A 71,272-nucleotide genomic window follows, 5' to 3' on the forward strand; every position below is an offset into this window, starting at 1 on the left:
TAAACAGATAACATTTCAAGACAAAACCCTTCATCAGGACATTTATTTATAACCTGACATCCCTGTAAACTTTGCTGCCATGACCAAACAAGAATCAATCAACCTGTGCTTTAAATATACTCAATGACTTGGCTTCCATAGCTGTCTGTGGCAATGAATTCCATAGATTTAGCCACTTTCTGGCTAAAGACATTCCTCAGCATCACAGTTCTAAATGGAAGTCCCTCTATTTTTAAGACTGTGCCTTCTGGTTCAAGATTTCTCCCCTCCATGTCCACTCAATATCTCAATATTCGATAGATTTCTCTGAGACCCCCCCCCCCCATTCTGCTAAACTCCAGTGAGTACAGGCCCAGAGCCATCAAATGCTCCCCATACATTAACCCTTTCGTTCCTGGGATCTTTCACATTACCTTTCTCTGGGCCCTCTCTAATGTCAGCACATCCTTTCTTAGATACAGGGCCCAAAACTGCCCACAATACCCCAAGCATGGTTTACCCAGTGCCTTATGAAGCCTCCATATTGTGTTATCTTGAGTATTGAGCCTCCCTATGATTTCCTCCAGAAACTTTAAAACTATGCCCATTCATGCTAGCCATTGCCACCCTGCAAAAAAACTACTTGGCTATTTATTTATTGTATCATGACTGATTGTGCATGTAACCGCGTAACATGAATGTTTAGTCTCCATTCGGGGTTCAGCATGTGTATACGTTTTAGATGAGATGTATTCACTTACATTGTCGCTGTGATGTATAAGATACGGGGTTGGGGGGATTCTAATGTTGTTTGTATTGTGTTTCTTCAGAATTGCCGCTACTGTATTAGTTTTGTGTGATTTTCTTTGTATTTTTATACTGTATACGCAATTGGTCGAGACACAAGTGTGTGGACTGAAGGTTAAACGGAGATTGTAACAGCAGGTCCTGATTGTAAAGTCTTTCGTTTTGTCTTAAGACCCTCTCCTGGCACTTAAACATCTAAAACAGATAAAGGAAATAAAACTCAAAAAAGGTAGTTGTTGTCCTGAGTGTGTACTTTTCCCCGGGCTACAACATATATCTCTTTTTGTACACCTCTATCAAATCACTTCTCATCCTCCTTCTCTCCAAAGAGAAGAAACATAGAACATAGAAAATACGTGCAAGACTAGGCCGTTCAGCCCTTTGAGCCTGCACCACCATTCAGTATGTTCATGGCTGATCATCCAACTCAGAACCCTGTACCTGCTTTCTCTCCATACCCCCGATCCCTTTAGCCACAAAGGCCATATCTAACTTCCTCTTAAATATAGCCAATGAACCGTCCTCAACTGTTACCTGTGGCAGAGAATTCCACAGATTCATCGCTCTCTGTGTGAAGAAGTTTTTCCTCATCTCGGTCCTTAAACTGTGACCCCTCGTTCTGGACTTCTCCAACATTGGAAACAATCTTCCTGCATCCAGCCTGTCCAATCCCTTTAGAATTTTATACATTTCAAAAAGATCCCCCTCAATCTTCTAAATTCCAGTGAGTATAAGCCTAGTCGATCCAATCTTTCTTGATATGAAAGTCCTGCCATCCCAGGAATCAATCTGGTGAACCTTCTTTGTACTCCTTCTATGGCAAGAGCCCTAGCTTGTTCAACCTAACCTTAGAAGACATGTTCTCCAGTCCAGGCAGCATCCTGTTTTTATCCTTCGCTGCGTCTTGTTGTGTATCAGGTGACAACTTTGCTGCTTCTTCAGCATTTGTCTTGTTTTTTTACGAGACTGAGTTGCCAGCTTGATGCTCAACCCAGCACAGATGGAAAGCTTGCAAGGAGGAGGTTGGATTCAAACTCGGGACCACTCGCCTCGAAGTCTGGGTGAAATGCCACTACACCAGCAGCCGGGACACATCCTGGTAAATCATACATAGTATTTATTTGTGAATGCCCACAAAAAAATGGATCTCAGGGTTGTATATGGTGACATATTTGCACTTTGAGAATAAATCTTTGTACTGTCTCTAAAGCTTCCTATAAAGCTGAGTTCATACAGCTTTTTCTGACTTGGGATTTGCTTCATATTGGGTTGGAATTTTCCATTGCAATGCATTTTAAAGTTGTGACTTAATTCTTCACAACTGCAGCTTATACTTCAGTGTTGACTTCAGAACTGGCAGAACTAACTCTGATTTGTGTTTATAATGACCTGTTTGAAATTTGTACTGCTACACTGTAGGTTTCCCATTTTAGTAGTTTTTTCTCTGTAAAAGCATTCTCACCGTTGAGTCATGTGGCTGTTAGCAGGGTTAGATAATGAGCAGAATTTGTGTACAATCCCCGATGAAAGGGTTACACTTTTGTAATATGTGTGCAAAGATGAAGGGGACAGGTGGTGTAGACATGGTAAGAAAGACAAATCCAACAGTATCCTTTTCAAATAGCCTCAGAATAGAAGGAAGTCCACTGATTTGAAAAGCAAGCTCTGTTGCAGGAGTCAAACTGGACAAATTAGAGGCTGTGGTAAAACAAAGGACCTGACGGAAAATCCTGGCAATTCTGGACAATGTTTCTCACCCTCTGCATGCCACCTTGGCTGAACAGAGGAGCACTCTTACTACTGCTCCAAAGAGCGCTCTATGAGGTAATTCTTACCCTAGGCCATTAGGCTCTATAATATGTCAACCTATAACAGGGGAAGTGATGACCCCTTTCTGTTAGACTGTTTGAGGTAACTTATTTTTTATTCTTTCTACTTCTCTTCTAATAGTTATATCTGTGCACTTGTAATGACACTGTGAGACTGTAATTTCCTTTGGGATCAATAGAGTATTTATCTATTTAGAACAGAAATAAGGAGGAATTTCTTTAGCCAGAGGGTGGTGAAACTTGCGGAATTCGTTGATGTCTGTGAAGGCCAAGTCACTGGGTATATTTACAGCAGAAGATGGGAGGTTCTCGATTAGTAAGAGCATCAAATATTACGAGGGGAAGGCAGGAGAATTGGGTTGACAGGAGTAATAAGTCAGCCAAGATGGAATGGTGGAGCAACCTCGTCGGGCCAAATGGCCTATTTCATCTCATGGACAATAAGACACATTCTGTTGCCAGTTCCTCCCCAGCCTCAATGTTCGGGATTGACCTTGCTGTTTAAGAACTTATCTCCCTCTGCCTGTGAGTATTTGTTTCGTCTGTCCTGCCTTTCCATCTGATAAATCGCTCGCCTGTTTTTTTTAAATGAAAGAAACTCCCAAGTGAATTACAAGAGGTCATAAAGGAGTTAAACACCAGCTTTGCTGAGAATAATAATAATATTCTCCAAATCCCATGAATTATATCTCCATTCTCATTATTTATATTTATTTAAATCAGGAATGGCGTCCACGAGGATTTATCGTCCACTGGCTCATGTAACCAATCAACAATACCCCTGTGTTTACTTTATTCAGTCACTGATCCTGTTTTGAGATTTTTAAATTAGTTTTCTATTTTGAATAGTGACGAGAACATACAAGGGATTATAAAAGATTGACTATCTGATATGATAAATATTTTCACAAAGGCATTGCCTAGATAACAGCTGTACAAAGGCAGTGATAAGTTACGGTTAGACAGTGAGCAAAGATTGTACTCCAGCCTTTCTGTATCTACCTAACCTATCTGGCATGTTTGAATAATAAATATTTTAAAATATGAATTTATTTTACGTATATTATAAATGGACAACCTTTGACCCGAGAATGTGCTTTAACCCAGCCATCACGCTCACTTTGCTAGTGTGGGCCCCTGTCTAGATCTGTCTTCTTCAAACAAGTAGTGCAAAACAGAGAGGAAAAAAAATAGTGTTCATGGGTTGGTTCATTGTCCATTCAGAAATCTGATGTGCCTTCAGACTCTTATACTGCCTCCCTGAGAAGAGGGCATGTCCTGGGTGATGGGTGTCCTTAATGGTGGATGCCCCATTTTGAGGCATCACCTTTTGAAGATGTCATCGATGGTGGGGAGGGTAGTGCACATAAGTTTGCAACTGTCTGCTTCCTTTTTGGATCCTCTCCTGCGGTCCCTCTTAACCAGATGGTGATGCAACCAATTGGAAATTTGCTGGAGTCTTTGGTGACATACAAAATCTTCCCAAACTCCTAATGAAATATGATATAGCTGCTGCCATGTCTTCTTTGTAACTGCATTAACACACCAAGAATATGCTGAGGCCATGCTATGTTTCCAGCACAAACATAGCATGTCCAAAATACTCTACAGAACAACCTGAACACAACAACAGTAAAATGAGTCCCATTCCTCCCTCCTACCTACCAGTGCCCATACTCGGTCTTCCAACTCAAGGACAAGCCTCCAGCCCCCAGCAGACTTGGATTCACAGACTCAAGGCATTGGGCATCGGGCCTCAACTTCTAGACTTCCAATTGATCTGCAGGCTTCCATCTTCTGTATCGATCCCAGGACATGCTGATCACCAAACATTAGGCCTCAAAATCCAGACTTGCCAATGGCAGACCCTGCACAGTAGGCCTCAAACTCCAATCCCACCGATTTGTGTACCTATGGGGTCACTGGCCCTCATTTCTTCCGCTTGCACGGAACTCCAATTCTGGAACCTGCTGAAAACTTGCTGGCTCTAGGGGTGTGGGGATTCACCTGCTCCCATGGCTTCTTGTGACCCTGGTCAGGAGAGTGGGCTCTAAGCAGGTGCTATACCTTGTCCAAGCGTGATCTGCAGGCTAGTGGATGGAAGGAGTGCTTTACACCTCTGGTAGAGATGTACCTCCAGCTCACCACCTAGACAATAATGACCAATTCCAATTAAAGCACCTTTGGAACTGGAATATCTTCTGTACCTAATAAAGTGCCCACTGATTGTATCTTCATCATCATCTGCTGCTCTAATCTATCCACTTCAAGGTTTGATGTGTTGTACATTCAGAGATGCCATTCTACACACCATTGTTGTATGCATCTTTATTTAGGTTAATTTCATCATCCTGTCAGCTTGATCCAGTCTGACCATTCTGCTTTAACCTCTCTCATTAACAAATCGTTCCTGCCCACAAAACTGCTGCTTGTTGAATGTCTTATTTATTAGTTTTCACACCATTCTCTCTAAACTTTAGAGACTGGTGTATGTGAAAACCCCAGGAGATCAGCAGTTTCTGAGATACTCAAACCACCTTGTCTGGCACAGTCAAAGTCACTTAGATCACACTTCTTCCCCATTCTGATATTTGGTCTGCAAAACAGCTGAACATCTTGATCATGTCTGCATGAGCAACCTATTGAGTTGCTGCCACATGATTGGCTGATTAGATATTTGTATTTATGAACAAGTGTACAGGTGTACTTGAAAAGGTGGACACTGAGTGTATTCATTACAGAACAGCACACAAGGCGAACTCAGGTTTGATCTTGACCTCGGTTGCTGTGTGTGGAGCTTACATTGGCTTCAGTTAGAGGGGGGGAGGTGATGCACATGCTCCAGTCTACATAAATGATGCCAATGGTGAGAGGTTTGAGAGCTCCAAGTCCCTAAATGTGAACATCGCCAATAGTCAAGTCTGAACCCACCCACATCAATTCCATGGCCAAAAGAGCTACCAGTCCCTCTACTACCTCAGGAGGATAAAGGTATATAGAGTAACCTTTCCTGGTCATCAGCTTTTCACAAGAAGGATCTAAAATTTTAACCGTATTTCTCTCTTAGTGGATTAAATGTTCCCGGTTGTCAACATTTTTGAAGATCTATCCTAGGTTAACATATTCATACAATCACAAGGCAGCTATATTTCATTAGGAGTTTCAGGAAACTTTCAATGCCACCAAAAACTTTCAAAAATGTCTGCAACCATTTTGCGGACAGCATTCTACTGCTTGCATCATCATCTGGTATGGACTGGCCATTACACAGGATCGGAAAAAAGCTGCAAAAATTTGTATGCTTAGCCATTCCATCATAGGTACTGGCCTCCCTAGCATCAAAGAAGGCGACCTCCATCAGCCAGGACATGCCCTCTTCTCATTACTACCATCACGGAGGAGGTACAGAAACCTGTAGATACCCACTCAACATTTCAGGAACAGCATCTACCCCTCCACTACCAGATTTTTGAATGGACAATGAACCCATGAACACTATCTCACTACTTCTTTATTTTCTCTTTTTGCACTACTTAATTTCAATTTTATATATATTTCTTATTGTAATTTATAGTTTTTTATTATTATGTCTTGCAGTGTACTGCTATGAAACAGCAACATCCACAGCATTTGCCAGTGGTATTAAACCTGATTCTGATTGGACGGTGAATTTGATGAAGTATCTGAAGAGAAACAGTGCAAGTAATTAACAGCCATCAAGGCCATTAACCAGAGGCCACAGATGGTAACAAGATCAAAGATGAAAAGTAATGGTTTATTTTTGCATCGCATCTTGTTATGATTTGAAACGCATTGCCAGAAGGAATAATGAGGCAGATTTGAATGTTACTTTCAAAAGGCTGTTTGACTTATGTTGATTAAAGTGTGGAACAGACCAAAGAAACAGGATAAATTGGATATCTCTTTCAAAGACCTGGCATCACCACAGAGACCGAAATGTCCTCCTGGAATATATAATTTTAAGAGTTCATTATCAAAGATCGAAACGTGAAGGTCAATCGGAAGTGCAGTAGAAGAAGCCCAGTGGCAAATTCTTGTATCTACAAGTCTGAATTGCACTGGGGAAGTTGAAGGACCATTGTCTGCTGGTCTGTATGCCTACTGGGGGCTGGAGGCCCGTAGAACTGTCCTGGGGTTGGAGGACTGTCTGTGTGTGTGAGTGTATGTGTGGGAGGGAGGAATGGGACTTGTTTTGGTGTTGCTTTTTTGCTTGTTCTGTTCTGTTTTCTTCTGTTGAGCATTGTGGGCATGCTGTGTTGATTCTGGAATGTGTGGCGACACCTTCTTAACACATCGCTAGGTTAACACTAATGACACATCTCACTAACATACGAGATTCTGTTGATGCTGGAAATCCAGATCAACACACACAAAATGCTGGAACAACGCCTGCAGGTCAGACAGCTTACATGGAAATACTTTCTACACTGATAAGAGCCCTCAGTCCAAAACTTTGATCGTTTATTCCTCTCCTTAGATGGTGCCTGACCCGATGAGTTCCTCCAGCATTTTGTATGTGTGTTACTCTGACATATTCATTGTATGTTTCAATATACTTTATATATGATGAATAATTCAATCTGAATCAGAATCGGAATATTTTTTCTCTTCTCTCACTGAAGGCAATATGTCCAGAGATCCAGGTTACTGATATGAAAAACTGAGTTCAAGATCACCCAAGCAAGCTTAGGGAGATAAATTCAGGTAATTACATTTATTGGAACCAAAAAAACTAGTCTCAGTGACTGTCATCATGAAACCATTGGTTTTTCTTTACAAAAATCTAGCTTCCTATTGAAACACACAAGATGCTGGAGGAACACAGCAGGTCAGGCAGCTTCTGTGGAGGGAAAAGAACAGTCAACATTTCAGATATAAGTAGGTTCTGCAGGTGCTGGAAATCTAGAGCAACACACATAGTGTACCAGAGGAGCTCAGCAGATCAGGCAGTATCTATGGATGGGAATAAACAGTCGACTTTTCAGGCCAAGACTCCATCTGAACTGAAAAGGAAGGGGAAAGAATTTAGAATAAAAGGTGGGAGTTAGGGAGGCGGAAGTAAAGGTGGCTGGTGATAGGTGGGACTGGGAGTGGGGGAGGAGTCAAGTAAAGAGCTGGGAACTTGATTGGTGGAAGAGATAAGGGGGAATCTGACAGGAGAGTTTAGAAGACCATGGAAGAAAGAGAAGAGGGAAGAGCACCAGAGGGAGGTGATGGGGAAGTAAGGAGAGAAGACGTGAGAGAGAAATCTGGAGGTGAAAGATCTCAGCCTGAAATATCAACTGATCACTTCTCTCTATAGATACTGTCTGATCTGTTAACTTCCTCTGGCATCTTGTCTGTTGCTCCAGATTCTAGCATCGACAGTATGTTGTGTCTCTATCTAGCTTTATATTGTTCATCGGGGATTCAAATCTGCTGTCCTCACATTGTCATTTTCCCTATGTACTTAACAAAGAGAGAGGTGAAGAACAGAGTCGCTACTGCAGACACCAACATCAATCAATAGAAAGATCAATAGATTTGTAGATGTAGAACATAGAAAACCTACAGCACAATACAGGCCCTTCGGCCCATGATGCTGTGCTGAATATGTACTTACTTTAGAAATTACCCAGGGTTACCCATAGCCCTCTATTTTTCTAAGCTCCATGTACCTATCCAGAAGTCTCTTAAAACACCTTATCATATCCACCTCCACCACCGCCACCGGCAGCCCATTCCACGTACTCACCAATCCCTGTGTAAAAAACTTACCCCTGACATCTCCTCTGTACCTGCTTCCAAGCTCCTTAAAACTTTGTCCTCTTGTGTTAGCCATTTCAACTTTGGGAAAAAGCCTCTGACTATCCACATGATGAATGCCCCTCATCATCTCATACACCTCTATCAGGTCATCTCTCATCCTCCATTGCTCCAAGGAGAAAAGGCCAAGTTCACTCGATCTATTCTCATAGGGCGTGTTCTCGAATCCAGGAAACATTTTGTAAATGTACAAACAAGCTGGATGAACTCAGCAGGTCAGGCAGCATCCATTGAAATGAGCAGTCAATGTTTTGAAGGGTCTCGGCCCGAAACGTCAACTACTTATACCAACGGACACTGCCCAACCTGCTGAGTTCATCCAGCTTGTTTGTACTGTTACGTACTCGTGACACATGACAGTGGAGCCCTTGTCACATGACTGGGTTTGAAGCTGTACTGGTCTTGAGGTGATGGTCTTGTGATGGTGGAATGACGTCATTTTCCCACCAGTAGAGATCATGTGACGGGTTTTTTTTACAGGTTATAAAAGGTAGACCCCACCCTGTGAGGAGGGGCAGTTCGTGGCTGGATTTGCCAGGTTGACTTCATGCCACTGCGTGTTTGAAGTGATGACGCAGTTTAGCTGAAGGATGAAGTTTTTATTTAATGCCTAAAGTTTAAGAGGTCATTGCCAGCAGGTTCTTTATGATACTGCTAGTTCGGAATTTGTGGAGAGTGAAGATCGAGGAGAATCGCTTTCTACGGTGAAACGGGGGCGACCTTTGTTTGATCCTTATTTGGAAGGATTTCGTTGACTATCTTCGTGTTAATCCCTAGGTTTAACTAGAAAGGATTGAAGGTAGTGGAGAAGGAAAGGTCAGTGCCTTTAAGCCGTTCTGTTTCGTGAATTCTTCGTGGGAAGTTCGACGTCGGGGATCGAAGCAAGCGACGTGAAAGAGAACCTAAATCGTCTTATAAAGTCTCTCCTTTTAAATGGACTGTGAGCATATCGAACATTTGGCAATACCACTTTAAAGAACTGTTTTTGGAATATCACTTTACGAACTGTTTGGGCTGCCGCTCAGCAGCTGTTTCCAGTTACAGTAGTGTTTGTTTACTTTTGGGGGGTTTGTTTTCTGTGTTTAATAAACGTGTTGTTTGTTATAAGAAACCCTTGCCGAACTCATATATTTATTGTTGCCTGAATACGTAACAGTACGTCTTAATTTGACCACAGCATCTACAGTATACTTCGTGTTAACATCCTTGTAAATCTCCTCTGCACCCTTTCTATAGGATATGAAGACAGTGAAAGGTAAAATTGGGTGATTAGGTGGAGATACATCACTACCAAAGAAGTCTAAGGTGCTAGCCTACAGGTGTAGATGTAGCACCTGCTTAGACACCTTCTCCCCCCCCCCCCACTTAGCTAGGGTTAGAAAGAAGTGATGTAGCTCATTTTGCCGGAAGGGCCTTTTCTGTGCTGTTATCTCAAAATAAATACAGTACAGTAAATACAAAAGTCTTAGGCACATATATATAGCTAGGATGCCTAAGACTTTTGCACAGTACTGTATTTGTCAGTGTGGTTTGCAAATCTGGTGGGAGCAAAGGATGCTGGGTACAGTAAGGGTGAAGCACTGCAGGAGGGGTATGGGACAGGTGGCAGAGAAGGAGAGCCAGGTGTGGGTGGAGACATACCCAGACCTGAGACACCAGGGGAGGTCATTTGATTCCAAACAATTGGTTTATTGATTATTCCAAAATGTCTCTCTGGTGCTTCCTGCTCTCTCCCGTCTCCCTTCTTTTCCCATCCATAGATCTCATCTCCCTGCCCCCTTCCCACTCTAAATCCACAAAAGAGATCCAATTCAGAATCAGGTTTATCATCACCTACATCTGTCGTTAACCTTACTTTTTGTTTTGCAGTAGTACAGTACAATACATAAAATTACTACAGTACTGTGTGAAAGACAAAGTCTTGGTGTGTGTGTGTGTGTGTGTGTGTGTGTGTGTGTGTGTGTGTGTGTGTGTGTGTGTGTGTGTGTGTGTGTGTATGTGTGTGTGTGCGTGCGTGTGTGTGTGTGTGTGTGTGTGCGCACGCGCACCTGACACTTGTGCACAATACTGTAAATAAATAAAATTCTTATAAATTGTTTTTAAAATATTGGAAAAAGAAGTGATGGCGCAATAGTACTCATGGGTTCATTGACTGTTCAGAAATCTGATGGAGGAGGAGAGTGAGCTATTTCTGAATGATTGCATGTGTGTTTCTCAAGCTACTGTACCTTCTTTATGGTAGGAATGAAATGTGAGAGCCGGATGTTAAAGGTCTTTAATGATGAATAACACCTTCTTGAAGCATCACCTCTTGAAGATATCTTGGATGGTTGCTGGTGAGTGTACAACGTTCTGCAGCATCTTTTGATCCTGTACATTGGAACCTCTGTACAAGGATGTAGCCAGTCAGAATGTTCACTGCTGTACATTGGAAGAAATTGTAAGAATCAAATAGCCAATTTCTGCCTCTATTTCTTGTGATTTTTTTTTCCTATGTACGGCTTTTATGAGCTCCAAAACCCATCAATTTTGATAACTTAGTCTCCCTCTTTTTCACATTTCAGAGGCATTTGGGATCGATCTAGCTGTCATGTCTTGCAATATCAATTCATGAAGCAAGGTCAAGGCCACCATTCCTTCCAAACCTGAGATGTGAAGTCCAACAAACTGAAGCTTTGCTCTACTTGTCATACATGCATCAAAGCATCAAAATATACGGTACAGCAAAATCAAAACAGCAAAGATGTGCTGGGAACAGCCCACAGGTTCCCCCTTGCTTCTGGCACCGTCGAAGGATGCACACAACTCACTGACCCTAAGCTGTACATCTCTGGAATGTGGGAGGAAACTGGAGCACCCAGAGGAAACCTGTGCTGTCTTTATGACAGTTATTTAGTTTATAATATTTTCGCTTAGTAATTCATTCAATAGTATTTTCTAGTTAGAATTAGAAGTGTTTAAAGTGTATTCATTGCATGTAAAATATATCGGCATGCGATGACGTCACATCCGGTTTCGCCGCATCTTGTGGGAAAACACCGGTTTGAAATTAGCGCGAGGGTGGGGGCTTTCCACGAGGCTCACCTGAGCACAAGCAGTTTTGCAGGCATGAGAAATCACAGTGAGAGCAACGCTGTAAGTTAATAGATAATCGATATATTGAACTAAGATGTTAATGCTGATCCTGTTAGAAGTAACGACGGTAGATAATGTTTATGCTTTCGTTAGTTAAAGAGTCGCGGATAGTTTGCATGGAAGTGTATTTAAAGTAGTCAATGGAGCAGGTAAACTCTCCCTGTATACTGCACCTTAGTGTAATGTAGTTATAGTCACCTTTGCAAGTATTTACACTTGAAATGTGATATTAAGGAAGGAACAAATACTGTATCAATCTTGTATTGTTTTATCAACAGTTTTCACCATATGTTAATGTGAAGAGTGAACAGTAAATGGTTAATCTTACTGCGATCTGGTTTGCATTGGCTGTGGTTTATCCGGACGTTAAATTCGGCGTTTCGTTACACCCGAAGGAGAACGTTACAGTGAAAAAGCGGCATTATCAGGTGTTTCAAGTGCTGCAATGTCAGCTCAATCCAGCATCAAGTCGACGCCGCCCAGCGACAAGGGCAGTAAACCGACATCAAGTAAGCCCACCCAGGCGTTATCAGGTGTTCCAAGTGCTGCAATGTCAGCTCGATCCGGGATCAAGTCGATGGCGCCCAGCGACAAGGGCAGTAGAACGACATCAAGTAAGTCCACACAGGCAAGAGCCAAGGCAGAAGCCGCCAAGGTGCGACTGCATTACGCCAAACAAGAGGCAGTTTTGAAAATGAAACTGGCCACCAAAGAAGCCGAAAGGGCCGCCAGACAAAGAGAAGAGGCTGCCAGAGAAGCCGAAATCCAGAAAGAAAGGGCCGCCAGAGAAGCCGAAGAGGCCGAAACCCAGTTGGAAATGACAAAAATATCGACAGAGTTGCATGTGCTGCAGCTAGAAGGAGAAGGAGAAGCTGCCAGGGTGAAAGCAGAGTACATAGAAGAAGCTGAAGGGTCGCGTGATCTGACCGAAACAAGTTCTGCTTTGGAAAGGACCAGACTGGAACGCACGAGCGACTATGTACAATATCAAGCAGACAGGCAGGCTCGTCTCCCCTCTCCATACCTATTCGATAACTTCCCCAGCTACGAGGAAGAGAATTTACCCTCGCGGCCCCGCGATGAAGTCAAGAATGAAAGAGCTGACAACCGATATACTTTGACACCAAAGTTACAAAGTTCGATGCGAAGAGACGCGGAGGTTGAATCCAGGATGGCAAATTCCATGAGAAACGTGCGTTCTCAGTCATATGAGCGCCAACGTACTTCTCCAGCCCGCATGCCGCTTGCAGCCGATCCCACGCTGCAGTATTTAGCACGACGGGATCTCGTCACTTCGGGACTGTACCAGTTTGACGATAAACCCGAAAATTACCGTGCTTGGCTCTCCACATTCACCAACGTGATTGACGGGGTCCAGCTCAGTGCAACCCAAAGGTTGGACCTTATGGCGAAATGGCTGGGGAAAGAATCACGCGACCAGGTGAGACGCATGCGTTCAGTGTACATCAACAAACCTGAGCTAGCCTTAAGCGAAGCGTGGGAGAGACTTTGGGAGAGATATGGGGCCCCCGACATTATTGAAGCGGCGCTATATCGACGTCTGGGAAACTTTCCTAAGGTGTCAGCCAAAGATCACTTTAAGTTAAGAGAATTCGGAGATTTACTCATGGAGATCCAAGGCGCCAAAGAAGATGGCTATTCAGCTGGTTTAGTATTCCTAGATACTCCATCCGGGATTAGACCAATTGTGGACAAACTTCCATTTGGGCTGCAGGACAAGTGGCTGACTGTTGCCTCAGAGTACAAGGAAGACCACGATGGTCGATTTCCTCCCTTTGAGCTCCTCACTAGGTTTGTGTGCAAGGAGGCGAAGAGGCGAAACGACCCTAGCCTTGTAGGTCCAGGAAGCAGTTCGATTTACACCAAGCCAGGCAGATCCGTTTCGAATGTTTTCAACATTGATAAACCCGTGTCAGTGCTCAAGACCGAAGCCCTTACAACTAACAACGACCCTGGCAAGTATTGTCCATTGCATAACAAACCTCACCCCCTGAAAGCATGCAGAATGTTTAGGGAAAAACCCCTTGAAGAGAGGACGGCTCTTCTCAAGGAGAAAAGAATATGTTTTAGATGCTGTTCCTCAACCTCTCACCTCGCCAGAGAGTGTACGATCGCCGTGAAGTGTCCGGAATGTGGCAGCCCAGATCACGTCGAGGCCATGCATCCCGACCTGTCACCACAAACCGAGAGCGCTCCTTCACCCCCACAACAGGACGGCGGGGAGGGAGAGGCTCACTCTAGGTCAATAGCTGTCAGCACGAACTGTACAGAAGTTTGCGGTCAAGCTCAGTCAAGTCGTTCTTGTTCCAAGATCTGCCTCACTAAGGTGTACCCTAAAGGAGCCAAAGACAAGGCCATCAAAGCCTATGTGATTCTGGACGATCAGAGTAATCGTTCACTAGTCAGTCCAGAGTTCTTTAAATTGTTCAACATTGAGAGTGAGCGGTTCCCATACTACCTCAAAACTTGCTCAGGCAACATGAAAACCCAAGGAAGGAAGGCAGAAGGCATCCAGATCGAGTCCCTGGATGGTAAAGTCGTCATCTGTCTCCCTCCGCTCTTAGAGTGCAACGAAATCATGAATAACCGCGCTGGGATCCCGACACCAAGTGCGGTGCTACACCAGCCGCATCTCCACCACATCGCCAAACACATCCCAGAACTGGATCCGAAAGCGGAAATACTCCTGCTATTAGGAAGAGATGTTATCCAGGTACACAAGGTTAGGCAGCAGATCAATGGACCACTCAACGCCCCCTTCGCGCAACGTCTGGATCTGGGCTGGGTGGTGATAGGAGAGGTGTGTCTCGGTGACGTACACAAACCGATGGTTAACACACTCAAGACCAATGTGCTAGAGAGTGGCCGCCATTCAATCTTTCAACCCTGCCCGAGTGTCCCGTGCATCAAGGAAGCACAACAAGGCGTTAACAAGCGCGAGGCAAGCGACGAGTCGCTGGGCCAGTCAGTCTTCGCTCTAACGAAGTATGACGACAAACTTGCACAATCAGCTCAAGATACCATTTCTTTAAAAACCGAAGACACCAAGGTCTTCAGAGATGAAGCAAATAATGGGGTTGCCCCATTGCCTATCAGAGAACCATGCCAGCGCTCACCAGATAACAAAGAGCAGGCAGTCAAACGGTTCACGTCCTTACTGAAAACCTGGAAAAGGAAACCTGAGATACAGCAACGCACCCGATTGGCCCACGAGGTACTGTGCACCCTAATGGCAGAGGTCACAGCCATTATAAACGCACAATCATTCCTACCTGTGTCTTCTGACCCAGAAAACCCCTTTATACTTTCGCCATCAACGCTCCTTACGCAGAAGGCAGGAGCACCTCCGCCACCAGGAGACTTTTCAGACAAAAAGCAATGGAGACAAGTCCAGGCTCTGGCAAATCAGTTCTGGCCTCGCTGGAGACAAAAATATCTACCTTTGTTGCAACAGAGACAAAAGTGGACAGAACCCCGCAGGAATCTTCAAGTTGAAGACTTAGTCCTGCTCAGGGACAAGCAAGCCGCTCGCAACAGCTGGCCAACGGCCAGAATCACTGCTACATTCCCTAGCGAGGATGGACATGTCAGGAAGATCGAATTGAAGACTACCAACCAAGGCGATGTGAAAATTTACCAAGGGCCAGTTACAGAAGTTATTCTACTTCTACCCAATGACTGATTAAGAGACTAAGTTTTGTACTCTGCTCATTGTGACCTTACGAAGGTCAAGCGGGGAGTGTGCTGTCTTTACGACAGTTATTTAGTTTATAATATTTTCGCTTAGTAATTCATTCAATAGTATTTTCTAGTTAGAATTAGAAGTGTTTAAAGTGTATTCATTGCATGTAAAATATATCGGCATGCGATGACGTCACATCCGGTTTCGCCGCGTCTTGTGGGAAAACACCGGTTTGAAATTAGCGCGAGGGTGGGGGCTTTCCACGAGGCTCACCTGAGCACAAGCAGTTTTGCAGGCATGAGAAATCACAGTGAGAGCAACGCTGTAAGTTAATAGATAATCGATATATTGAACTAAGATGTTAATGCTGATCCTGTTAGAGGTAACGACGGTAGATAATGTTTATGCTTTCGTTAGTTAAAGAGTCGCGGATAGTTTGCATGGAAGTGTATTTAAAGTAGTCAATGGAGCAGGTAAACTCTCCCTGTATACTGCACCTTAGTGTAATGTAGTTATAGTCACCTTTGCAAGTATTTACACTTGAAATGTGATATTAAGTAAGGAACAAATACTGTATCAATCTTGTATTGTTTTATCAACAGTTTTCACCATATGTTAATGTGAAGAGTGAACAGTAAATGGTTAATCTTACTGCGATCTGGTTTGCATTGGCTGTGGTTTATCCGGACGTTAAATTCGGCGTTTCGTTACACCCGAAGGAGAACGTTATATGTGCTGTCTTTACGACAGTTATTTAGTTTATAATATTTTCGCTTAGTAATTCATTCAATAGTATTTTCTAGTTAGAATTAGAAGTGTTTAAAGTGTATTCATTGCATGTAAAATATATCGGCATGCGATGACGTCACATCCGGTTTCGCCGCGTCTTGTGGGAAAACACCGGTTTGAAATTAGCGCGAGGGTGGGGGCTTTCCACGAGGCTCACCTGAGCACAAGCAGTTTTGCAGGCATGAGAAATCACAGTGAGAGCAACGCTGTAAGTTAATAGATAATCGATATATTGAACTAAGATGTTAATGCTGATCCTGTTAGAGGTAACGACGGTAGATAATGTTTATGCTTTCGTTAGTTAAAGAGTCGCGGATAGTTTGCATGGAAGTGTATTTAAAGTAGTCAATGGAGCAGGTAAACTCTCCCTGTATACTGCACCTTAGTGTAATGTAGTTATAGTCACCTTTGCAAGTATTTACACTTGAAATGTGATATTAAGTAAGGAACAAATACTGTATCAATCTTGTATTGTTTTATCAACAGTTTTCACCATATGTTAATGTGAAGAGTGAACAGTAAATGGTTAATCTTACTGCGATCTGGTTTGCATTGGCTGTGGTTTATCCGGACGTTAAATTCGGCGTTTCGTTACACCCGAAGGAGAACGTTACAGTGAAAAAGCGGCATTATCAGGTGTTTCAAGTGCTGCAATGTCAGCTCAATCCAGCATCAAGTCGACGCCGCCCAGCGACAAGGGCAGTAAACCGACATCAAGTAAGCCCACCCAGGCGTTATCAGGTGTTCCAAGTGCTGCAATGTCAGCTCGATCCGGGATCAAGTCGATGGCGCCCAGCGACAAGGGCAGTAGAACGACATCAAGTAAGTCCACACAGGCAAGAGCCAAGGCAGAAGCCGCCAAGGTGCGACTGCATTACGCCAAACAAGAGGCAGTTTTGAAAATGAAACTGGCCACCAAAGAAGCCGAAAGGGCCGCCAGACAAAGAGAAGAGGCTGCCAGAGAAGCCGAAATCCAGAAAGAAAGGGCCGCCAGAGAAGCCGAAGAGGCCGAAACCCAGTTGGAAATGACAAAAATATCGACAGAGTTGCATGTGCTGCAGCTAGAAGGAGAAGGAGAAGCTGCCAGGGTGAAAGCAGAGTACATAGAAGAAGCTGAAGTGTCGCGTGATCTGACCGAAACAAGTTCTGCTTTGGAAAGGACCAGACTGGAACGCACGAGCGACTATGTACAATATCAAGCAGACAGGCAGGCTCGTCTCCCCTCTCCATACCTATTCGATAACTTCCCCAGCTACGAGGAAGAGAATTTACCCTCGCGGCCCCGCGATGAAGTCAAGAATGAAAGAGCTGACAACCGATATACTTTGACACCAAAGTTACAAAGTTCGATGCGAAGAGACGCGGAGGTTGAATCCAGGATGGCAAATTCCATGAGAAACGTGCGTTCTCAGTCATATGAGCGCCAACGTACTTCTCCAGCCCGCATGCCGCTTGCAGCCGATCCCACGCTGCAGTATTTAGCACGACGGGATCTCGTCACTTCGGGACTGTACCAGTTTGACGATAAACCCGAAAATTACCGTGCTTGGCTCTCCACATTCACCAACGTGATTGACGGGGTCCAGCTCAGTGCAACCCAAAGGTTGGACCTTATGGCGAAATGGCTGGGGAAAGAATCACGCGACCAGGTGAGACGCATGCGTTCAGTGTACATCAACAAACCTGAGCTAGCCTTAAGCGAAGCGTGGGAGAGACTTTGGGAGAGATATGGGGCCCCCGACATTATTGAAGCGGCGCTATATCGACGTCTGGGAAACTTTCCTAAGGTGTCAGCCAAAGATCACTTTAAGTTAAGAGAATTCGGAGATTTACTCATGGAGATCCAAGGCGCCAAAGAAGATGGCTATTCAGCTGGTTTAGTATTCCTAGATACTCCATCCGGGATTAGACCAATTGTGGACAAACTTCCATTTGGGCTGCAGGACAAGTGGCTGACTGTTGCCTCAGAGTAAAAGGAAGACCACGATGGTCGATTTCCTCCCTTTGAGCTCCTCACTAGGTTTGTGTGCAAGGAGGCGAAGAGGCGAAACGACCCTAGCCTTGTAGGTCCAGGAAGCAGTTCGATTTACACCAAGCCAGGCAGATCCGTTTCGAATGTTTTCAACATTGATAAACCCGTGTCAGTGCTCAAGACCGAAGCCCTTACAACTAACAACGACCCTGGCAAGTATTGTCCATTGCATAACAAACCTCACCCCCTGAAAGCATGCAGAATGTTTAGGGAAAAACCCCTTGAAGAGAGGACGGCTCTTCTCAAGGAGAAAAGAATATGTTTTAGATGCTGTTCCTCAACCTCTCACCTCGCCAGAGAGTGTACGATCGCCGTGAAGTGTCCGGAATGTGGCAGCCCAGATCACGTCGAGGCCATGCATCCCGACCTGTCACCACAAACCGAGAGCGCTCCTTCACCCCCACAACAGGACGGCGGGGAGGGAGAGGCTCACTCTAGGTCAATAGCTGTCAGCACGAACTGTACAGAAGTTTGCGGTCAAGCTCAGTCAAGTCGTTCTTGTTCCAAGATCTGCCTCACTAAGGTGTACCCTAAAGGAGCCAAAGACAAGGCCATCAAAGCCTATGTGATTCTGGACGATCAGAGTAATCGTTCACTAGTCAGTCCAGAGTTCTTTAAATTGTTCAACATTGAGAGTGAGCGGTTCCCATACTACCTCAAAACTTGCTCAGGCAACATGAAAACCCAAGGAAGGAAGGCAGAAGGCATCCAGATCGAGTCCCTGGATGGTAAAGTCGTCATCTGTCTCCCTCCGCTCTTAGAGTGCAACGAAATCATGAATAACCGCGCTGGGATCCCGACACCAAGTGCGGTGCTACACCAGCCGCATCTCCACCACATCGCCAAACACATCCCAGAACTGGATCCGAAAGCGGAAATACTCCTGCTATTAGGAAGAGATGTTATCCAGGTACACAAGGTTAGGCAGCAGATCAATGGACCACTCAACGCCCCCTTCGCGCAACGTCTGGATCTGGGCTGGGTGGTGATAGGAGAGGTGTGTCTCGGTGACGTACACAAACCGATGGTTAACACACTCAAGACCAATGTGCTAGAGAGTGGCCGCCATTCAATCTTTCAACCCTGCCCGAGTGTCCCGTGCATCAAGGAAGCACAACAAGGCGTTAACAAGCGCGAGGCAAGCGACGAGTCGCTGGGCCAGTCAGTCTTCGCTCTAACGAAGTATGACGACAAACTTGCACAATCAGCTCAAGATACCATTTCTTTAAAAACCGAAGACACCAAGGTCTTCAGAGATGAAGCAAATAATGGGGTTGCCCCATTGCCTATCAGAGAACCATGCCAGCGCTCACCAGATAACAAAGAGCAGGCAGTCAAACGGTTCACGTCCTTACTGAAAACCTGGAAAAGGAAACCTGAGATACAGCAACGCACCCGATTGGCCCACGAGGTACTGTGCACCCTAATGGCAGAGGTCACAGCCATTATAAACGCACAATCATTCCTACCTGTGTCTTCTGACCCAGAAAACCCCTTTATACTTTCGCCATCAACGCTCCTTACGCAGAAGGCAGGAGCACCTCCGCCACCAGGAGACTTTTCAGACAAAAAGCAATGGAGACAAGTCCAGGCTCTGGCAAATCAGTTCTGGCCTCGCTGGAGACAAAAATATCTACCTTTGTTGCAACAGAGACAAAAGTGGACAGAACCCCGCAGGAATCTTCAAGTTGAAGACTTAGTCCTGCTCAGGGACAAGCAAGCCGCTCGCAACAGCTGGCCAACGGCCAGAATCACTGCTACATTCCCTAGCGAGGATGGACATGTCAGGAAGATCGAATTGAAGACTACCGACCAAGGCGATGTGAAAATTTACCAAGGGCCAGTTACAGAAGTTATTCTACTTCTACCCAATGACTGATTAAGAGACTAAGTTTTGTACTCTGCTCATTGTGACCTTACGAAGGTCAAGCGGGGAGTGTGCTGTCTTTACGACAGTTATTTAGTTTATAATATTTTCGCTTAGTAATTCATTCAATAGTATTTTCTAGTTAGAATTAGAAGTGTTTAAAGTGTATTCATTGCATGTAAAATATATCGGCATGCGATGACGTCACATCCGGTTTCGCCGCGTCTTGTGGGAAAACACCGGTTTGAAATTAGCGCGAGGGTGGGGGCTTTCCACGAGGCTCACCTGAGCACAAGCAGTTTTGCAGGCATGAGAAATCACAGTGAGAGCAACGCTGTAAGTTAATAGATAATCGATATATTGAACTAAGATGTTAATGCTGATCCTGTTAGAGGTAACGACGGTAGATAATGTTTATGCTTTCGTTAGTTAAAGAGTCGCGGATAGTTTGCATGGAAGTGTATTTAAAGTAGTCAATGGAGCAGGTAAACTCTCCCTGTATACTGCACCTTAGTGTAATGTAGTTATAGTCACCTTTGCAAGTATTTACACTTGAAATGTGATATTAAGTAAGGAACAAATACTGTATCAATCTTGTATTGTTTTATCAACAGTTTTCACCATATGTTAATGTGAAGAGTGAACAGTAAATGGTTAATCTTACTGCGATCTGGTTTGCATTGGCTGTGGTTTATCCGGACGTTAAATTCGGCGTTTCGTTACACCCGAAGGAGAACGTTATATGTGCTGTCTTTACGACAGTTATTTAGTTTATAATATTTTCGCTTAGTAATTCATTCAATAGTATTTTCTAGTTAGAATTAGAAGTGTTTAAAGTATATTCATTGCATGTAAAATATATCGGCATGCGATGACGTCACATCCGGTTTCGCCGCGTCTTGTGGGAAAACACCGGTTTGAAATTAGCGCGAGGGTGGGGGCTTTCCACGAGGCTCACCTGAGCACAAGCAGTTTTGCAGGCATGAGAAATCACAGTGAGAGCAACGCTGTAAGTTAATAGATAATCGATATATTGAACTAAGATGTTAATGCTGATCCTGTTAGAGGTAACGACGGTAGATAATGTTTATGCTTTCGTTAGTTAAAGAGTCGCGGATAGTTTGCATGGAAGTGTATTTAAAGTAGTCAATGGAGCAGGTAAACTCTCCCTGTATACTGCACCTTAGTGTAATGTAGTTATAGTCACCTTTGCAAGTATTTACACTTGAAATGTGATATTAAGTAAGGAACAAATACTGTATCAATCTTGTATTGTTTTATCAACAGTTTTCACCATATGTTAATGTGAAGAGTGAACAGTAAATGGTTAATCTTACTGCGATCTGGTTTGCATTGGCTGTGGTTTATCCGGACGTTAAATTCGGCGTTTCGTTACACCCGAAGGAGAACGTTATAGTGAAAAAGCGGCATTATCAGGTGTTTCAAGTGCTGCAATGTCAGCTCAATCCAGCATCAAGTCGACGCCGCCCAGCGACAAGGGCAGTAAACCGACATCAAGTAAGCCCACCCAGGCGTTATCAGGTGTTCCAAGTGCTGCAATGTCAGCTCGATCCGGGATCAAGTCGATGGCGCCCAGCGACAAGGGCAGTAGAACGACATCAAGTAAGTCCACACAGGCAAGAGCCAAGGCAGAAGCCGCCAAGGTGCGACTGCATTACGCCAAACAAGAGGCAGTTTTGAAAATGAAACTGGCCACCAAAGAAGCCGAAAAGGCTGCCAGACAAAGAGAAGAGGCTGCCAGACAAAGAGAAGAGGCCGCCAGAGAAGCCGAAACCCAGTTGGAAATGACAAAAATATCGACAGAGTTGCATGTGCTGCAGCTAGAAGGAGAAGGAGAAGCTGCCAGGGTGGAAGCAGAGTACATAGAAGAAGCTGAAGGGTCGCGTGATCTGACCGAAACAAGTTCTGCTTTGGAAAGGACCAGACTGGAACGCACGAGCGACTATGTACAATATCAAGCAGACAGGCAGGCTCGTCTCCCCTCTCCATACCTATTCGATAACTTCCCCAGCTACGAGGAAGAGAATTTACCCTCGCGGCCCCGCGATGAAGTCAAGAATGAAAGAGCTGACAACCGATATACTTTGACACCAAAGTTACAAAGTTCGATGCGAAGAGACGCGGAGGTTGAATCCAGGATGGCAAATTCCATGAGAAACGTGCGTTCTCAGTCATATGGGCGCCAACGTACTTCTCCAGCCCGCATGCCGCTTGCAGCCGATCCCACGCTGCAGTATTTAGCACGACGGGATCTCGTCACTTCGGGACTGTACCAGTTTGACGATAAACCCGAAAATTACCGTGCTTGGCTCTCCACATTCACCAACGTGATTGACGGGGTCCAGCTCAGTGCAACCCAAAGGTTGGACCTTATGGCGAAATGGCTGGGGAAAGAATCACGCGACCAGGTGAGACGCATGCGTTCAGTGTACATCAACAAACCTGAGCTAGCCTTAAGCGAAGCGTGGGAGAGACTTTGGGAGAGATATGGGGCCCCCGACATTATTGAAGCGGCGCTATATCGACGTCTGGGAAACTTTCCTAAGGTGTCAGCCAAAGATCACTTTAAGTTAAGAGAATTCGGAGATTTACTCATGGAGATCCAAGGCGCCAAAGAAGATGGCTATTCAGCTGGTTTAGTATTCCTAGATACTCCATCCGGGATTAGACCAATTGTGGACAAACTTCCATTTGGGCTGCAGGACAAGTGGCTGACTGTTGCCTCAGAGTACAAGGAAGACCACGATGGTCGATTTCCTCCCTTTGAGCTCCTCACTAGGTTTGTGTGCAAGGAGGCGAAGAGGCGAAACGACCCTAGCCTTGTAGGTCCAGGAAGCAGTTCGATTTACACCAAGCCAGGCAGATCCGTTTCGAATGTTTTCAACATTGATAAACCCGTGTCAGTGCTCAAGACCGAAGCCCTTACAACTAACAACGACCCTGGCAAGTATTGTCCATTGCATAACAAACCTCACCCCCTGAAAGCATGCAGAATGTTTAGGGAAAAACCCCTTGAAGAGAGGACGGCTCTTCTCAAGGAGAAAAGAATATGTTTTAGATGCTGTTCCTCAACCTCTCACCTCGCCAGAGAGTGTACGATCGCCGTGAAGTGTCCGGAATGTGGCAGCCCAGATCACGTCGAGGCCATGCATCCCGACCTGTCACCACAAACCGAGAGCGCTCCTTCACCCCCACAACAGGACGGCGGGGAGGGAGAGGCTCACTCTAGGTCAATAGCTGTCAGCACGAACTGTACAGAAGTTTGCGGTCAAGCTCAGTCAAGTCGTTCTTGTTCCAAGATCTGCCTCACTAAGGTGTACCCTAAAGGAGCCAAAGACAAGGCCATCAAAGCCTATGTGATTCTGGACGATCAGAGTAATCGTTCACTAGTCAGTCCAGAGTTCTTTAAATTGTTCAACATTGAGAGTGAGCGGTTCCCATACTACCTCAAAACTTGCTCAGGCAACATGAAAACCCAAGGAAGGAAGGCAGAAGGCATCCAGATCGAGTCCCTGGATGGTAAAGTCGTCATCTGTCTCCCTCCGCTCTTAGAGTGCAACGAAATCATGAATAACCGCGCTGGGATCCCGACACCAAGTGCGGTGCTACACCAGCCGCATCTCCACCACATCGCCAAACACATCCCAGAACTGGATCCGAAAGCGGAAATACTCCTGCTATTAGGAAGAGATGTTATCCAGGTACACAAGGTTAGGCAGCAGATCAATGGACCACTCAACGCCCCCTTCGCGCAACGTCTGGATCTGGGCTGGGTGGTGATAGGAGAGGTGTGTCTCGGTGACGTACACAAACCGATGGTTAACACACTCAAGACCAATGTGCTAGAGAGTGGCCGCCATTCAATCTTTCAACCCTGCCCGAGTGTCCCGTGCATCAAGGAAGCACAACAAGGCGTTAACAAGCGCGAGGCAAGCGACGAGTCGCTGGGCCAGTCAGTCTTCGCTCTAACGAAGTATGACGACAAACTTGCACAATCAGCTCAAGATACCATTTCTTTAAAAACCGAAGACACCAAGGTCTTCAGAGATGAAGCAAATAATGGGGTTGCCCCATTGCCTATCAGAGAACCATGCCAGCGCTCACCAGATAACAAAGAGCAGGCAGTCAAACGGTTCACGTCCTTACTGAAAACCTGGAAAAGGAAACCTGAGATACAGCAACGCACCCGATTGGCCCACGAGGTACTGTGCACCCTAATGGCAGAGGTCACAGCCATTATAAACGCACAATCATTCCTACCTGTGTCTTCTGACCCAGAAAACCCCTTTATACTTTCGCCATCAACGCTCCTTACGCAGAAGGCAGGAGCACCTCCGCCACCAGGAGACTTTTCAGACAAAAAGCAATGGAGACAAGTCCAGGCTCTGGCAAATCAGTTCTGGCCTCGCTGGAGACAAAAATATCTACCTTTGTTGCAACAGAGACAAAAGTGGACAGAACCCCGCAGGAATCTTCAAGTTGAAGACTTAGTCCTGCTCAGGGACAAGCAAGCCGCTCGCAACAGCTGGCCAACGGCCAGAATCACTGCTACATTCCCTAGCGAGGATGGACATGTCAGGAAGATCGAATTGAAGACTACCGACCAAGGCGATGTGAAAATTTACCAAGGGCCAGTTACAGAAGTTATTCTACTTCTACCCAATGACTGATTAAGAGACTAAGTTTTGTACTCTGCTCATTGTGACCTTACGAAGGTCAAGCGGGGAGTGTGCTGTCTTTACGACAGTTATTTAGTTTATAATATTTTCGCTTAGTAATTCATTCAATAGTATTTTCTAGTTAGAATTAGAAGTGTTTAAAGTGTATTCATTGCATGTAAAATATATCGGCATGCGATGACGTCACATCCGGTTTCGCCGCGTCTTGTGGGAAAACACCGGTTTGAAATTAGCGCGAGGGTGGGGGCTTTCCACGAGGCTCACCTGAGCACAAGCAGTTTTGCAGGCATGAGAAATCACAGTGAGAGCAACGCTGTAAGTTAATAGATAATCGATATATTGAACTAAGATGTTAATGCTGATCCTGTTAGAGGTAACGACGGTAGATAATGTTTATGCTTTCGTTAGTTAAAGAGTCGCGGATAGTTTGCATGGAAGTGTATTTAAAGTAGTCAATGGAGCAGGTAAACTCTCCCTGTATACTGCACCTTAGTGTAATGTAGTTATAGTCACCTTTGCAAGTATTTACACTTGAAATGTGATATTAAGTAAGGAACAAATACTGTATCAATCTTGTATTGTTTTATCAACAGTTTTCACCATATGTTAATGTGAAGAGTGAACAGTAAATGGTTAATCTTACTGCGATCTGGTTTGCATTGGCTGTGGTTTATCCGGACGTTAAATTCGGCGTTTCGTTACACCCGAAGGAGAACGTTATATGTGCTGTCTTTACGACAGTTATTTAGTTTATAATATTTTCGCTTAGTAATTCATTCAATAGTATTTTCTAGTTAGAATTAGAAGTGTTTAAAGTGTATTCATTGCATGTAAAATATATCGGCATGCGATGACGTCACATCCGGTTTCGCCGCGTCTTGTGGGAAAACACCGGTTTGAAATTAGCGCGAGGGTGGGGGCTTTCCACGAGGCTCACCTGAGCACAAGCAGTTTTGCAGGCATGAGAAATCACAGTGAGAGCAACGCTGTAAGTTAATAGATAATCGATATATTGAACTAAGATGTTAATGCTGATCCTGTTAGAGGTAACGACGGTAGATAATGTTTATGCTTTCGTTAGTTAAAGAGTCGCGGATAGTTTGCATGGAAGTGTATTTAAAGTAGTCAATGGAGCAGGTAAACTCTCCCTGTATACTGCACCTTAGTGTAATGTAGTTATAGTCACCTTTGCAAGTATTTACACTTGAAATGTGATATTAAGTAAGGAACAAATACTGTATCAATCTTGTATTGTTTTATCAACAGTTTTCACCATATGTTAATGTGAAGAGTGAACAGTAAATGGTTAATCTTACTGCGATCTGGTTTGCATTGGCTGTGGTTTATCCGGACGTTAAATTCGGCGTTTCGTTACACCCGAAGGAGAACGTTACAGTGAAAAAGCGGCATTATCAGGTGTTTCAAGTGCTGCAATGTCAGCTCAATCCAGCATCAAGTCGACGCCGCCCAGCGACAAGGGCAGTAAACCGACATCAAGTAAGCCCACCCAGGCGTTATCAGGTGTTCCAAGTGCTGCAATGTCAGCTCGATCCGGGATCAAGTCGATGGCGCCCAGCGACAAGGGCAGTAGAACGACATCAAGTAAGTCCACACAGGCAAGAGCCAAGGCAGAAGCCGCCAAGGTGCGACTGCATTACGCCAAACAAAGAGGCAGTTTTGAAAATGAAACTGGCCACCAAAGAAGCCGAAAAGGCTGCCAGACAAAGAGAAGAGGCTGCCAGACAAAGAGAAGAGGCCGCCAGAGAAGCCGAAACCCAGTTGGAAATGACAAAAATATCGACAGAGTTGCATGTGCTGCAGCTAGAAGGAGAAGGAGAAGCTGCCAGGGTGGAAGCAGAGTACATAGAAGAAGCTGAAGGGTCGCGTGATCTGACCGAAACAAGTTCTGCTTTGGAAAGGACCAGACTGGAACGCACGAGCGACTATGTACAATATCAAGCAGACAGGCAGGCTCGTCTCCCCTCTCCATACCTATTCGATAACTTCCCCAGCTACGAGGAAGAGAATTTACCCTCGCGGCCCCGCGATGAAGTCAAGAATGAAAGAGCTGACAACCGATATACTTTGACACCAAAGTTACAAAGTTCGATGCGAAGAGACGCGGAGGTTGAATCCAGGATGGCAAATTCCATGAGAAACGTGCGTTCTCAGTCATATGGGCGCCAACGTACTTCTCCAGCCCGCATGCCGCTTGCAGCCGATCCCACGCTGCAGTATTTAGCACGACGGGATCTCGTCACTTCGGGACTGTACCAGTTTGACGATAAACCCGAAAATTACCGTGCTTGGCTCTCCACATTCACCAACGTGATTGACGGGGTCCAGCTCAGTGCAACCCAAAGGTTGGACCTTATGGCGAAATGGCTGGGGAAAGAATCACGCGACCAGGTGAGACGCATGCGTTCAGTGTACATCAACAAACCTGAGCTAGCCTTAAGCGAAGCGTGGGAGAGACTTTGGGAGAGATATGGGGCCCCCGACATTATTGAAGCGGCGCTATATCGACGTCTGGGAAACTTTCCTAAGGTGTCAGCCAAAGATCACTTTAAGTTAAGAGAATTCGGAGATTTACTCATGGAGATCCAAGGCGCCAAAGAAGATGGCTATTCAGCTGGTTTAGTATTCCTAGATACTCCATCCGGGATTAGACCAATTGTGGACAAACTTCCATTTGGGCTGCAGGACAAGTGGCTGACTGTTGCCTCAGAGTACAAGGAAGACCACGATGGTCGATTTCCTCCCTTTGAGCTCCTCACTAGGTTTGTGTGCAAGGAGGCGAAGAGGCGAAACGACCCTAGCCTTGTAGGTCCAGGAAGCAGTTCGATTTACACCAAGCCAGGCAGATCCGTTTCGAATGTTTTCAACATTGATAAACCCGTGTCAGTGCTCAAGACCGAAGCCCTTACAACTAACAACGACCCTGGCAAGTATTGTCCATTGCATAACAAACCTCACCCCCTGAAAGCATGCAGAATGTTTAGGGAAAAACCCCTTGAAGAGAGGACGGCTCTTCTCAAGGAGAAAAGAATATGTTTTAGATGCTGTTCCTCAACCTCTCACCTCGCCAGAGAGTGTACGATCGCCGTGAAGTGTCCGGAATGTGGCAGCCCAGATCACGTCGAGGCCATGCATCCCGACCTGTCACCACAAACCGAGAGCGCTCCTTCACCCCCACAACAGGACGGCGGGGAGGGAGAGGCTCACTCTAGGTCAATAGCTGTCAGCACGAACTGTACAGAAGTTTGCGGTCAAGCTCAGTCAAGTCGTTCTTGTTCCAAGATCTGCCTCACTAAGGTGTACCCTAAAGGAGCCAAAGACAAGGCCATCAAAGCCTATGTGATTCTGGACGATCAGAGTAATCGTTCACTAGTCAGTCCAGAGTTCTTTAAATTGTTCAACATTGAGAGTGAGCGGTTCCCATACTACCTCAAAACTTGCTCAGGCAACATGAAAACCCAAGGAAGGAAGGCAGAAGGCATCCAGATCGAGTCCCTGGATGGTAAAGTCGTCATCTGTCTCCCTCCGCTCTTAGAGTGCAACGAAATCATGAATAACCGCGCTGGGATCCCGACACCAAGTGCGGTGCTACACCAGCCGCATCTCCACCACATCGCCAAACACATCCCAGAACTGGATCCGAAAGCGGAAATACTCCTGCTATTAGGAAGAGATGTTATCCAGGTACACAAGGTTAGGCAGCAGATCAATGGACCACTCAACGCCCCCTTCGCGCAACGTCTGGATCTGGGCTGGGTGGTGATAGGAGAGGTGTGTCTCGGTGACGTACACAAACCGATGGTTAACACACTCAAGACCAATGTGCTAGAGAGTGGCCGCCATTCAATCTTTCAACCCTGCCCGAGTGTCCCGTGCATCAAGGAAGCACAACAAGGCGTTAACAAGCGCGAGGCAAGCGACGAGTCGCTGGGCCAGTCAGTCTTCGCTCTAACGAAGTATGACGACAAACTTGCACAATCAGCTCAAGATACCATTTCTTTAAAAACCGAAGACACCAAGGTCTTCAGAGATGAAGCAAATAATGGGGTTGCCCCATTGCCTATCAGAGAACCATGCCAGCGCTCACCAGATAACAAAGAGCAGGCAGTCAAACGGTTCACGTCCTTACTGAAAACCTGGAAAAGGAAACCTGAGATACAGCAACGCACCCGATTGGCCCACGAGGTACTGTGCACCCTAATGGCAGAGGTCACAGCCATTATAAACGCACAATCATTCCTACCTGTGTCTTCTGACCCAGAAAACCCCTTTATACTTTCGCCATCAACGCTCCTTACGCAGAAGGCAGGAGCACCTCCGCCACCAGGAGACTTTTCAGACAAAAAGCAATGGAGACAAGTCCAGGCTCTGGCAAATCAGTTCTGGCCTCGCTGGAGACAAAAATATCTACCTTTGTTGCAACAGAGACAAAAGTGGACAGAACCCCGCAGGAATCTTCAAGTTGAAGACTTAGTCCTGCTCAGGGACAAGCAAGCCGCTCGCAACAGCTGGCCAACGGCCAGAATCACTGCTACATTCCCTAGCGAGGATGGACATGTCAGGAAGATCGAATTGAAGACTACCGACCAAGGCGATGTGAAAATTTACCAAGGGCCAGTTACAGAAGTTATTCTACTTCTACCCAATGACTGATTAAGAGACTAAGTTTTGTACTCTGCTCATTGTGACCTTACGAAGGTCAAGCGGGGAGTGTGCTGTCTTTACGACAGTTATTTAGTTTATAATATTTTCGCTTAGTAATTCATTCAATAGTATTTTCTAGTTAGAATTAGAAGTGTTTAAAGTGTATTCATTGCATGTAAAATATATCGGCATGCGATGACGTCACATCCGGTTTCGCCGCGTCTTGTGGGAAAACACCGGTTTGAAATTAGCGCGAGGGTGGGGGCTTTCCACGAGGCTCACCTGAGCACAAGCAGTTTTGCAGGCATGAGAAATCACAGTGAGAGCAACGCTGTAAGTTAATAGATAATCGATATATTGAACTAAGATGTTAATGCTGATCCTGTTAGAGGTAACGACGGTAGATAATGTTTATGCTTTCGTTAGTTAAAGAGTCGCGGATAGTTTGCATGGAAGTGTATTTAAAGTAGTCAATGGAGCAGGTAAACTCTCCCTGTATACTGCACCTTAGTGTAATGTAGTTATAGTCACCTTTGCAAGTATTTACACTTGAAATGTGATATTAAGTAAGGAACAAATACTGTATCAATCTTGTATTGTTTTATCAACAGTTTTCACCATATGTTAATGTGAAGAGTGAACAGTAAATGGTTAATCTTACTGCGATCTGGTTTGCATTGGCTGTGGTTTATCCGGACGTTAAATTCGGCGTTTCGTTACACCCGAAGGAGAACGTTATATGTGCTGTCTTTACGACAGTTATTTAGTTTATAATATTTTCGCTTAGTAATTCATTCAATAGTATTTTCTAGTTAGAATTAGAAGTGTTTAAAGTGTATTCATTGCATGTAAAATATATCGGCATGCGATGACGTCACATCCGGTTTCGCCGCGTCTTGTGGGAAAACACCGGTTTGAAATTAGCGCGAGGGTGGGGGCTTTCCACGAGGCTCACCTGAGCACAAGCAGTTTTGCAGGCATGAGAAATCACAGTGAGAGCAACGCTGTAAGTTAATAGATAATCGATATATTGAACTAAGATGTTAATGCTGATCCTGTTAGAGGTAACGACGGTAGATAATGTTTATGCTTTCGTTAGTTAAAGAGTCGCGGATAGTTTGCATGGAAGTGTATTTAAAGTAGTCAATGGAGCAGGTAAACTCTCCCTGTATACTGCACCTTAGTGTAATGTAGTTATAGTCACCTTTGCAAGTATTTACACTTGAAATGTGATATTAAGTAAGGAACAAATACTGTATCAATCTTGTATTGTTTTATCAACAGTTTTCACCATATGTTAATGTGAAGAGTGAACAGTAAATGGTTAATCTTACTGCGATCTGGTTTGCATTGGCTGTGGTTTATCCGGACGTTAAATTCGGCGTTTCGTTACACCCGAAGGAGAACGTTATAGTGAAAAAGCGGCATTATCAGGTGTTTCAAGTGCTGCAATGTCAGCTCAATCCAGCATCAAGTCGACGCCGCCCAGCGACAAGGGCAGTAAACCGACATCAAGTAAGCCCACCCAGGCGTTATCAGGTGTTCCAAGTGCTGCAATGTCAGCTCGATCCGGGATCAAGTCGATGGCGCCCAGCGACAAGGGCAGTAGAACGACATCAAGTAAGTCCACACAGGCAAGAGCCAAGGCAGAAGCCGCCAAGGTGCGACTGCATTACGCCAAACAAGAGGCAGTTTTGAAAATGAAACTGGCCACCAAAGAAGCCGAAAAGGCTGCCAGACAAAGAGAAGAGGCTGCCAGACAAAGAGAAGAGGCCGCCAGAGAAGCCGAAACCCAGTTGGAAATGACAAAAATATCGACAGAGTTGCATGTGCTGCAGCTAGAAGGAGAAGGAGAAGCTGCCAGGGTGGAAGCAGAGTACATAGAAGAAGCTGAAGGGTCGCGTGATCTGACCGAAACAAGTTCTGCTTTGGAAAGGACCAGACTGGAACGCACGAGCGACTATGTACAATATCAAGCAGACAGGCAGGCTCGTCTCCCCTCTCCATACCTATTCGATAACTTCCCCAGCTACGAGGAAGAGAATTTACCCTCGCGGCCCCGCGATGAAGTCAAGAATGAAAGAGCTGACAACCGATATACTTTGACACCAAAGTTACAAAGTTCGATGCGAAGAGACGCGGAGGTTGAATCCAGGATGGCAAATTCCATGAGAAACGTGCGTTCTCAGTCATATGGGCGCCAACGTACTTCTCCAGCCCGCATGCCGCTTGCAGCCGATCCCACGCTGCAGTATTTAGCACGACGGGATCTCGTCACTTCGGGACTGTACCAGTTTGACGATAAACCCGAAAATTACCGTGCTTGGCTCTCCACATTCACCAACGTGATTGACGGGGTCCAGCTCAGTGCAACCCAAAGGTTGGACCTTATGGCGAAATGGCTGGGGAAAGAATCACGCGACCAGGTGAGACGCATGCGTTCAGTGTACATCAACAAACCTGAGCTAGCCTTAAGCGAAGCGTGGGAGAGACTTTGGGAGAGATATGGGGCCCCCGACATTATTGAAGCGGCGCTATATCGACGTCTGGGAAACTTTCCTAAGGTGTCAGCCAAAGATCACTTTAAGTTAAGAGAATTCGGAGATTTACTCATGGAGATCCAAGGCGCCAAAGAAGATGGCTATTCAGCTGGTTTAGTATTCCTAGATACTCCATCCGGGATTAGACCAATTGTGGACAAACTTCCATTTGGGCTGCAGGACAAGTGGCTGACTGTTGCCTCAGAGTACAAGGAAGACCACGATGGTCGATTTCCTCCCTTTGAGCTCCTCACTAGGTTTGTGTGCAAGGAGGCGAAGAGGCGAAACGACCCTAGCCTTGTAGGTCCAGGAAGCAGTTCGATTTACACCAAGCCAGGCAGATCCGTTTCGAATGTTTTCAACATTGATAAACCCGTGTCAGTGCTCAAGACCGAAGCCCTTACAACTAACAACGACCCTGGCAAGTATTGTCCATTGCATAACAAACCTCACCCCCTGAAAGCATGCAGAATGTTTAGGGAAAAACCCCTTGAAGAGAGGACGGCTCTTCTCAAGGAGAAAAGAATATGTTTTAGATGCTGTTCCTCAACCTCTCACCTCGCCAGAGAGTGTACGATCGCCGTGAAGTGTCCGGAATGTGGCAGCCCAGATCACGTCGAGGCCATGCATCCCGACCTGTCACCACAAACCGAGAGCGCTCCTTCACCCCCACAACAGGACGGCGGGGAGGGAGAGGCTCACTCTAGGTCAATAGCTGTCAGCACGAACTGTACAGAAGTTTGCGGTCAAGCTCAGTCAAGTCGTTCTTGTTCCAAGATCTGCCTCACTAAGGTGTACCCTAAAGGAGCCAAAGACAAGGCCATCAAAGCCTATGTGATTCTGGACGATCAGAGTAATCGTTCACTAGTCAGTCCAGAGTTCTTTAAATTGTTCAACATTGAGAGTGAGCGGTTCCCATACTACCTCAAAACTTGCTCAGGCAACATGAAAACCCAAGGAAGGAAGGCAGAAGGCATCCAGATCGAGTCCCTGGATGGTAAAGTCGTCATCTGTCTCCCTCCGCTCTTAGAGTGCAACGAAATCATGAATAACCGCGCTGGGATCCCGACACCAAGTGCGGTGCTACACCAGCCGCATCTCCACCACATCGCCAAACACATCCCAGAACTGGATCCGAAAGCGGAAATACTCCTGCTATTAGGAAGAGATGTTATCCAGGTACACAAGGTTAGGCAGCAGATCAATGGACCACTCAACGCCCCCTTCGCGCAACGTCTGGATCTGGGCTGGGTGGTGATAGGAGAGGTGTGTCTCGGTGACGTACACAAACCGATGGTTAACACACTCAAGACCAATGTGCTAGAGAGTGGCCGCCATTCAATCTTTCAACCCTGCCCGAGTGTCCCGTGCATCAAGGAAGCACAACAAGGCGTTAACAAGCGCGAGGCAAGCGACGAGTCGCTGGGCCAGTCAGTCTTCGCTCTAACGAAGTATGACGACAAACTTGCACAATCAGCTCAAGATACCATTTCTTTAAAAACCGAAGACACCAAGGTCTTCAGAGATGAAGCAAATAATGGGGTTGCCCCATTGCCTATCAGAGAACCATGCCAGCGCTCACCAGATAACAAAGAGCAGGCAGTCAAACGGTTCACGTCCTTACTGAAAACCTGGAAAAGGAAACCTGAGATACAGCAACGCACCCGATTGGCCCACGAGGTACTGTGCACCCTAATGGCAGAGGTCACAGCCATTATAAACGCACAATCATTCCTACCTGTGTCTTCTGACCCAGAAAACCCCTTTATACTTTCGCCATCAACGCTCCTTACGCAGAAGGCAGGAGCACCTCCGCCACCAGGAGACTTTTCAGACAAAAAGCAATGGAGACAAGTCCAGGCTCTGGCAAATCAGTTCTGGCCTCGCTGGAGACAAAAATATCTACCTTTGTTGCAACAGAGACAAAAGTGGACAGAACCCCGCAGGAATCTTCAAGTTGAAGACTTAGTCCTGCTCAGGGACAAGCAAGCCGCTCGCAACAGCTGGCCAACGGCCAGAATCACTGCTACATTCCCTAGCGAGGATGGACATGTCAGGAAGATCGAATTGAAGACTACCGACCAAGGCGATGTGAAAATTTACCAAGGGCCAGTTACAGAAGTTATTCTACTTCTACCCAATGACTGATTAAGAGACTAAGTTTTGTACTCTGCTCATTGTGACCTTACGAAGGTCAAGCGGGGAGTGTGCTGTCTTTACGACAGTTATTTAGTTTATAATATTTTCGCTTAGTAATTCATTCAATAGTATTTTCTAGTTAGAATTAGAAGTGTTTAAAGTGTATTCATTGCATGTAAAATATATCGGCATGCGATGACGTCACATCCGGTTTCGCCGCGTCTTGTGGGAAAACACCGGTTTGAAATTAGCGCGAGGGTGGGGGCTTTCCACGAGGCTCACCTGAGCACAAGCAGTTTTGCAGGCATGAGAAATCACAGTGAGAGCAACGCTGTAAGTTAATAGATAATCGATATATTGAACTAAGATGTTAATGCTGATCCTGTTAGAGGTAACGACGGTAGATAATGTTTATGCTTTCGTTAGTTAAAGAGTCGCGGATAGTTTGCATGGAAGTGTATTTAAAGTAGTCAATGGAGCAGGTAAACTCTCCCTGTATACTGCACCTTAGTGTAATGTAGTTATAGTCACCTTTGCAAGTATTTACACTTGAAATGTGATATTAAGTAAGGAACAAATACTGTATCAATCTTGTATTGTTTTATCAACAGTTTTCACCATATGTTAATGTGAAGAGTGAACAGTAAATGGTTAATCTTACTGCGATCTGGTTTGCATTGGCTGTGGTTTATCCGGACGTTAAATTCGGCGTTTCGTTACACCCGAAGGAGAACGTTATATGTGCTGTCTTTACGACAGTTATTTAGTTTATAATATTTTCGCTTAGTAATTCATTCAATAGTATTTTCTAGTTAGAATTAGAAGTGTTTAAAGTGTATTCATTGCATGTAAAATATATCGGCATGCGATGACGTCACATCCGGTTTCGCCGCGTCTTGTGGGAAAACACCGGTTTGAAATTAGCGCGAGGGTGGGGGCTTTCCACGAGGCTCACCTGAGCACAAGCAGTTTTGCAGGCATGAGAAATCACAGTGAGAGCAACGCTGTAAGTTAATAGATAATCGATATATTGAACTAAGATGTTAATGCTGATCCTGTTAGAGGTAACGACGGTAGATAATGTTTATGCTTTCGTTAGTTAAAGAGTCGCGGATAGTTTGCATGGAAGTGTATTTAAAGTAGTCAATGGAGCAGGTAAACTCTCCCTGTATACTGCACCTTAGTGTAATGTAGTTATAGTCACCTTTGCAAGTATTTACACTTGAAATGTGATATTAAGTAAGGAACAAATACTGTATCAATCTTGTATTGTTTTATCAACAGTTTTCACCATATGTTAATGTGAAGAGTGAACAGTAAATGGTTAATCTTACTGCGATCTGGTTTGCATTGGCTGTGGTTTATCCGGACGTTAAATTCGGCGTTTCGTTACACCCGAAGGAGAACGTTATAGTGAAAAAGCGGCATTATCAGGTGTTTCAAGTGCTGCAATGTCAGCTCAATCCAGCATCAAGTCGACGCCGCCCAGCGACAAGGGCAGTAAACCGACATCAAGTAAGCCCACCCAGGCGTTATCAGGTGTTCCAAGTGCTGCAATGTCAGCTCGATCCGGGATCAAGTCGATGGCGCCCAGCGACAAGGGCAGTAGAACGACATCAAGTAAGTCCACACAGGCAAGAGCCAAGGCAGAAGCCGCCAAGGTGCGACTGCATTACGCCAAACAAGAGGCAGTTTTGAAAATGAAACTGGCCACCAAAGAAGCCGAAAAGGCTGCCAGACAAAGAGAAGAGGCTGCCAGACAAAGAGAAGAGGCCGCCAGAGAAGCCGAAACCCAGTTGGAAATGACAAAAATATCGACAGAGTTGCATGTGCTGCAGCTAGAAGGAGAAGGAGAAGCTGCCAGGGTGGAAGCAGAGTACATAGAAGAAGCTGAAGGGTCGCGTGATCTGACCGAAACAAGTTCTGCTTTGGAAAGGACCAGACTGGAACGCACGAGCGACTATGTACAATATCAAGCAGACAGGCAGGCTCGTCTCCCCTCTCCATACCTATTCGATAACTTCCCCAGCTACGAGGAAGAGAATTTACCCTCGCGGCCCCGCGATGAAGTCAAGAATGAAAGAGCTGACAACCGATATACTTTGACACCAAAGTTACAAAGTTCGATGCGAAGAGACGCGGAGGTTGAATCCAGGATGGCAAATTCCATGAGAAACGTGCGTTCTCAGTCATATGGGCGCCAACGTACTTCTCCAGCCCGCATGCCGCTTGCAGCCGATCCCACGCTGCAGTATTTAGCACGACGGGATCTCGTCACTTCGGGACTGTACCAGTTTGACGATAAACCCGAAAATTACCGTGCTTGGCTCTCCACATTCACCAACGTGATTGACGGGGTCCAGCTCAGTGCAACCCAAAGGTTGGACCTTATGGCGAAATGGCTGGGGAAAGAATCACGCGACCAGGTGAGACGCATGCGTTCAGTGTACATCAACAAACCTGAGCTAGCCTTAAGCGAAGCGTGGGAGAGACTTTGGGAGAGATATGGGGCCCCCGACATTATTGAAGCGGCGCTATATCGACGTCTGGGAAACTTTCCTAAGGTGTCAGCCAAAGATCACTTTAAGTTAAGAGAATTCGGAGATTTACTCATGGAGATCCAAGGCGCCAAAGAAGATGGCTATTCAGCTGGTTTAGTATTCCTAGATACTCCATCCGGGATTAGACCAATTGTGGACAAACTTCCATTTGGGCTGCAGGACAAGTGGCTGACTGTTGCCTCAGAGTACAAGGAAGACCACGATGGTCGATTTCCTCCCTTTGAGCTCCTCACTAGGTTTGTGTGCAAGGAGGCGAAGAGGCGAAACGACCCTAGCCTTGTAGGTCCAGGAAGCAGTTCGATTTACACCAAGCCAGGCAGATCCGTTTCGAATGTTTTCAACATTGATAAACCCGTGTCAGTGCTCAAGACCGAAGCCCTTACAACTAACAACGACCCTGGCAAGTATTGTCCATTGCATAACAAACCTCACCCCCTGAAAGCATGCAGAATGTTTAGGGAAAAACCCCTTGAAGAGAGGACGGCTCTTCTCAAGGAGAAAAGAATATGTTTTAGATGCTGTTCCTCAACCTCTCACCTCGCCAGAGAGTGTACGATCGCCGTGAAGTGTCCGGAATGTGGCAGCCCAGATCACGTCGAGGCCATGCATCCCGACCTGTCACCACAAACCGAGAGCGCTCCTTCACCCCCACAACAGGACGGCGGGGAGGGAGAGGCTCACTCTAGGTCAATAGCTGTCAGCACGAACTGTACAGAAGTTTGCGGTCAAGCTCAGTCAAGTCGTTCTTGTTCCAAGATCTGCCTCACTAAGGTGTACCCTAAAGGAGCCAAAGACAAGGCCATCAAAGCCTATGTGATTCTGGACGATCAGAGTAATCGTTCACTAGTCAGTCCAGAGTTCTTTAAATTGTTCAACATTGAGAGTGAGCGGTTCCCATACTACCTCAAAACTTGCTCAGGCAACATGAAAACCCAAGGAAGGAAGGCAGAAGGCATCCAGATCGAGTCCCTGGATGGTAAAGTCGTCATCTGTCTCCCTCCGCTCTTAGAGTGCAACGAAATCATGAATAACCGCGCTGGGATCCCGACACCAAGTGCGGTGCTACACCAGCCGCATCTCCACCACATCGCCAAACACATCCCAGAACTGGATCCGAAAGCGGAAATACTCCTGCTATTAGGAAGAGATGTTATCCAGGTACACAAGGTTAGGCAGCAGATCAATGGACCACTCAACGCCCCCTTCGCGCAACGTCTGGATCTGGGCTGGGTGGTGATAGGAGAGGTGTGTCTCGGTGACGTACACAAACCGATGGTTAACACACTCAAGACCAATGTGCTAGAGAGTGGCCGCCATTCAATCTTTCAACCCTGCCCGAGTGTCCCGTGCATCAAGGAAGCACAACAAGGCGTTAACAAGCGCGAGGCAAGCGACGAGTCGCTGGGCCAGTCAGTCTTCGCTCTAACGAAGTATGACGACAAACTTGCACAATCAGCTCAAGATACCATTTCTTTAAAAACCGAAGACACCAAGGTCTTCAGAGATGAAGCAAATAATGGGGTTGCCCCATTGCCTATCAGAGAACCATGCCAGCGCTCACCAGATAACAAAGAGCAGGCAGTCAAACGGTTCACGTCCTTACTGAAAACCTGGAAAAGGAAACCTGAGATACAGCAACGCACCCGATTGGCCCACGAGGTACTGTGCACCCTAATGGCAGAGGTCACAGCCATTATAAACGCACAATCATTCCTACCTGTGTCTTCTGACCCAGAAAACCCCTTTATACTTTCGCCATCAACGCTCCTTACACAGAAGGCAGGAGCACCTCCTCCACCAGGAGACTTCTCAGACATGGTTTTGTACACAAAGCAATGGAGACAAGTCCAGGCTCTGGCAAATCAGTTTTGGTCCCGCTGGAGACAGAAATATCTACCTTTGTTGCAACAGAGACAAAAGTGGACAGAACCCCGCAGGAATCTTCAAGTTGAAGACTTAGTCCTGCTCAGGGACAAGCAAGCCACCCGCAACAGCTGGCCAATGGCCAGAATCACTGTTACATTCCCTATCGAGGATGGACATGTCAGGAAGATCGAATTGAAGACTACCGACCAAGGCGATGTGAAAATTTACCGAGGGCCAGTTACAGAAGTTATTCTACTTCTACCCAATGACTGATTAAGAGACTAAGTTTTGTACTCTGCTCATTGTGACCTTACGAAGGTCAAGCGGGGAGTGTGCTGTTTTTATGACAGTTATTTAGTTTATAATATTTTCGCTTAGTAATTCATTCAATAGTATTTTCTAGTTAGAATTAGAAGTGTTTAAAGTGTATTCATTGCATGTAAAATATATCGGCATGCGATGACGTCACATCCGGTTTCGCCGCGTCTTGTGGGAAAACACCGGTTTGAAATTAGCGCGAGGGTGGGGGCTTTCCACGAGGCTCACCTGAGCACAAGCAGTTTTGCAGGCATGAGAAATCACAGTGAGAGCAACGCTGTAAGTTAATAGATAATCGATATATTGAACTAAGATGTTAATTCTGATCCTGTTAGAAGTAACGACGGTAGATAATGTTTATGCTTTCGTTAGTTAAAGAGTCGCGGATAGTTTGCATGGAAGTGTATTTAAAGTAGTCAATGGAGCAGGTAAACTCTCCCTGTATACTGCACCTTAGTGTAATGTAGTTATAGTCACCTTTGCAAGTATTTACACTTGAAATGTGATATTAAGGAAGGAACAAATACTGTATCAATCTTGTATTGTTTTATCAACAGTTTTCACCATATGTTAATGTGAAGAGTGAACAGTAAATGGTTAATCTTACTGCGATCTGGTTTGCATTGGCTGTGGTTTATCCGGACGTTAAATTCGGCGTTTCGTTACACCCGAAGGAGAACGTTACAAAACCCATATGGTCACGGGAAGAAGGTACAAACTCCTTACAGACAGCAGTGAGGATTATACCCTGATCTTACAGCTGGCACCTTACAGTATTATGCTAACCACTACGCTACCATGCTGCCGATATAATATTAAAATGACAACTTCTAATTGTCTGGAATTTATTTATACAGTGTGGAATAGCCGCCCTTTGAGCCATTCCGCCTAGCAACTTCCAATTTCATCCTGACCTAATCACGGAACAGTTTACAACGACTGCTTAACCTACCAACCGGTATATCTTTGGACTGTGGGCGAAAACTGGAGCACCCAGAGGAAACGCACGCAGTCACAGGGAAAACGTATAAACTTCTTCTAGATAGTGGCAGCAATTGAACCTGTGTCTTCTGTACTATAAAACATTGTGCTAGCCACTACACTACCATGCTGCTTGATATCTGAACCAGATTTATAACTGATGTGAAATTTGTTTATTGGTGGCAGCATAGTGCAAAGATTTATTTATCATATGTACATGGAAACATACAGTGAAACATAGAAAAATAGAAAACCTATAACACAATACAGGCCCTTCAGCCCACAAAGCTCTGATGAACATGTCCTTGCCTGAAAAATTACCTAGGGTTGCCCATAGCCCTCTATTTTTCTGCGCTCCATATACCTCTGCAGGAGTCTCTTAAAAGACCCTATTGTATCCACCTCCACCACTGTCGCCGACAGCCCATTCCACGCACTCACCACACTCCATGTAAAAAACTTACCACTGACATCTCCTCTGTATCTACTTCCAAGCACCTGAAAACTGTGCCTTCTCGTGTTAGCCATTTCAGCCCTGGGAAAAAGCCTCTGACTATCCACGCGATCAATGCCTTTCATTTATCTTGTATACCTCTATCAGGTCACCTCTCATCCTCCGTCGCTCACTATTATATAGTTCACTCAACCTATTCTCATAAGGCCTGCTCCCCAAACCAGGCAACATCCTTGTAAATTTCCTTTGCACCCGTTATATGTTCTCCACATCCTTCCTATAGTGAAGCAACCAAAACTGAGCACAGTACTCCAAGTGGGGTCTGACCAGGGTCCTATATGGCTGCAACATTACCTCTGGGCTCCTATACTCAATCCCATGATTGATGAAGGCCAATGCATTGCATGCTTTCTTAACCACAGAGTCAACCTGCACAGCAGCTTTGATGTGCTATGGACTTGGACCCCATGATCTCTCTGATCTTCCACACTGCCAAGAGTCATACCATTAATATTATTTTCTGCCACCATATTTGACCTACCAAAATGAACCACCTCACACTTATCTGGGTTGAACTCTAACTGCCACTTCTCAGCCCATTTTTGCATCCGATCAATGTCCCGCTGTAATCTCTGACAGCCCTCCACACTATCCACAACACCTCCAACCTTTGTGTCATCAGCAAACTTACTAACCCATCCCCCCACTTCTTCATCCAGGTCATTTATAAAAATCAAGAAGAGCAGGGGTCCTAGAACAGATCCTTGAGGCACCCCACTGGTGACCAATGTCCATGCAGAATATGACCCGTCTACAACCACTCTTTGCCTTCTGTGAGCAAGCCAGTTCTGGATCCACAAAACAATGTCTCCTTGGATCCCATGCCTCCTTACTTTCTCAATAAGCCTTTCATGGGATAACTTGTCAAGTGCCTTGATGAAATCCATATACACTACATCTACTGCTCTACCATCAGTAATGAAATGTGTCATTTGTGATAATGACCGATCTATTCCAAGGATATGCTGGGGGCAGCCCACAAATGTTACCATGGTTCTGGTGTTGGTCATGGAGGAATTAAAATATGGAAGGAAGCATTGAACTCAAATGCTTTGAGGTCAGTGGGAGTAAATGCACCAGATGTCTTTGTTCTTGCCATGTGCTTGAAAGAATGGAGGCTGTCACTTTGTGAAGCCACTCTGTAACCTCCATTTTGTGAGCTGTTTTATAAAGTGATTTTTTTGCTCTGAAATAACTTAATCAGAGCAAGTGGATGTGGACACAAGGAGTTTCTGTTGATGATCTGCTAAACTTGAGAGCATTCTCAGATGAACTGTTTATGGTGTACAATGGTGGGTTTGCAGAAGTAATCTTGTTATCTCAGCCCCATGTCCTGGTGACCCACTTTGACTGGTTTGGACCAGAGTCAAATAGAACAAAAGAGGCACATCAATGGGAATTTGACACAGCTCAGTCATTTGATCTACAGCCAATAAGATTCAATGCAGCATTGGAACTGATAATGAAAAAGCATGAGAATGAGGGGCTCTAAAATGAAAAGAAGGAGAACTCTGGAGACTATTGAAAGGAAGATCCCCATGTCAGGGGCTGGGAAAAGGATCAATCGTTTGGCCAACGGGAGACCCCCTAGTTCAGTATTATAAATTGGAGAAGTGGCCTGAGTGAGTTCATGGTTTAAGTTGTTGGCCTGGGGTTAACATAGTTGCGTTGTCGTTGGTGCAGAGACAATAAAGTGAGTGCTTGAATAGTTAGGAGTTGAATAGTGAATTGCGTAACCTAGTCCAGTTGATAACTCATCAATACCAGCCCCAACACAGTGTATCCACAAGTTACCAACCTTAACCCATTCACCTTCGAAATGTGGGAGAAAACCGGATCACCAGGCAGTCATGGAGAAAATGTACAAAATCCTTACAGACGGCGGCAGGAATTGAACCCCAACTAGTGACAGCTGCAGCCCTAAAGCAATGTACTAATTGGTATGGTACCTAATACCAAAAGAATTACAGCTACAGATGTGGCAACATGGAAAACCTTACTGCAGCTCCCAGACCACATTTGCCCTGAATTTTATCATAAGATCTTTAATTAATAGGCTCGTCCTTCACGAATCCCCTTGTTGCCACTACAGCAGCTTGCTTACCCATGAAGTGCTTACGTAAGATTGTATTTTTAGTCTGGCATTTCAGACCTAGTTTTACAACTTATAGAAATGTTTACATCCTACACTGTACAACTACTCTACTTTAAGGAGCAGTGCCTGAGGAAGGTGACGTCCATCATTAAGGATCCCCACCACCCAGGACATGCCCTCTTCTCATTGCTACCATCAGGTAGGAGGGACAGAAGTCTGAAGGTACACACTCAGTGATTCAGGAACAGCTTCTTCCCCTCTGCCATCTGATTTCTGAATGGACATTGAATCCATGAACATGACCTCACTACTTTTTTTATTTCCTATTTTTTGCACTACTTATCTAATTTATCTATTATATATATACTATAATTCACAGGTTTTTTTCTCTTTATTATCATATATTGCATTATATTGCTGCCACAAAGTCAACAAATTTCATGACTTATGCCAGTGATATTAAACCTAATTCAGATTCTGATGAGAAAAAGGACACAAAAAATTTGTAGTTCTACAAGACTCTGAATAGACATATTCTGGGGATTTGGGATATAGCAAATATTAATTTCAGCAGCAACCAGTTTTCAGATCTGAATATAGATTGTAGGTTGAATTTAAAATGCAGCTCAGAACAGTGGCCTTCCTTGGAGCTGCATTTTGGAGTTAATTGCAGACCAGGAAACAATCCATTGACCTGAGAAGTCTCCAAATGCACACCCCATTCTTCTTAGGTCTGCATGTGCATGAATGTAGCTCAGAGAGTGCTAATTAACACTCATTTTGGGTGTGAAGACCTAGGTATGTGCAAATTATATGTAAGTATAAGGAAGCATTATAAATGAACTATAGAAATCATCCTGTTGTTACATTTGTTCTTTAACAAATAACAATGTGATGTACAATTGGCTTAGAGAGCTTCTCTCTTGAGTAACTTCAAAGGCTGTCAGCATATGTATGCTGAATAAAAACTTTCATATCTCCCAGTTGCATCTCTCCAGTGGCTCCCTTCACAAGTCACATCACCACACTTGGAATATTGTGTTCAATTCCATTTGCCTTATTGAATGGGGAATCTTTAGAGAGGTTGCAGATGGTCTTGGCCCACAATGTCAACTGTATATTCACTTCAGTGGATGCTGCCTGACCTGCTGAGATCCTCCAGCATTTTGGGTGAGTTGCTCAGACTAGAGGGCATGTCTTATTGAGATAGGTTGAGTGAACCAGGGATTTTCTCTTTGGATTGAAGGAAAACTAGATGTTTACAAGTTGAAAATGTAGGTAGTCTAACAGGTGACAGATGATACATATTGTTCTTAATAGAAACTTTCTACATAACTCACAAACACTCTCATAGAGTTGTGTTCGCTTTGAGAGACAGTGTCTGACACAATGATGTCAATGTAAGGTGACTGCTTTTGATTGGTTTGTAATGGAAGTAAAAAGCTGCTGATTGTGGACTTCAGGAAGGGAAGGATGAAGGAACACCAACCAACCCTCACAGAGGGATCAGAAATGGAGAGAGTGAGCAGCTTCAAGTTCCCGGGTGTCAAGATCTCTGAGGATCTAACCTGGTCGCAACATATCAATGTAGTTATAAAGAAGGCAAGATAACGACTATACTTCATGAGGAGTTTGAAGAAATTTGGTTTGTCAACAAATACACTCAAAAACTTTTATAGATATACTCTGGAGAGCATTCTGACAGACTGCATCACTGTCTGGTATGGGGGTGGGCTACTGCACAGGACAGAAAGAAGCTGCAGAGGGTTGTAAATTTAGTCGGCTCCATCTTGGGTACTAGCCTACAAAGTACCCAGGACATCCTCAAGGAGCGGTGCCTCAGAAAGGCAGCGTCCGTTATCAAGGACCTCCAGCACCCAGGGCATGCCCTTTTCTCACTGTTACCATCAGGTAGGAGATACAGAAGCCTGAAGGCACACACTCAGTGATTCAGGAACAGCTTCTTCCCCTCTGCCATCCAATTCCTAAATGGACATTGGACCCCTGGAAACTATCTCACTTTTATAAATATACAGTATTTCTGTTTTTAGCATGATTTTTAATCTATTCAATATACTTATACTGTAATTGATTGATTGATTGATTTATTACTTTTATTTGATCTTTTTTTTCTTCTACATTATGTATTGCATTGAACTGCTGCAGCTAATTAACAAATTTCACATCGCATGCTGGTAATAATAAGCTTTCAGCTTCTGACACCGGTCTTACTTCAAAATATTCTCCATATCCAGCTTTCTGTTGAAAGCGACTGCATTTTTATCTACACTGGTGACTTGGCTTGAAGAACACAAACACAATCAGTGTTGATAGAGCACCTTTAACACTTTTTAAGTTGCAGCACACGCTAAACACTGGATGAACTTAGTTTTCTCCCCATGTTGTATTTACAATGTTACATGTTCTCCCAGTCACCACATGGGTTTCCTCTGGGTGCTCTGGTTTCCTCCCACATTCCAAAGATGCATGAGTTAGGGTTAGTGAGTTGTCAACCCAGAATTGTGGCAACACTGAAAAATCCTTGCTGTTTTGCTTTGATGCAAATGATGCATTTGACTGTTGTACCTATACTCAGAGGTCACCTTGTTAGATACAACTGTACATCTGCTTGTAAATGCAAATATCAATTGTGCGGCAGCAACTCAATGCATAAAAGCATGTAGACATGGTCAAGAAGTTCAGTTGTTGTTCAGAGCAAACACCAGCAATGAATTACGATAAAAGAAAGATGTGCAGGACAAACAAATGCGCCTTTGATTGGACCCTTGGTGGCTGCTGTGTCATCTTCCCGGAAGATCAATGAGACTATGAGAAAAGCACATCACTATTGTATTCATTGTAGATATAATGAACAAAGTATATTTTTTGGGAAAATAGAAGCAGTTTTCCCAGCATGAGTTCATCAATATCAAAGTCTCAAAACTCCTTTAAATGGCAGTCTGCCTCTGTTCCTTTTCCCTCTCTTTGTTTCTCTCTCTCTCTCTCTCTCTCTCTCTCTCTCCTCACTGACCCAACTAGTCCCCATTACCCTAACTCTTTCCCTTTCCCCCAACCTCTTCATCTGCCGATCACCCTCACTCCCTCCCTCCCACATTCCAAGGACAACGGAGTAGTAAGGCTCAGTATGTTGTGAGCATGCAATGTTAGCAGTGGAAGCATGGTGCCACGTATGGGCTGTCCTTCAGCACATCTTCAGACTGGATTGGTGATTGAAGCAAAATGCTGCATTTCTCTGTATGTCTTGATGTTTTGGAGTACATGTAATCAATAAAGTTAATCTTTAAACATACCAACATTTTCATCTCAGGACATTCGTATATAAAGAGAAAGAAAATCATAGTTGTACTTACTCAATATTTATTTATTTTATTTAGCGATACAGCGTGGGACACGACCTTCTAGCCCAATCAGTTGCACCACCCAACAGCCCACTTACTTAATCCTAGCCCAATCACTGGGCAATTTACAATGACCGATTAACCTACTAACCAGTACCACTTTGGACTGTGGGAGGAAACCAGAGCACCTGGAGGAAACCCGCACAGTCATGGACAGAAAACACACTCCTTACAGATGGCACCAGAATTGAACACTGAACTCCGACACCCCCAGCTACAACAGTTCTGTGCTATTTGCTATGCCATCGTGGAGCCCCAAAATAGTAAGAATGCGGTATATTTAGAGGAATAGAAAAGCTGTACATGATTTTCCTACTTTGCTTTCTAGGCGGTCGTTAATCAGTTCAAATATTTTTTTTAGCGGTCTGTGTGAACCAGCGGCATGCAATTAATCCTCGGAGATCCTGTTCTGTGCTCTTTAGCATGTAAGTGACTCCCTTTGTCCAAGTACAGTTACAGCTGGTTCATGTTGGAATCAATTGTCAGGCTGTATCCTCAGACTATAATTAAGACCCTAATAGTCACTCACCACCCTCAACAAGGATAGAATGTGGCAGCTAATTCTAAAACATCTCAACACCAATGTCTTTGCCCCGATTAATATGCTAATAGCTCTGCTTCGTGTGATAAATTTTTATCTGTCGACACAGCTGGCTTTTCTCATCAGTCTTTCATCACCTTTAATGGGGATTCATCTTGTAATTACTTCTGGCTGCAGTACTGTAGCTCGCAGTGTGTCCTGGTACAACCTGCAATCTGGGTTTACCAGTGTAACCACAGCACCAAGTCACAGTCATAGAGGGGTACAGCATGGAAGCAGGCCTTTCGGCCCAGCCCGTCCGTGCTGGCCAAGTTGCCAAAGTGAGCTAGCCCTATTTGCCTTTGATAGGTCCAGATCCCTTTCAACCTTTCCTATCATGAGAGGACTGGAAGCAACACCCTCTTAATGCTAGAGGAATGCAGCAGGCTGGGCAGGGTCTATGGAAAAAAGCCCTTCAGCACGACTTGGCCCAAAACGTCGACTGTACTTTTCTTCCATAGACGCTGCCTGGCCTGCTGAATTCCTCCAGCATTTTATGTGTGTTGCTTGGATTTCCAGCATCTGCACATTCTCTCCTGTATGAGAGAACTGGAATTGGCTGTCACATATATCAAGGTACAGCGAAGAAGTTGTCTTCAAGATTCAAGATTGTTTAATGTCATTTCTAATTCACAAATGTAAAGGAGAACAAAATAATTGTTACTCCAGATCCAATGCAGCACAAAAAAAATCACAATGACATATTGAACACAATAATAAAAAGGACATAAATATAAATATATAAGATAGCTTATGTATAGATAGGTGTTTGGGTAGTGAGGTGGAAATCTGTCTCTACCACAGGAGGTGTAAGACACTCCTTCCCTCCACCAGCCTGCAGGTCACCCTTGGACAAGGCATAGCACCTGCTTAGCCCCCCGATCAGGGTCACATGAAGCCATGGGAGCAGGTTTTGGATGGTCGTATGAGCAGCTGGTGCCTATCACAAGTCCTGGTATTGTAACCACTGACACCAGGCAGAAAATCTCTGAAGAGTATTGATAGTGGTTGGCTCGCCCGTCTAATAAGAAGAAAGCAATGACAAACCACTTCTGTAGGAAAATTTGTCAAGAACAATCATGGCATAGAAAGTCTATGATCACCCATGTTATATGACACAGCACATAACAAACGAAAAAATATATATCGATTAATTGTACGTCCATAAAGTGAAGCTAGACACAGGAGTGAGTGTACACAAGATCATTGACAGGAAATGATTTTGCAGTGGGGCATGTGGAAGAGTGTGTTAGCGAGTAGATATTTTGATCAGCCTTACTGCTTGAGGAAAGTAACTGTTTCTGTAAGACTGTTTCTGGTCTTCACACAGATCAGCTCACTAAACTATAAGGTATAGCTAAGGCAGTCAGTCAGAATCATGTTTCCATCACTGAAATGTCAAGCATGAGTGGACATGCATTTAAGATGGGGAGGGGGGTTATGCTTAAAGGAGACTAAAGGTGACACCTCATGTCAATACTTTCAATGGAGGGAAAGTGTGTGTCCATGCAAGTCTGGACCCAAAGATCAAACCCAGGATTGGTGAGCCTGGCGTGAAGTCTGAAGTTGAAGGCCCAATTTCTGCAAGTCTGAGAGTTCAGAGTCAAGGATTAGACACCCTGAAGTGGCCTGTCATGGTGCTGGGGTCCAGAGGCGGCATAACCTGACAATGGAGGCCTGGAGGCAGCCTGCTGTGTGATTGGAGGTCCAGAGTCAGCCTGTCCTAGGGTGGGAGGACCAGAGATGGCCTGTCCTGTGGTTGGAGACCCAGAAATGTCCTGTCCTAGGGTGGGAGGCCCAGAGACGGCCTGTCCTGTGGTTGGAGGCCCAGAAATGTCCTGTCCTAGGGTGGGAGGCCCAGAGACGGCCTGTCCTGTGGTTGGAGGCCCAGAAATGTCCTGTCCTAGGGTGGGAGGCCCAGAGACGGCCTGTCCTGTGGTTGGAGGCCCAGAAATGTCCTGTCCTAGGGTGGGAGGCCCAGAGACGGCCTGTCCTGTGGTTGGAGGCCCAGAAATGTCCTGTCCTAGGGTGGAAGGCCCAGAGACGGCCTGTCCTGTGGGTGGAGACCCAGAAACGTCCTGTCCTAGGGTGGGAGACCCAGAGACGGCCTGTCCTGTGGTTGGAGGCCCAGAAATGTCCTGTCCTAGGGAGGGAGGCCCAGAGACGGCCTGTCCTGTGGTTGGAGGCCCAGAAGTGTCCTGTCCTAGGGTGGAAGGCCCAGAGATGGCCTGTCCTGTGTTGGGAAGCTGGTCTGTATATGTGAATGGGTGGAAGGGAGAAATAGCAAAGTGTGAAAGGGGTTTGTTTTGCTGTTGTTAGTCATGTTGTACTGCTGAGCATTGTAGGCATGATACTTTGTGTTGATGTTGGACTGTGAAGCAAAACTTCTGATGGCTGCCAGCACATCCTTGGGTGTGTTGGTTGTTAATGCAAAATGATGCATTTACCTGTATGTTTCAATGTAGTTGTGACAAATAAATAAATGAATGAATAAATCTGAATTCAAATCCAAATCTCAATCTGAATCTGGGCAGAGTCCATTACTCTTCACAGGTTCTTACATACCTGCTATTTCAAGTTCAAGTTCATTGTCATTCAGCCACATACATGCAAACCACTGAATGAAGCATCATTCCTTCGGACCAAGGTGCCCAACACAGTACATAGAGCTCACATGCAACACGTAAAGTAATATTACCAGAAAGAAATTCACAAATGATAAGGTGCATTTGTGACACAAGTCAAGTCAAGTCACTTTTATTGTCATTTCGACCAGAACTGCTGGTACAGTGCATAGTAAAAATGAGACAACGTTTTTCAGGACCATGGTGTTACATGACACAGCACGAAAAACTAGACTGATCTACGTACAAATGTTGTAATGAAAAAAACAACAGAGAAAGCTACACTAGACTACAGACCTAAATAGGACTGCATAAAGTGCACAAAAAAAGTGCAGGCATTTACAATAAATAATAAACAGGACAGTAGGGCAAGGTGTCAGTCCAGGCTTTGGGTATTGAGGAGTCTGTTAGCTTGGGGGAAGAAACTGTTACACAGTCTGGTCGTGAGACCCCAAATGTTTCGGAGCCTTTTCCCAGATGGCAGGAGAGAGAAGAGTTTGTATGAGGGGTGCATGGGGTCCTTCATAATGCTGTTTGCTTTGCGGATGCAGCGTGTAGTGTAAATGTCCATGATGGTGGGAAGAGAGACCCCAATGATCTTTTCAGCTGACCTCACTATCCGCTGCAGGGTCTTACGATCTGAGATGGTGCAATTTCCGAACCAGGCAGTGATGCAGCTGCTCAGGATGCTCTCAATACAACCCCTGTAGAATGTGATGAGGATGGGGGGTGTGAGATGGACTTTCCTCAGCCTTCGCAAAAAGTAGAGACGCTGCTGGGCTTTCTTTGCTATGGAGCTGGTGTTGAGGGACCCAGGTGAGATTCTCCGCCAGGTGAACACCAAGAAATTTGGTGCTCTTTACGACCTCTACCGAGGAGCCGTCAATGTTCAGAGGGGAGTGGTTGCAAGTAAACAAGTTAACAAGTAAACAGTGTAATGCTACTGGTGCTTCAGACCTGATGAGAACTAGGTTGCGGCAGGGGAAGAAGCTGTTTCCCATTCTAACGGTCCTTGTCCCAGCCTGATGGTAGGGGATCAAAGGAGTGGTTGCATGAACGGGAGGGATCATTGACAACACTAAGGGCCCTGAGTATGCAGCGCTCCTGATCAATATCTCTGCTGAATGGAAAGAAGACCCCAATGACCTTCTCAGCTGTGCGGTCAGATGCCTGCAGTTCCATGCCAGGTGCTGATGAAATCAGTCAGGACATTTTCAACAGCATATCTGCGTTCAAGTTTGTTCAAGTGTTGAGTGACATGCCAAACCATCTTAATCTTTTAAGAAAATTTCCTGTTCCTAATTTGTACGTGTGTTTGCACACATCTGTCATTATCCCAAACTAACAAATGAATTAGATTTCATTTAACTTCACAGCAGGTGGTGAATTCTACAACATGACCATTATAATTAAAACAAATATTTCTTATATCATATATATAATGTAATTTAATCATTACAAGGGGCCAGTAGTGTGTCATATTAATTCAGCATTTTGAGCAACATTTGCATTACATAATGCTTTCCTTTTGAACCCAGATAAAATCAGATAACAATATCATATGACCATAAAATGCCCCAGTAAAGGTGATGAGGGGGTATAACCATAAGATATAGGAGCAGAATTAGGCCATTTGGCCCATCGAGTCTGCTCCATCATATCATTATGGTTGATCTATTTTCCTCTCAGCCGCAATCCCTGTCTTTTCCCCCTTTCCCTTTGTGACCTGACTAATCATGAACCTATCAACATCAGCTTTAAATAGCCCAGTGACTTGGTCTCCACAGCCACCTGTGGCAACAAATTCCACAGTTTCACCACTCTCTGGCTAAAGAAATTTGTTCACATCTCTGTTCTAAAAGGATGTCCCTCTTTTCTGAGGCTGTGTCCTCTGGTTTTAGACTCACCAGCCATAAGAAACATCCAGACTATTAAGGCTTTTCAACATTCGAAAGGTTTCAATGAGATTCCTTCCCCCCACCCTCATTTTTCTGAATTCCAGTAAATAGAGGCCCAGAACTATCAAATGCTCCTCACGACTATAGGACCTCATTGTTTACTTGCTTACAACAAAGATCAAAAGTTTAAGGTACATTTATTATCAAAGTATGTAGACCATAAACAACCTTGAGAATCATCTTCTTATAGGCAGCCACAAGACAAAGATATACAATAAAGTCCATGACTCCCCCACCCAAAAAAAAAGAACAAATGATGCAAACAATAAAAAAGTAAGCAAATAATGCACATAACATGAACTGCAGAGACCCCAAAGCGAGTGACAGCCATGGATCCTCATGGAGCAGTGTTCGTCCTTGCCCATGGCCGCGATGATTTAATCTGACTTAGAAGCTGAGCAGGGAATATTTCTTAGAAGTTTAATGTTGTCACACGGAAATGTGACCCTTTGGAAAGATCAAGTTGCTATTCAAGAAAGCTGGGGTTAGCAAAATGCCCTCGAGCCCCGGAAAGTGATTACCTGTCACAGTCAGAATCAGGTTTAACATCACTAGCATATGTCATGAAATTTATTGACTTAGCAGCAGCAGTACAATGCAGTACATAATACTAGAGAAAAAAACGTGATTACAGCAAGTATTTATATATTAGTTAAATTCAGTAAATAGAGCAAAAAGAGGAGAAAAAAGTGCGGTAGTGTTTATGGGTTCAATGTCTATTTAGAAATCAGATGATAGAGGGGAAGAAGCTCTTCTTGTATCATTGAGCGTGTGCCTTCATGCTTCTGTACCTCGTTCCTGCTGGTAGCAATGAGAACAAGGCACGTCCTGGGTGCTGGGGGTCCTTAATAATGGATGCCGCCTTCTGAGGCATCGCTCCTTGAAGCTGTCCTGGATACTACAAAGGCTAGTGCCCCTGATGGGGATGACTAAGTTCACAACTCTGCAGTTTACTTCGATCCTGTGCAGCAGCAACCTCCCCCCCCCCCCCCCCCATAGCAGATGGAGATGCAGCCAGCTAGAATACGATGAATAAAATTGTGATAAGTCTTTCTCCATGATCACTGGAGCATGAATTCATCTCCGTGAATTGTATTTTCCCCTCTACATCCCACCGTGCCATAGAATCAGGATCAATATCGGGTTTATTGTAAGACCATAAGACATAGGAGCAGAATTAGACCATTCAGCTTATCAAGTCTACTTTGCTATTCCATGGTGGAATTTTTCCCTCTCAAATCCCATTCTCTTGACTTCTTCTGTAACCTTTGATACCCTGACTAACCAAGAACCTATCAACCTCCAATTTAAATATACCCAACTACTTGGCCTCCCATGGTTTGGATCTGTGGCTTTATAAGTGTAACCCTCAGGTTTGGTCAGCAGCCTTAGTCTAGGGGAAGATATCTCTGGCCTGCTAAACTTGTGAAATCTCGTTTTGTATGGATGCTGTATGACGATTTCCCCTGTTACAAATCAATACCATGAAATTACAAACAGTACACCATATGCAATTAAATGAGTGACCTTTATAATTCTTAATCTGACTAGAGGGTTGGTAAAGGAAACAAAAAGAAGAAGGACTGTCGATGTTTCAGGCCGAGACCCTTCATCAGGACTGACTGAAAGGAAAGATAGTTAAGAGATTTGAAAGTAGGAGGGGGAGGGGAAAATGCGAAATGATGGGAGAAGACCGGAGGGGATGGGATGAAGCTAAGAGCTGGAAAGGTGATTGGCGAAAGTGATACAGAGCTGGAGAAGGGACAGGATCATGGGACGGGAGGCTTAGAGAGAAAGAAAGGGGGAGGGGAGTACCAGAGGGAGATGGAGAACAAGCAGAAAGACAGAAAAAAAGGAGGAGGGGGAAAAAACTAAATATATCAGGGTTGGGATAAGAAGGGGAGGAGGGGCATTAACGGAAGTTAGAGAAGTCAATGTTCATGCCATCAGGATGGAGGCTATCCAGCCGGTATATAAGGTGTTGTTCCTCCAACCTCAGGAACCTTCAAAAAGAAGAAAGGCCCATTCTAATGTGCATGTTGAAGCTCACTGTTTCCCATCCATTACTTCTCCATTGATTTCCCCTGGGTGTTGTTGACTCTGACCCGATTCCACATCCACTCAGTCTTGCAGCCTACAATCGCTTTGTCCTGGCACCTTCTCTCTCCATCTTCTGCAGAACAAAAACCTGTGAATACCTCGCTTTCGGGCACACAGGAAAGAAAAACATTCCCCTCATTGGACACCGCACATTCCAAAGCCCCGCTATTTCTAGTCATAACCCAAACACTGCTGTTACAGAGAAACCATTACATTAGCAGTGAAACCTTTCCCGGGGCATTACATAAGGCATTGGTCAGACCACATGTGGAGTATGGTGAGCAGTTTTGGGCCCCTTATTTAAGAAAAGATGATTTGGCAATTGAAAGAGTCTGGGTGAGCTCATGAGAATGATCTTGGAGTACAAGGGTTAACATATCAGGAGCATTTGATGGCTCTGGGCCTGCACCCGCTGGAGTTTAGAAGAACGAGGGGAGAATCTTACTGAAACTCATCAAATATTGAAAGCCCAAAAGCAGTGAATGTGCAGAGGGTATTTCCGATAGTGGGGGAGACTATGACCAGAGGGAACAACCTCAGAATAGAAGAATGTCTGTTTGGAACAGAGATGAGGGGAAATTTCTTTAGCCAGAGGTGGTGAATCTGTGGAATTCATTGCCACATACAGCTGTGGAGGCCAAGTCATTGGGTAAATTTAAAACAGAGATGTTAGGTTCTTGATTAGTCAGGGTATCAAAGGTTATGGGGAGAAGACAAGAAAATGGGATTGTGGGGGAAAATAAATTAGTAATGATGTATTAGAGCAGAATAGATGGCCAAGTGGCCTCATTCTGCTCCCATCACAAATGAGAAACTCTGCAGATTCTGGAAATCTGAGCAGCACACACAAAATGCTAGAGGAGCTCAGCAGGACTGGCAGCATCTATGGAAAAGACTACAGTCAATGTTTCAGGTCCTGCTGAAGGGTCTAGGCCCAAAACTTCAACTGTACTCTTTTGCATAGGTGCTGCTTGGCCTGCTGAGCTCCTCCAGCATTTTGTGCCTGTTGCTCAGCTGCTCCCATGTCACTTGGTCTTATATTCTGAGCCAAGTGATATTGTCTAGTAACAGTTTTTTTTTCTGTCTAATTTCCTCTTGTTAAAAAGGTGTTTTCTCATTGAAATACTTTGATGGCTGTTACTTTTTAACTTCCTGACAGGACTATGTTAGGCTTCTCCCATCATTAATTTTTTTATGCTTATTTGACATTTCTCTATTGTTATGGAAAAGATCCAAGAACCTGGGTGATCTAGGACCTGATGGTCTTTTGACAGAAACACAGGTGAACTGGGCTGAATTCTTGCCTAATTATTACTCTCATCTTTCTTCTGTTAAGTCCATCACCCCTACTGATGCATAGGTTGCTGACAGCAGCTCGACAGAGTCCTCTGTCCTGGGCCACTCTTCCAACTTGTTCGCAGAAGTAGCTCATTGAAGATCCTTTCTCTCCCAGGGATAAGGTTCTTTGATACCTTCTGTTGGCCTTTCTGTAGCTCTGGGATTTTACAAGATAGGGTTGCTAGCCCCATGCCCAACCCTCCTCCTTTTGCAGCCAAGCTTGGGAACAACCGTCCATGGCATAGTTATTTTTCCCCAGGGTAGGGGTCATAAACAAGGGGGCTTAGATTTAGAGTGAAGGGAATGATGTAAAAGGGACCTGAAGAGCAACTTTGTTATAAGACCAAATATTTAATTTAGGGATAAATAAGGCATCCTATTTACATAAAATCTAAGTTTATAAGCTATCTTATTTATTTATATTTATTGTATTTTTATTATTGTTATCGCTTACTGGGCTTTTTTATGGTACTCGTCACATGAGTGGGGCATGGTAGAAGTGAACAGAATAAGTTAGTGCTTTTGCTTATTTTGTTGCAGTTTGTAACCTGGGACCTGTAGAGATCAAATCTTTTCCTGACTGCTGAGATAAGGCTCAATAATACTTAATTGTTTATGTTTGCTAATTGCTAATAAAGACTCAAAAAAAGGATTCAACGGTTGGAGCAATCATTGGTCTGGGCACTGCATTTGAGTATAGCAGGCCAACAGTATTTGTTTTTGGTTTTGATTTTGGATTCGTTATGTCACTAAGTCTCTGTTAGCAAAAGTTTTCAACAGTTATACCAAAGAACTTCAGCATTCAGATGTATCTGGGAAACCAGAAACACCGCGGCTTGTGTCAAGTAATGGCCCTTTGTTGATTCATGCCATGTGTATATTTGCTTTCAATCACAGTTTTGAATGGTCAAGTGATGCCATGTCCAGCTGGGTCAGACTGAAGAGCTGTAGAGTGTTGTTTGCCTAAAGCGTTCAACCCTTGAATGCTAAATTGAAACTGCCATTGTTTTGACTGGTTTGTGCACTTAGAAGACAAAATGAGTTCAGCTGGAAGCAGTGACCTTGAAGCTAAGACAAAGAAAGAAAATTAAACATACATGCAATGTTGAAGTTCAGTTCCCTAGGGGAAATGAAATATTTAAAACGTCAGTGAACAGGCTGTGACTGCGTATAAAGTTGAAGTCAGCATGCTTAATGTACGTGCAGCACACTCTGCAGCCACTAGAAAAACGTCCTGTGTGTCTGATACCACATCAGTACGCATTACAATGGAGGCTGATTTAACTGAGTTATACACAAGACAACAAATATTGAGGGATAATCACCCTTCGGAGGAACTGGCAGAAGAACTTCGAAGAAAAATGAAACCGGCTTTGGAAGAACGGGAAAAGCAAATCCAAGAGAGAGGGAGCAGCTGAAGTTGCAAGAGGAAATTGCAGCCAAAATGGCCAGAGTTAAAGTTCTAAGGGCTTCAAGGGCCATGGGTGCTAAATGTGCTCCAACAGACCAGTTCTCTGGACAGAGTTTCTATGTCGACATGGAACAGAGAAAAGCCAACGTACTCAACATCAAGGTGGATATATTTGAGGTGCAAATGTCTACGAGCCACAAGTTTGAACCTCAAGGGGTAGTTCACATTCAGCCTGCACCAAGGAGGCACACTGAACCTATGCTATATTCATTAGTACAAGGTGCTTCTAAGAACATTGGTTCATGGTAATGATGACACCTGTGTTTCGGATGATAAAGGTTTAAATGCTGCGCTGGAGGCCATAAAGGACACGAAAAGAAATAAGCTTAGTGATGCAACAACAATGTGCTACATCTCTGCCTAAAAGAGAGATTCAAATCTTAATAGTGACCTATTGCAGTATCATCCACTTATGAGGGCTTTCAAGAATAGCATTGAAAGCAAGACTGATGATTATGGAACTATCTCTAATTTCTCAAATAGTTCACTGGAGGTTACCCTAGAGAGCTTGTCAAACGCTACCAGTGAGTCAACCTGGAGCAAGGATATCTAAAGGCACAGCTTCTACTGCTGGAACACTTTGCTGATATGCCCAAAATTGCTGAGGCCTACACGGGAAAGGCTCTTTCTTGGTCACATATTAAATCAGAAGATGTAAAAGCTCTTCAAGATTGCAGTCTTTTCCTTTGAAGTTGTTGTAACACCATGGAACATGTGCAGGCCATGCATGAGGTGAACATGTCTGCTAATATGAAGACAGTGTAAATAAATTGCCCGATGAACTTCGGAAAGAATGGAGATTGGCGGTGTATAGACTGCAAGCAAGACACAACCGTAAGGTTACTTTCACTAATGTTGTTGATTTTATTGAAAGGTGGGTTAAGATTGCTGCACACCCAGTGTTTGGAAAGAAGTATATCACCAGTAGTAACTAAAGGTGTGAACAAAACTAGATCACAAGTTCATTCTCAAGCTAAAGAAAGTAGCTTTTCCACTACTGTGGAAAGTGAAACTGAAAATGAGCCCGGAGCTAATGAAAAGGGTGCGGATTCTAAACAAGCTATAAATGAAGCAAACACAGTATCTAATGGCCTTACGAGGGTTGGTGATCATGACTATAAATTTTCTATAATTCCAGTTCAGGTGAAGTCTAAGAAGAGTAGCAAGACAGTGGTTACTTATGCTTTCTTAGATCAGGGAAGTTCAACATGTTCTGCATAGAGAGCCTCATGAACAAGCTCAATCTGAGAGGAAAAAGTACATGCATTCTCTTACCCACCATTGGTCAAGAGGAACTTTGTGAGTAGCTATGTCATTTCAAGATTGGAAGTGGCTGGCTTAGACAAGGAAAACTATTGTGAACTGCCTAAAATCTATATGCAGGGGCGTATGGGGCCGGTCTAGAAAGGAAACGTTCAGTGTCGGAGAGATCTTCAGGAATGGTCTCACCTGAAGCAAGTTTCGTTAGCAGAAATTGAGTTGCAGATAGGGGTGAATGCGCTTTGGCAATAGTGATTCAAGGCAGATTTTTCCAAATGCGGTCAAAAGGGACAAACTGGTTTAGCAGCGGAGGAGCACAATCCAGGATAGTCTGTTCACTAAAAGAGGACAATTGTGTAAATGTTGGCATTTTATGTCTCCTGTGTCTTGTAGCTGTCATTATTATAGCGTAATAACTAGGAGGCTTGAATGTGTACATAGGAGTTATGTACAGATCTATTCCCTCTTTGCTTTGTATTCTGCATTGCACGTTTACTATATTTATTATGGTAATTCGTCACACAAGTGGGGGTGTGGTAACAGTGATGGGAATAAATTAGGAATCCTTGATTATTTTGTTCCAGATTTTGACTTGCGACTGGTGGAGGTCATATCTTTTGCTGACCATTGAGATCACACTCAATAATGCTTAATTGTATATTTGCTAATTACTAATAAAGGATCAAATAAAGGGACCGGCTTTTGGAGCAATCATTGGAGCTGTGGGCACGTGAAGCAAGTATGACAGTCTGCATAGTCGCAGGCAAGTGACTATTGCTTTTAGTTTTGATTTTGGATTAGGTTTGCCACTATAATGACATTTAACAATCCTGAATCACTTGGCAATTGCACCATAAATTCAAAGTAAGTAGCTTATCCTCTTTAACTTTCTATTTCTCATTATTCTTTATGCTGTGATAGTTGTTATTCCTTCATCTGTGTATTAACTACGTTCTGCAATGATAAGATTGGAGGTTTGATGTTGTTGCCATCCTATACAACGTGGAATCTGTGAGGCCTCAGTCAGAGAGGGTTGACCATGTCAAAATCTATTTGAATTGCACATCATTGGCAGCATTTAATAGGTAGTGGGAGGTTGTCCCCATTACCATCCTCGGCTATAACATCCTTAAGAAATCTGTAACATGTATGGTTAATGTAATATTAGATGTTATCTTCATCTTTACATCTCCCTCTCTCACACACACAGATACACAAGAGTATAGAGCATAGAAAGATACAGCACAGTTCAGCCCACAGTGTTCTGCCAAAGTAATTAAACTATTCAACTAGCCTACCCTGCTTGCATATCTGGTCCGTCTCCTCCCCCTTTCTCTACCTATTTCATGAGTCTATCCAAGAGCCTTTCAAACACCTCTATTATTTAATGTAGGCCTAAAAACACCTAGAAATAAGGAACTGGAGAGAGTGCAGTTTGATGGGACTTGTAGTAACCAGAACTATAGTTAACTATAGTTCATACTCTCTGTAATGCATAAATCTATTTCTTTTAGAGCAATGACCACCCTCCCCAGCACTACGTATTGATCTGTTGTCTGCGACTACACATTGTCCTGTTGTCTACGCATGCACATTGTTCTCTCTGTCTCTCTCGCTGAAATGTGAATACACTAGTTAAAGCCATTTTCTGCGTACATGCTTTTATTTAGTCGATATATAGTTGTGCACAGACAGTACAGATGATGAGTACAAATCTGACTGTCAGAAAATATCACAAACTGAACCGACAGTTATGAGATGAAATGGGAGAGTTAAACAGCATGAAAAGGCCATCACAGATGCAATCAAAGGAACACGTGACCACAGTGCATAGAATAGTAAAAGATGTGCTGAACTTAAAGTGAAAATAACATGGCGATGGCTTCAGTCAGGAAAATTGATGAATTTGATAGTGCTAATGAAGGCTGAGTGTTGTATATAGAGAGGGTGGAATGAGAACAACATGCAGGAGCAAAAGAAAACCCATAATGGGCCCAAGAACATATAGTCTTTTATACAACTTAGTAATCCCAAAAAGCCAGCAAGTAAGACGTTTGATGAAATAGGTAAAATTATTCAAAATCACGGGAGCCCTAAAATGCTGGTAATAGCTGAGAAATTTAGATTTTACTAAAGGAACTGGGCAAGAGATGAAAGCCTTTCTGAATATATTGCAGAACTCCGCAAACTTTCCCAGTACTATGACTTTAGAGATAGGCTTTCTGATGCATTAAGGGACAGGCTTGTATGTGACATGCATAGTCAAAGCACTCTGTCTGAAAGAGACTTAACCTTAGAATGGGTGTTGACTATTGCAATATCATTAGAGACTGCAGCAAAGGATGCAGCAGAACTACACACAAGTCAGAATGTAAAATGCATGAAATGTTACTGAATGGTGCAAAAAGCCAAACATGTTATCAATATGGCAAATCCTCCCATGTTACAAATGACTGTTGGTTCAAAGAAAAAGTTTACAGAAAGAGTCATTGACAAGATCACATTGCAAGAGTGTGCAAGGCAGACTAAAAGTACAACTGAGAGAAAAGTCTTAAACACAAAGCTAAGCAAATACATAAAGTTACAGAATGTAAAACAGAATCAGACAACATAGAGTCAGACAAAGGTGAACTGTCATGCCTAGAACTGTATAGCATAACTGAAGCAGATTGCAATAGACTATCAATGTCTGGTGTAAAACTGAAAATGAAGCTGGACTATTACAGACTGTTTTCTAAGATACCATTAGGGAAGACCTTAGTGATGCTAAAGACCTAAACAGGAGAAAAAGTATCACCGAAAGGCAAACTGCAAGTTAAGGTAACATATAGAGGCCAAACACAATAGTTAGAGATTTATGTATTGAGAAGCGGAGGTTCAGCACTTTTCAGATGTGAATGGTTGAGTAAAGTCCAGCTGGAATGGCACTCAGTCAAAGCTCTCAGTGTGACATCAACCGTCAACTGCAGCCCAAATGTTAGTACTAACCAAAGGCTGCCACAGCTGCTTAATGCTAATCAGAAGGTGTTTGAGAAGGGAGTAGATAAACAGATCAAAGACTTGGCCAAAAGCTGTTCAGGATGCCAAAATATTCAAAATGCACCCCACAGGCACTGCTACATCGGTGTGAGAGGCCATCTTCACCATGGCAAAGAATACATATTGACTTTGCTGGGCCATTCATGGACTCCATGTTTCTGGTTACAGTGGATGTTCATTCGAAGTGGCCAGAAGCTATACCAATGAAGTCAACCACCTCAGTAAAGGCTGCTCTGAGGACTTTCTTCACCAGAAACGGCTTACCAGAACAAATTACGAGTAACAACAAACCACAATACACATCAGAAGAATTCTGACTGTTCATGATGGAAAATGGCATCAGACATTTGAAGCCTGCTCCTCACCACTCAGTAATGAATGAGCTAGCTGAAAGGTTTATCCAAACCTTCAAGAAGTCCATAAAAGTAATACACAAGGAGGAAATTTCTCTACAACACAAGGCGGACACCGTCTTTTTTGTGTATTTGAACTCTGTCCATGTTCTGTTCACAAGATGACAAATCAAACACCTGCAATGCTGCTCATGAACAGGAATCTAAGGTCTTGCATAGACCTCCTGAAGCCAGACCACTGGTGGGAAGTGCAGAATTATCAGGTCATCCAGTTGCCAAGTAAATCAGCAAGGAGCATCGAGCTTGGACAGGAAGTCCGAGCGCATGATTACCAAGAAGAAAATTGTACACCCGGTGGGATAGCTACAAGGACTGGACCACTGATGTACACATTGGATGTTGGAGATAAGACATGGAGACGTAATGTGAACCAGATACTGGATGCTCAAAGGAAGAGCACACCTGAACTGACTACATCCAACAAGACAGACACATTATAGTCACTGGACTTACTTCTCAATGATGATCATGTCACAGATAGTGAGGTGACATTGGAAGCTGAGAATGTTGTCTTAGACAAGACATCTGTCAAACCTGATGCCACTCCACAGGTCCAGAGGCGCGACCAGAACATTATCATTGACAAGACACCTGCCAAACCTGATGCCTCCCCACAGTTCCAGAGGCGCTATCCTGAAAGAAATGGAGCGCCACCCAAAATGCTGAACCTTTAGAACTGTGAAGTTAGTGATCAACTGCTATTGTGAAAGCAAGTTTATTTGGAATATGGGTGTATGAAAGGGAGATTGAATGTTTTGTGCATTTACAGTTTTAAGTTGCATTAATCTAAAGAGGAGGAAGTGTAATGTATGAATCTATTTCTTTTAGACCAACGACACCCTCTCTCTTAGCACTACGTATTGACCTGTTGTCTATGCATGCATATTGTTCTCCCTCACTCACTGCAAAGTCAATATATCAGTTAAAGCCATCTCCTGTGTGTGTGCATTTACTTAATCAATATATTGTGGTGTGCAGACACAACAGTATCCTATCGAGAGGACTAGAATATAAAAACAAGGATGTAATGTTGAAGCTCTATAAGGCACTTAAAAGGCCTCACTCAGAGTACCGTGAGCAGTTTTAGGCCCTTTATCTAAGGTGCTGACATTGGAGAGACCATAACACCATAAGACCATAAGACATAGGAGCAGAATTAGGCCATCTGGCCCATCGAATTTGCTCCACCATTCAATCATGGCTGATACTTTTTTGTCTCCTCCTCAACCCCAGTTCCCGGCCTTCTCCCCGTAACCTTTGATGTCATGTCTAATCAAGAACCTGTTCATCTCTGCCTTAAATACACCCAACAACTTGACCTCCACAGCTGCTTGTGGCAACAAGTTCCACAAATTCACCACTTTCTGGCTAAAGAAATTTCTCTGCATCTCTGTTTTAAATGGATACCCCTCTATCCTGAGGCAGTGCCCTCTTGTCCTAGATTCTCCCATCATGGGAAACATCCTTCCCACATCTGATCTGTCCAGATCTTTCAACATTCAAAAATTTGCAATGAGAGCCCCCTCATCCTTCTAAATTCCATCAAGTACAGAGGGTTCAGAGGAGGCTCATGAGAATCATTCCAGGAGTGAAAGGGTTACAATATGAAGACGAATGAATGGCTCTGGACCTGTACTCCCTTGGACTTGAGAAGAATGGGGCAGGGATCTCATTGAACCCTATCGAATGTGAAAAGATCTTGATGGAGAGGATGGGCAAAGGATGTTTCCTATGGTGGTGTGGTAAACTATGTATACCTGTCTGGACACGGCCCTCTGCTGACTGCTCCTGTGGCTCCTCCCACAGACCCCTGTATAAAGGTGATTGGGGCACTGCTTCTCCCTCGGTCTCCGAGATGTCGTAGCCCATTTTGCTGCTAATATAAGCCTATCGTTCACTTCCCGCCTCCGAGAGTTATTGATGGTGCATCAGGTGGTGGAGTCTGGACCAGAGGCCCAGCCTCAGAATAGAGGGATGACCATTTAGACCAGAGAAGGAATTTCTTTACCCAGGGAGTGGCAAATCTGTGGAAATCTGCACAGGCAGTTGTGGAGGCCAAGTCATTGAGTATATTTAAGACAGAGGTTGATAGATTCTTAAATAGTAAGGCATGAAAGGTTACGGGAGAAGGTGGGGATTAGAACTCAGATGGAAATGGAACAGCCATGATGAAATGGAGGAGCAGACTTGATGGAACAAATGGCCTAATTCTGCTCCTATATCTTATGGTCCTGTAGTCATACTCCCCTCCCCCCATCACCGATACTGGGGTATAGGGGGCAGACAGCAACTTGCCAGATTCCTCTGTCCTAGGCCAGTCTCCAGCCGTAGCCCATCTTCTCGGAGTATCCTTCATCTCCAGGGATGAGGTCTTCGGAGCTCAGCTTGACGTTCCTATAACCCTGTGTTTTTACGGGATGGGGTTGCTAGCTCCCTGCCTAACCATCCTCCTTTTGCAGCCTGGCATGAGACCGTCCATCGTGGACTGTCTAATTATTTCCTGCTACCTTAATTACGGAAAACCACATCACAGTAGGAGGCTGTTCCATTCATTCTATCTGTCTGTCACTTCACAGAATTATCTAATTAGTTGGCTGCTTATAACTCTCAACCCTGTAAATTCCTGCTTTTCAAGAACATATTTAACCTTCTTTTGAATTAGACTATTGAATTTGCGTATGAGGCCCTTTCAGGCATTGTATTCGCTGCGCAGCTCGCTACGAGGTTATGATCTGAAATGCATAATTTATCACTCTCATTTCTTGCTCACTTTTTTTCATTACTTTTCTTGCTTCAGTTCCTCATTTTATTGACTCAGATCACAGTGAACTCTTTTCCTATTCACACATTATAACAAGAAAATATAATTAAAACCATAAAAATATAAAATACAATGTCTAATTAAGACATTCCACCCATCAAAATAATGCCTGTGCCTGGAGTCCTATTGAAGTGTGTTGGTGTACAGTACATTGATGTAAAACCATACACCATAAGACATAGGAACAGAATTTGGCCATTCAGCCCATCGAGTCTGATCCACCATTCTATCATGCCTGATTTATTATCCTTTTCAATCCCATTCTCCCTCCTTCTCCCTATAACCTTTGAGGACTTTACTAATCAAGAACCTATTAACCTCTACTTTAAATATATCTAATGCCATCAAGCAAGCCCATTATTAAAGATCAAGATATAAAGAACAAGGGTTTCGGCCCAAAACGTCGTCACTACCTCCTCCCATAGATGCTGTCTGGCCTGCTGAGTTCTGCCAACATTTTGTGTTTTTATAAAGATTAAGATTAGACTTTTTTGTCAAATGTACATTGAAATGCTTCTTTTGCCTCAAATCAAATCAAATGGGACTGTACTGGGTGCAGCCTCCAAGTGACATCACAATTCAGTCACCAATATAGCAAGTTGACAACTCACTAACCCTAAGCGTACGTCTTTGGAATGTGGCAGGAAACTGGGGCACGTGGAGGAAAGCCACATGGTCACAGGAAGAACATTCAAACCTCGTAAGGCCATAAAGGCCTTGCTCAAAGGCCAGCAGCCTGGATGATAAAGAAGGACATTCAGAGTCTGAAGTTCAAAGCACATTTATTATCAAAGTATGTGTACAGAATACAATGGGGATCCACCCTCCTGCAGGCAGTCATGAAACAAAGAAACACAATGGAACCCGCTCCTAGAAAAATATCAAAAACCCCACACATGAAAAAAGAGCAAATCGCGCCAACAGCAAAAAGCGAGTGAATAGCACACAGAATATCAAACATGAGTATTCAGTTCTGTTCAGTTCAGCACTGCTAGCCTGCTGCAGGCCACAGAGCTAGTCTTCACCAAAGCACCCTAATCATCACCAATCATCCCAATCAAACTGCTCAAAACCTGCAAACAAGAAAGTATAACTAGAATCCAGAAACAAATGCAACATGAGCTTTAAATTTTCCCAAAACAAGTCCACAGCCTCAAGCTTCACAGATCAACCCTTTTAACATGGAACCCACTTTCCTCTAACAGCAGCTAATGAGAGAGAGAGGAAGAGCAGTCAGTCGCAGGTAGATGGTGCTGAACACCCACCCACCCCCCTCTCGGTCTCATCGACTTCAGCCTTGCTCAATGACTCAGTTGGAGAGAAACAATGGAGTCGGTCATGGGCTTGTGCCCTGTCTCCAGGCTTTCAGATCCACTCCCAACCTCACCGAACACCCTCGGAAACGGCAAAGCGAGTTTAGGCCTCTGCTTCGTGCTTTGAGGTCAGTGATGTGACAAGTGGCGAAAGATACCCGTGGATATCAGAGTATCTCAAGTCAGTGGGTCTCAGGATCAAATGTCTGCAGCAGTCACGAGGACCTGTGAGTCGGCAAACCCAGAGTTCAAGGCATGGAACTCAGGGTCTCATCATCAGCTTGTCGAGGGATCAATACCAAAGGTTGATCAAAGTCCAATAGATTTTGAAGCCCAGTAATAGGTGAAGCCTGGAGTCTGGAGACTGGAGGCCTGAAGGACTGTCCTTGTGTGTGAGTGTGAGGGAGGGCAGAAAGGGGTTTGTTTTGCTGCTGTTGATTTGTTGTTTGTTGTGTTCTGTATTGTTCCACCGAGATTGTGAGCATGTTGGTCCCAGAATGTGTGGAGACACTTGCAGGCTCCCTCCGCACATCCTTAGCTCGTGATGGTTGTTAACACAAATGACACATTTCACTGTATGCTTTGATGTAAATGTGATAAATAAATGAATCTGACTCAGGATATGAAGCTGGTTAAATGAGGGAATTCTCTCTGACAAGGAAAGTTTGTGAAACAACAAAGGTAGCCTTGATTTACGCTGCCATGAAACAGGTTTGCAGACCAAAAACAATCTTCCTAAGTTCAGAACCATCTATACTACAAGTTACTGAAATCGAGCGAAAACTTACAGGTAATTATACAAACATATAAGGGAGCATAAATAAGGTTAAACTACTAGAAAGATAGTACTTTTAATGCTAATCCAAAAGAGAGGCTAGACACTGTGGATAGTCAGCATGTTCATTCTAAATGGTAGGCAGATCAAAACCAGGAAAACATGAACCATCTGAGGGGAAGGAGATTAAAAGAGGGCTTGAGGGGAAGGTTTGACATCTAGAACTTGATACAAGTGGTGGAATCAGATAGAATGACCACTTTTGAGAAGCTTTTGATTAGGCAAGACATTGAAGTATAAAGCCCTAACACGAGTAAATGGGATTAGTATACTTACTTAAATCCATTACCCCTATTGGGGCATAAGCAATGGAAAAGGCATGCAAAATGGGCCATGCTGTGATAGTCATGAGAGATTTCAATCTGCAGATAGATTGGGAAAATCAGCTTGGCGCTGGATCCCAAGAGACGGAATTTGTAGAATGCCTACGAGATAGTTTTTTAGAACACGCAACTTCCGGTTGAGCCAACTACATGAATGGTAATTTTGGGTTGGGTGCTATGTAATGACCCAGATTTAATTATGGAGCTTAAGGTGAAGGAACCCTTAGGAAACAATGATCATAAATAATAGTAGTCAACCTGCAGTTTGAGGAGAACCTAAAATCAGATATTTCAGTATTAAAGATTCAAAATTACTTTTATTATCACAGTATGTATGCAAAATACAATTCTAAGATTCTTCCTCCCACTGGTAGCCACAAAACAAAGAAATAGATGAAACCCGTCAAGTTTTGTACATCAAATGCCTAATATACAAAAATAGAACAAATTGTGCAAATAACAAAAAGCGAATGAATAGCACAGAATGACAAACAGCAAACCAGGAATCCAGAGGTACTCAGTTTAGTTAGGTTCAGCACCATACTGCCAGCCACTGCAAGCCACAGGGCAGAGCATTCTTCACCAAAACCCCCTATCTGCATCGATCTCCCTGATCAAAAACCGCTAAACCAAACAGTAACCAGAATCCAGAAACACATGCAACATGAACCTCAAAGTCACCCAAAATGAGTTCATAACCTCACCAATCAATCCCTGCAACTCGGGTGCCAAGACTCCTGTACTTTCTTCTGACAGCAGCTAGGGAGAGGGGTAGGAGGACCCATCAAATACAGGCAGATGACAGCAAATACCCACCCATCCTCTTCTCTCATCTTTGTCAATTTCAACCTTGCCTTGAAACCTCAATCATAGAAAAACAGTGGAGTAGACCATGGGCTCATGCCCTGTCCCCAGACTTCCAGACCTCCAGGTCACGCACTCCATTCCAAACCTCACCAACCTCCCTCAAAGACAACAAAGCACCAGATCTCTCAACCAGCCCAAAAACACACCATCAAAATGTAAATCACAAGTTCCATTTGCATGCAACTTTGCAGCAGAAATGCATTTGAAAGAAGAGGAAGAAATTAAAGAAATAGTTTTGTGAACTGTCTGCAGGATGTTGCCACTGGCTGTGTTGCTCGCTGGCGCTATCTTGAAGTCCCATCGTTACAATGGAGTAAAGGGAATAAAGCAGCATGTGAGAGGAGCTGGCAAAATTTGATTGGAAGGGAACTTCATCAGGGATGGCTGCAGTTCAGCAATGGTTGGAGCTTCTGCAGGCAAATAGGAAGGCGCAGGATACATACGTCCTAAAGATGAAGAAGTATTCTAAAGGGAGGATGAGGCAACCATGGCTGACAAGGGAAGTCAAAGACAACATAAAAGCAAAAGAGAGGGCATATAATAAAGCTAAAATTCATGGAAAGCTTTTAAAAACAATTAGAAGGCAACAAGGTGAGCCAGCCAATAATACCAATGCCTTTTTTTTCAGATACAAAAGGTGTAAAAGAGAGACAAGAGTGGATATTGGACCACTGGAAAGAGAATAATGTGGGACAAAAATGTGATGAACAAACTGAATAAGTATTTTGCATTTGCCGTCACAGTAGAAGACCCTGGCAGTATGCTAGAAATGTGGGAGTGTCAGTAGGCAGAAGTGAGTGTTGTTGCTGTCACTAAGGAGAAACAGCTTGGAAAGATGAAAAGTCTAAAGGTAGATGAACCACCAGGACCAGATGGGCTACATCTCAGGGTTCTGAAAAAGACAGCTGCAGTGATTGTGGAGGCATTAGTAATGATCTTTCATGAATTACTAGATTCTGGAATGGTTCTGGAGGAGAAGTTTGCAGATGTTACTCTACTCTTTAGAAGGGAAAGGAAGCTGTATGCCAGTTACCTGACTTCAGTGGTTGGAAAGCTGTTGGTGTCAATGTTAATGATCAAACACAAAGAAATCTGCAGATGCTGGAAATTCAAACACACACAAAATGCTGGTGGAAAGCAGCGGGCCAGGCAGCATCTATAAGGAGAAGCACTGTCAACGTTTCGGGCCGAGACCCTTTGTCAGGACTAACTGAAAGGAGAGATACTAAGAGATTTGAAAGTAGTGGGGGGAGGGGGAAATGAAAAATGATAGGAGAAGACCGGAGGAGGTGGGATGAAGCTAAGAGCTGGAAAGGTGATTGGCGAAAGTGATACAGAGCTGGAGAAGGGAAAGGATCATGGGACGGGAAGCCTCAGGAGAAAGAAAGGGAGAGGGGGAGCACCAGAGGGAGATGGAGAACAGGCAGGGTGATGGGCAGAGAGAGTGAAAAAAAAAACAAACAACTAAATATGTCAGGGATGGGTAAGAAGGGGAGGAGGGGTATTAACAGAAGTTAGAGAAGTCAATGTTCATGCCATCAGGTTGGAGGCTAACCAGCCGGTATATAAGGCGTTGTTTCTCCAACCTGAGTTTGGATTCATTTTGACCATAGAGGAGGCCATGGATAGACATATCAGAATGGGAAAGGGACGTGGAATTGAAATGTGTGGCCACTGGGAGATCCTGCTTTCTCTGGCGAACCGAACGTAGGTGTTCAGCGAAATGGTCTCCCAGTCTGCGTCGGGTCTCACCAATATATAAAAAGCCACACCAGGAGCAGCGGACGCAGTATACCACACCAGCTGACTCACGGGTGAAGTGTTGCCTCAACTGGAAGGACTGTCTGGGGCCCTGAATGGTGGTGAGGGAGGAAGTGTAAGGGCAGGTGTAGCACTTGTTCCACTTACAAGGATAAGTGTCAGGAGGGAGATCGGTGAGATGGGGGGGGGGGGGTGAGTGGACAAGGAAGTCATGAAGGGAGAAATCCCTGCGAAAAGCAGAAAGGGGGGTGAGGAATGATGCGCTTGGTAGTGGGATCCCATTGGAGGTGACGGAAGTTACGGAGAATTATACGTTGGACCTGGAGGCTGGTGGGGTGGTAGGTGAGGATGTTATTTTAGGGTATTTGGAAATGCCTGATTAAAGAAGCAAAGTTAGCATGGTTTCCATGATGGAAAATCTTGCCTAACAAATCTTTTGGAATGCTTTGAGGAAATTACAGTTAGGATAGACTAAGGAATGTCAGTGGATGTTGTTTACTTGGATTCTCAGAAGGCCTTTGACAAGGTGCCACATACAAGGCTGCTTAATAAGAGCCCATGGTATTACAGGAAATATACTAGCATGGATAGAAGATTGGCTGACTGGCAGGAGGCAAAGAGTGGGATTAAGGAGCTCTTTTCTGGTAGTGTGACACTGGGGTAGGTATTTGAATGTACTTCTTTCAAATTATATGTTAGTGATTTGGACGTAGGATTTAATGGTTTTATGTCCAAGTTTACAGGATACAAAGATAGGTGAAGAAGCAAGCAGTATTGAGGAGGCAGGGATTCTGCAGGACTTAGACAGATTGAGACGCTGGGCAAACAAGAGGCAGGTGAAATATAGTGTAGGGAAGTCTATGGTCATGGACATTGGTGGAAGGAATAACAGAGTTGACTATTTTTTAAAGAGGAATAAAATTCAAAAATTAGGGCTTTAAGGGGGCTTGGGATTCCTCATCCAGTATTCCCTAAAGGTTAATTTGCAGATTGAATTGGTAGTAAAGATGGCAAATGCAAAGTGATCATGTATTTTGAGAGGACTAAAATACAAAAGCAAGGATCTAATGCTGAGGCTTTATAAGGCATTGGTCAGACTGCATTTGGTGTATTGTGAGCAGTTTTGGGCTCCTTATCTAAGAAAAGATGTGCTTGCACTGGAAAGGGTCCAGGAGGTCCACAAGAATGATGCCAGGAGTGAAAGAGTTCACATACGAAGAGCTTTTGATAGTTCTGGGCCTTTACCTGCTGGAGTTTCGAAGACTGAGGAGGGATTTCATTGAAGCCTATCAAATATTAAAGGCCTGCCAAGACAGAGTAGATACAAAGAGGATGTTTCTTATAGTGGGGGAGTCTAAGACCAGAGGACAGAATCGCAGAATAGAGAGACTTCCATCTGAGGAAAATATCTTTAGCCAGAGGATGGTGAATCTGTGGAATTTATTGCCACAGACAACTGTGGAAGCCAAGTCATTGGTTATATTTAAGGGGAAGGGGATAGGTTCTTGATTAATCAGGCCATCAAAGGTTATTGGGAGAAGGCAGAAGAATGGGGTTGAGAGAGAGTCATGATGGACTGGTGGAGAAGACTCAATGGGCTGAATGGCCTAATTCTACACCTAGTATGGTCCGAGTCCTGGACTCTCCCACTGTTGGGAACTTGCTCTCCACACCCTCTTGGCCTTATCTGGTTACAGCATTATTACTGGATATTAACAAACTGTTTGGGAATATTTTCAGGATGTGGGTGTCATCAACAGTATTGTGCATCACTTCTTGTCCATGAACTGACCAAGATGTTAAATGTCAATTGCATTGTAGGATCTGGAAACAGGCTTGGACCAGACTGGGTAAGAGTGACAGGTTATCTTCCCTGAAGGACCACAGAGAGCCAAATAATATTATACAATCATCTATTTGTCTTATTATTGGTTTCTTTAAGATTCAAGTTTGATTTAATTTTGTTTTTTTTTATTTTCTAGGCATTGTTAGTATTCTTAAATCAAAGTTACACCGATGTTTCAGCAGTTCAGTTGTGAGCATTGCTACTGCCTTTTTCTTCCTTTAAAATTTGCAGAGTATTAACTGAAGTTAAGTGCCGTCATTTCTATGGTGAGATTTGAATCCATAGCTCTGTATTATGCACTCAGTAGCTGCTGTATTGATTACCTCCTGTACCTAATAAAGTGGCCAATGGTCTTCTGCTGCTGTTGCACATCCACTTCAAGCTTCGACATGCTGTGAGTTCAGAGGTGCTCTTCTGCACACCACTGTTGTAACACATGGCTATTTGGGAATCAGAGCATCCAGAGGAAATACGTGCTATCACAGGGAAAATGCAAAGTCCTTATTGTCAGCAGCAGGAATTGAACCATAAGCTTCTGATCTCTAGTGAATTAAAGCATTACGCTAACGACTACGTTATTGTACTGTTCCACGCCCCAGCTTTTCTACTTCTCCTTCTCACTCAAGCCCCTAGTCTCAAAAACATCCCTGATAAATTTTGTACTCTTTCTAGGTTTGCATCATTTGTCATTTAGTCCAGTAATTTAATCCATACCTCATAAAACTGAGCCCCTGCATGGATCTGTCTGTGTCCTGTATCATACCAAGCCCCATTCACCTGTCTTCCCCAGGATTTCATTGGAGCCCAATCCCTCAGTTTCAATTCACAGATGGAGATGGGATGTAATTTCCGTGAGTGTGTGGAATTACCTACCCTTGACACAGTCATTCCACGTACTCACGGTGGAGAATATATGAACCACGAAAGAGTCAATACACAGAGGACAAGCACAGAAAAATAG

At 44.3% G+C, this 71,272-nt stretch overlaps 5 protein-coding genes and 1 long non-coding RNA gene across 9 annotated transcripts; all 6 read left to right on the top strand.

Annotated features, from left to right (window-relative positions):
* Positions 1 to 353: 353 nt before the first annotated feature.
* LOC132401534 (uncharacterized) lies at positions 354 to 9,498 on the top strand. Of its 2 annotated transcripts, XR_009514601.1 has the most exons (4): positions 354 to 1,885; positions 6,213 to 6,724; positions 7,259 to 7,340; positions 9,219 to 9,498. It is a non-coding gene; the product is annotated as an uncharacterized LOC132401534 (long non-coding RNA). The 2 variants fall into 2 exon arrangements; XR_009514600.1 differs by having other exon boundaries at positions 6,213 to 7,340.
* A 3,308-nt stretch (positions 9,499 to 12,806) lies between these two features.
* Positions 12,807 to 15,982, top strand: LOC132401529 (uncharacterized). Its single transcript, XM_059983549.1, has 2 exons — positions 12,807 to 15,603; positions 15,882 to 15,982. Exon 1 carries the CDS (start codon positions 12,814 to 12,816, stop codon positions 15,277 to 15,279), a length of 2,466 nt encoding a protein of 821 aa, XP_059839532.1. The 5' UTR covers positions 12,807 to 12,813; the 3' UTR covers positions 15,280 to 15,603; positions 15,882 to 15,982.
* A 1,653-nt stretch (positions 15,983 to 17,635) lies between these two features.
* On the top strand, positions 17,636 to 20,682 carry LOC132401530 (uncharacterized). Its single transcript, XM_059983550.1, has 2 exons — positions 17,636 to 20,303; positions 20,582 to 20,682. Exon 1 carries the CDS (start codon positions 18,303 to 18,305, stop codon positions 19,977 to 19,979), a length of 1,677 nt encoding a protein of 558 aa, XP_059839533.1. The 5' UTR covers positions 17,636 to 18,302; the 3' UTR covers positions 19,980 to 20,303; positions 20,582 to 20,682.
* Positions 20,683 to 20,887: 205 nt separating this feature from the next.
* On the top strand, positions 20,888 to 25,361 carry LOC132401531 (uncharacterized). Of its 2 annotated transcripts, none has more exons than XR_009514598.1 (2): positions 20,888 to 24,982; positions 25,261 to 25,361. XR_009514598.1 is itself a non-coding variant. In XM_059983551.1 (2 exons), exon 2 carries the CDS (start codon positions 21,422 to 21,424, stop codon positions 24,656 to 24,658), a length of 3,237 nt encoding a protein of 1,078 aa, XP_059839534.1. In that variant the 5' UTR covers positions 20,927 to 20,976; positions 21,255 to 21,421; the 3' UTR covers positions 24,659 to 25,359. The 2 variants fall into 2 exon arrangements, 1 of the variants encoding a protein (XP_059839534.1); XM_059983551.1 differs by having other exon boundaries at positions 20,927 to 20,976; positions 21,255 to 25,359.
* A 998-nt stretch (positions 25,362 to 26,359) lies between these two features.
* LOC132401532 (uncharacterized) lies at positions 26,360 to 30,041 on the top strand. Its single transcript, XM_059983552.1, has 2 exons — positions 26,360 to 29,662; positions 29,941 to 30,041. Exon 1 carries the CDS (start codon positions 26,453 to 26,455, stop codon positions 29,336 to 29,338), a length of 2,886 nt encoding a protein of 961 aa, XP_059839535.1. The 5' UTR covers positions 26,360 to 26,452; the 3' UTR covers positions 29,339 to 29,662; positions 29,941 to 30,041.
* Positions 30,042 to 30,148: 107 nt separating this feature from the next.
* On the top strand, positions 30,149 to 34,720 carry LOC132401533 (uncharacterized). Of its 2 annotated transcripts, none has more exons than XR_009514599.1 (2): positions 30,149 to 34,341; positions 34,620 to 34,720. XR_009514599.1 is itself a non-coding variant. In XM_059983554.1 (2 exons), exon 2 carries the CDS (start codon positions 30,781 to 30,783, stop codon positions 34,015 to 34,017), a length of 3,237 nt encoding a protein of 1,078 aa, XP_059839537.1. In that variant the 5' UTR covers positions 30,149 to 30,335; positions 30,614 to 30,780; the 3' UTR covers positions 34,018 to 34,718. The 2 variants fall into 2 exon arrangements, 1 of the variants encoding a protein (XP_059839537.1); XM_059983554.1 differs by having other exon boundaries at positions 30,149 to 30,335; positions 30,614 to 34,718.
* The last annotated feature ends 36,552 nt before the right edge of the window (positions 34,721 to 71,272 follow it).

The sequence above is a fragment of the Hypanus sabinus genome, chromosome 11 (assembly GCF_030144855.1).
Source record: "Hypanus sabinus isolate sHypSab1 chromosome 11, sHypSab1.hap1, whole genome shotgun sequence".
NCBI lineage: Eukaryota > Metazoa > Chordata > Chondrichthyes > Myliobatiformes > Dasyatidae > Hypanus > Hypanus sabinus.

Coding starts and splice junctions, on each gene's coding strand:
- LOC132401529 (XM_059983549.1), top strand. CDS start 12,814: ATGCCGCTTGCAGCCGATCCCACGCTGCAGTATTTAGCACGACGGGAT.
- LOC132401530 (XM_059983550.1), top strand. CDS start 18,303: ATGTTTAGGGAAAAACCCCTTGAAGAGAGGACGGCTCTTCTCAAGGAG.
- LOC132401532 (XM_059983552.1), top strand. CDS start 26,453: ATGACAAAAATATCGACAGAGTTGCATGTGCTGCAGCTAGAAGGAGAA.
- LOC132401533 (XM_059983554.1), top strand. CDS start 30,781: ATGTCAGCTCAATCCAGCATCAAGTCGACGCCGCCCAGCGACAAGGGC.
- LOC132401531 (XM_059983551.1), top strand. CDS start 21,422: ATGTCAGCTCAATCCAGCATCAAGTCGACGCCGCCCAGCGACAAGGGC.